Raw genomic sequence first — 72,089 nt, 5'->3', positions numbered from 1 at the left:
TATAGTCACAAGGGAGTATTACTCGGCCACAAAAAGGAATGAAGCAATGCCATTTGCGGCAACGTGGATGGGCCTAGAGACGATCATACTAGGTTAAGTAAGTCAGGAAGAGAAAGACGAACGTATGATGTTGTTTATATGTGGAATCTAAAAAAATGATAGAAATGAACTTATGAAAAAACACAGAAATAGACTCAGAGACATAGTAAACAAACTTATGATTACCAAAGAAGAAAGAGGAGGCATAAATTAAGAATTTGGGACTAATATATATACACACTACTTTATATAGAATAGATAACCATCACAGACATAGTGCATAGCACAGGGAAGTCTACTCAATATCTTGTAATCATCCATAATGGAAAAGAATCTGAAAAAGAATATATATAGCATGTATAACTGATTCACTTTGCTGTAATGTCTGAAACTAACACAACATTGTAATCAACTATATTTCAACAAATTTTTTTTAAAAAAGAAGTGGCTTTAACTTATTTATTAGGGACCTGGAAGAATATCAGTGAATGAAGACATGCCCTGGTTAGTATGACCAGATGTCAATACAGGTTCACACCAAGGAGGACATCCAGCACAGGCCTGAGTTAGAATCTGTTTTTCATTTCTACAAGTAGGATTTTTGAGAGAAAATGAACTTTTATTGCACAAATGATATGAGTGAATTAAACTACTTGTTTTCAGTGGAAGGGCACATTAAACAGCGAAAGATAAAGCCAGATTCTAGTTCTTGTTATACCAACAACTGATGACCTTTGACGATACCCCTTAACCTTGCTTAGCTGTGTCCTCTGTAAAATGACAGGAGTTGTTCTTTGTTGTTTTTGTTTGACTGTCAGGCACTCAGTTGTGTCCGACCCTTTGTGACCCCATGGACTGCAGCACACCAGGCTTCCCTGTCCTTCACTATATCCTGGAGCTTTCTCAGAACTCATAACCATCATGTCGATGATACCATCCAACAAACTCATCTTCTGTCGTCCCCTTCTCCTCCTGTCTTCAATCTTTCCAAGCATCAGGGTCCTTTCAAATGAGTCAGTTCCTTGCATCAGGTGGCCAAAGTACTGGAGTTTCAGCTTCAGCATCAATCCTTCCAATGAATACTCAGGACTGATTTCCTTTAGGATTGACTGGTTTGATCTCCTTGCAGTTTGATTTCCCAACATCAGGGTCTTTTCAAAGAGTCAGCTCTTTGCATCAGGTGGCCAAAATACTGGAGTTTCAGCTTTAACAACAGTCCTTCCAGTGAACACCCAGGACTGATCCTGTTTAGGATGGACTGGTTGGATCTCCTTGCAGTCCAAGGGACTCTCAGGAGTCTTCTCCAACATCACAGTTCAAAAGCATCAATTCTTTGGTGCTCAGCTTTCTTCACAGTCCAACTCTCACATGCATACATGACCACTGGAAAAACCATAGCCTTGACTAGATAGACCTTGTTGGCGAAGTAGTATCTCTGCTTTTGAATATGCTATCTAGGTTGGTCATAACTTTCGTTCCAAGGAGTAAGCCTCTTTTAATTTCATGGCTGCAATCACCATCTGCAGTGATTTTGGAGCCCAGAAAAATAAAGTCTTTCACTGTTTCCCCATCTATTCCCCATGAAGTGATGGGACTGGATGCCACGATCTTCGTTTTCTGAATGTCGAGCTGTAAGCCAACTTTTTCACTCTTCTCTTTCACTTTTATCAAGAGGCTCTTTAGTTCTTCTTCACTTTCTGCCATAAAGGTGGTGTCATCTACACATCTGAGGCTATTGATATTTCTCCCAGCAATCTTGATTCCAGCTTGTGCTTCTTCCAGCCCAGCGTTTCTCATGATGTACTCTACATATAATTTAAATAAGCAAGGTTATGTGGTTAGGTCTAAACAACTTCATAAGTATCTAAGTCCTAATATTAATAATTTAAGCCATTTGTAAAGTAACACATATAAATGGCAAGAAAAGGTGATATTTTATTTCATTCCTACATGACCATGCTTATTTACTTGTGGGGGAGTGTGCATCTTGAGCACAGCATAACTTCTCAAACCATGGAATCCAACTGGACCCCAGTGTTCTCATTTCCTCTTCCACATTTTTTTTCTCTCTGTACTTGCTTTTTATCACAGCAACCATTAAATCTGATTCTCGCAAAGACCTGATGTAATTGAAAGGAACGTAGCACCATCTATCTCGAAACAATGAACCTCACACTGGTAGTGTGTGTATTGCCTGAAAGCTATTGCTGGGTTTTCTAGGAAATTAGGAACAGCCAGGAGCACCTTTCCAGTTTGCTGCATTGCCCCAGGTGCCAAGGAACACCATTTGGGAAGCATGACTTCAATCAATGTCTAAGGTCTCCCTCCCATTTTTAATGGAACTGTATGTACGTCCCTGTTGTAGACATTTTTGGAATCCATGGGCCAAGCACAGAATTGTACGGTTCTCAAAAATTCAGTACAGTGTCCCTCAGAGTCCTGGCTTGTTGGTCCCAGCTCCCAGCAGAACGTTCCACGGTTTCTCCCCTGCTCTCTCATCTCAGACACTCTTGCTTAGCGAATAACCTGCCTTCTGATTTATAGAGGGTGCATAGCTCTCAGAAACAAGCACTGCAATTCTGTCCTCTCCCATAAACATTCCCTTTTGCCTCTACCCTCTCACTTCATCCCCCCAGGCTTGGAGGAAGAGGAGTTGCCCTCCATGCAGAAGGCTCACCCTTGCCCTGGGCTCCCAATCCCAACCCTTCCTGTGACCTGTGCTCCAGCTTCTGACTCCACTGGGTAATTTCTTTCCCTCTCGTCATTTCAACTTCTTCATCTTTTTTCTTCTCTTTAAATTTTTTTTAATTGGTGGAAAATTGTTTGACAATGTTGTGCTGGTTTCTGCCATACAACAATATATAGCACTCAAATATACAACATACATATAAATATATATGCTGCTCCTGCTGCTGCGTCTCGTCAGTCGTGTCCGACTCTGTGCGACCCCATAGACGGCAGCCCACCAGGCTCCTCTCCTGGATTCTCCAGGCAGGAATACTGGAGTGGGTTGCCAGTTCCTTCTCCAAGGCACGCATGCATGCTAAGTCGCTTCAATTGTGTCCAACTCTGTGCGACCCCATGGACATCGGCCCACCATGCTCCTCTGTCCACAGGTTTCTCCAGGCAAGAATACTGAAGTGGGTTGCCATGTCCTTCTCCACATAAATAAATATATATACTTATATATAATTTATATATCCCTTCTCCCTTGAGCCTCCCTCCCCTCCCGCCATCCCATCCCTCTAGGTCATCATAGAGCAGGAGGCTAGGCTCCCTGTGTTACTTAGCAACTTACCACCAACTGTTTTACACAGAGAGTGTATATACATACGTTAATGCTGTTTTCCCTGTTTGTCCCACCCTCACTTTCCCCTGCTGTGTCCACAAGGTCATTCTCTACTAAGTTCATCAGTACCATTTTTCTAGAGTGCATGTATGTGCATTCAACTTCTTCGTCTTCACTGCTTCCTCCTATAGAGCCTATGAATGTGTTCAAGTTTCCTACTTAACCAGGAGGCTCTAACAATGTCCTTCCGATAGCTGATTGACTCCCTCCCATTGGCAGCCACATTCCCTGAAGAAGAGCCCACATTCACTCCATTTCTTGACGTCCTATGAGTTCCCCAACCCCCTGCTGGCAGCCCCAGACCCTGCCTCTCCTCTCCTGCCCGCCTCTCACTCCGCTCAGCCCTGGCCTAGCCCTCCAGCTGCAGGAACTGCGCCTCTCAGAAGAGGCAGTGCAGTCCGTAGTTTGATGGCACTGTTTCTCTGGCTCACTTTTCCGCTGTCTGCCTGACCAGCAGCACCTACTTCAAAACACCCTCTGAGAAGCTTTTCTGGTCCTTCTCTCCTCCTCCCGCCGAAGGGAAACGGTCAGTCTTCCTTTGTGTTCTCAGCCATCCTTCTAGGCACAGCATCTGTGGCCATTTGCTTTCGGTGCATTTCTTTAGCAAATATTGTCAGCTTTTGGAAAGCTGGACTGTGTCTTAATTATGCTGGATTCCCTGGGTCACACATACCTGGCACATCTCTATACCCTGTGATCAGTGAGTGAGAGGGTGAAGTTTGCAGGAATAGACTACTCTTAGCTACCCATGTCAGCGTGTTGGTAACATCCTTGCAGTGGACATTTGATCCCAAACAGTCACTTCTAGGTTTCTCATTATCATGAGCTCCTTATAGATGCCATCTCACCCTTTCTCACAGCACCTCTGAGGTCTGTATTAGGCCCATGATGGACAGATGAGGAAACAGAGGCTCAGAGTTTCAGTACATCTGCCCTGGTCATTCAGCTAAGGGTGGTGGAAGCGATATTCTGGCCCAACTCTGACCTCTTTCTCCACACCCAGGCATCCTCACATTGCCCGACCAGTGTATGCTTACTCTCTGCCCCCTCATTAACTGTCAGCCATCCCATCACTTCTTGGCAAGTAGCTGGGGAAACAATGGACACAGTGAAAGACTTAATTTTCTTAGGTTCCAAAAATCACTGCAGATGGTGACTGCAGCCATGAAATTAAAAGATGCTTGTTCTTTGAAAGAAAAGCTATTACCAACCTAGACAGCCTATTAAAAAGCAGAGACATTATTTTGCTGACAAAGTTCTGTCTAGTCAAAGCTATTTTTCCAGTAGTCATGTATGGATGTGAAAGTCGGACCATAAAGAAAGTTGAGGGCTGAAGAATTGATGCTTTTGAACTGTGGTATTGGAGAAGACTCCTGAGAGTCCCTTGGACTCAAGGAGATCAAACCAGTCCATCCTAAAAGAAATCAGTCCTGAATATTCATTGGAAGGACTGATGGTAAAGCGGAAGCTCCAATCCTTTGGCCACCTGATGCGAAGAACTGTCTCCTTGGAAAAGACCCTTATGCTGGAAAAGATTGAGGGCAGGAAGAGAAGGGGACGACAGAGGATGAAACGGCTGGATGGCATCACCGACTTGATGGACATGAGTTTGAGCAACCTCCGGGAATTGGTGATGAACAGAGAAGCCTGGTTTGCTGCAGTCCATGGGGTTGCAAAGAGTCAGACACAACTGAGTGACTGAAATGAACTGAACTTAGAAACATATTTAAGACACCAATTCAGAAGCAAAAGCATTAAGTAATGCCATTCAAATCCCAACACAGTCATAAATGCTTGTTGGTTATCAGGGACTGGGACCAAGAATTTGTGTTATAAATGTTACCCATCCACTGGCTTTATTTTTGTTCATTTAACAACTATCCTTTAACTAGCAGATCAACCTTCCTCAGAGAGAGATTAGACTTTAGCGGAATGACCAGCGATGATAGCCTGAAAGCCCTTTAACGCTGTTTCACAGAGGTGTGAGCTGCCCACCCTGCCTCATTTTTCCTAACATGTCACCCAGGGATAGTCCAAGAAATCTCTCAGGTTTACACCATCTGTGGGCTTCTCACCTTGCAGCACCTGCCCGTAAGTCCCCATCTGGGCCCCTCTGCTGAGAGCTTCCTTGTTGCCAGGAAGGCTACATTAAACCTGGGCTGGGGTGGAAGGGTGGAGGGGGCCGTCCCTTCAAGGAAACTTGGCGAAGCCTCTCCTGTCTTCTGAGCCCATCAGTTCAGGCCCTCCTCCCCACCCCTTCCCTTTTTGTTTAGTTTGACCTTGGTCACTGATGACAAGGCTTCTTTTCCTGCCAAACCAATCAATAAGCTAAACAGACAGAAGATGAGTATTTAGAATATGGGAAGCCAAACTCAAACACAGATAGGTTATCAGTCTAGCCCAGAGCAGACTTCTGAGCAAATATTTCATTAACAAATTTTTCATGGCAACTTGCATGTTAAAAAAAAAAAAAAAGAGGGGAGAGGGAGAAAGAGAAAACAGTGGTGGTTGGCAGAGTTGAGGGGTAAAGACAAAGCTGCTGGATCCTTGAAGCGGAACTGCCCCAGGAGGGAGTGAGGGGTAGAGAGCTGGGAGAAAGGTGGGGAGACAGAGAGAAGGCCCCCAGGAAGGGGAGCCCCAATCTCCTTAAAACCTTTCAACTTCTAGCCTCCTCTCCTGACAGGGCTATCACGTGTAAATTCATCCTCAGCCATCTCCGGGGCCTGGAGCTGGTTAAGTGTCCCGGATGCAAACCCCAGGTCGGCCGTCACTGGCTGACTGTGGAGTCCTGGGCTGGTCACCCAGTGAGGAGACTGGGAGGGGAAAGGAGATATGGTCCCAGGGGAGCCCCGAGGGGGAGCTGGAGGCGGGGGCAAAGGAAACAGCCTAAACAATAGTAACAAGAACAACTGTTTTTGGCTCCCACTAAATTTTTGGCAACTTGGAGGCTCTCTGTCTTGTTATATCATTCTCATAGCCATGCCTAAGACTGTGATAAACATGCCCATTGGTGCCTGTTCTGGTTGTTCAATATTTTGAATGTTATACCTGGTTCACTACAACCCTTAAAGTAGTTTGGTTTTAATTTATGGCTGAGGAGCCTGAGATTCAGAGAGATCAAGCAGTTTGCTCAAGGGCACACAGCTAGTGAACTGCAGAAGCAGGGTGGGGACGTGTCCGATGAGGCCTGTCTGATTCCAAAGACAAGCGGTTTTCAACTCCTTTGCTCTGCTTCCCTTCTAGCTTTAAAAATACTTTAGAGGGAAGGTTGGCAAAGCACGGAATTACTAATATTCAACTCTTGGAAGCAAGTGCTTGAAGGAAGGAAAAGAATCAATAGACTGAATTTTCAGTCCCTTCCTACCCTCACTTGTATGCACTTGGCTCCTGCATCCTGGAAATTCCTTCCCCCCATTTCACCTGAATTCATGGGCAACCCGTTCAGGCCTCAGCAACTGGTCGCTGCACAGGAAAGCTCCCTGCCCTGCGCTGCACTATTTGCTCCTATTACTTTCTATTTTTTTCTTCAGAGCACTTAAATCAATGTTAATTAAATATCCTTATGTGCAATTTATTGATGAATATCTCCTAGATAGACTGGAATAACAACAATAAAATAATAATGGCTAATAATTATTAAATAATTATTATTAAATAACCAATAGAATAACAAATATAATAACAAATTTTGGAAGACCTTATAAAGTCATTTGTTGACAGTTAAATTTTTTCTCCTTTGTCTTATCTTCTTTTTAAGGCTCTTCAATCATTACTTGATATAACTTCATACTTGTTTCTATGATCTTTTGATCAATTTTACCTGCCCCCTAGATTGTAAACTTAGAAGGGCAGGGGCCCTATGCAGGGCTCATGGTTATAACTCTTGTTCTGGTTTATACTAAGGGACCAACATGTACACACACTCCTTGGAGACGCTGCAGGTTCAGTTCCAGACCGCTGCAATAAAATGAATATTACAATAAAGCCAGTCACATAATATTTTTGTTTCCCAGTGCACATAGAAGCTATGTTTATACTATACTGTGGCCTATTAAGTGTGCAGCAGAGAAGGAAATGGCAACCCACTCCAGTGTTCTTGCCTGGAGAATCCCAGGGACGGGGGAGCCTAGGGGGCTGCCGTCTATGGTTGCACAGAGTTGGACACGACTGAAGCAACTTAGCAGCAGCAGCAGCAGCAGCAGCAGCAGCAGCATTATGTCTAGAAAAATCAGTGTACATATCGTAATTAAAGACATTTCATTGCTAAAAAATGCTGACCATCATTTGAGCCTTCAGAGAATCATAACCTTTTTCCGTTGGGGGGTCTTGCCTTGATGCTGATGGCTGCTGACTGATATCAGGGTAATGGTTGCTGAAGGCTGGGGTGGCTGTGGCAACTTCCACAAACAACAGTGAAGTTTGCCACATTGACGACTCTTTCTTTCATGAATGATTTCTCTGTAGTATGCACTAATGCTATTTGAGAGCATTTTACCTATAGAACTGCTTTCAAAATTCGAGTCAAATCCTCTCAAACCCTGCAACTGCTCTATCAACTAAATTTATATAATATCCTAAATCCTTTGTTGTCATTTCAACAGTCTTCACCAAAAGTAGGTTCCATCTCAAGAAACTACTTTCTTTGCTCATCCATGAGGAGCAACTCTTCATCTGTTAAAGCTTTATCATGAGACTGCAGCAATTCAGCCTCATCTTCAGGCTCCACTTCTAATCCTGCTTCTCTTGCTGTTTCTACCACACCACAGTGACTTCCTTCAGTGATGTCTTAAACTGCTCAGAGTCATCCTAGAGGATTGGAATCAACTTCTTTCAAACTTCTGTTAATGTTGGCATTTTGAACTCTTCCCAGGAACTACAAATGTTCTTCATGGCATCTAAAGTGATGAATTAATTCCAGAAGGTTTTCAACTAACTTTGTCAAGATCAATCCATCAGAAGAATTGCTATTTGGGGCATCTATAGTCTTAAAAATTCTATTTCTTGAATAACTTGAAAGTCAAAATTACTCCTTGATTCATGGGCTGCAGAATGGCTGTTGTGTTAGCAGGCAGGAAAACATCATTAATCTCATGTACATTTTCATCAGAGTTCTTGGATGACCAGGTGCCTTGTCAATGAACAGTAATACTTTGAGAGGAATCTTTTTTTCTGGGTGTAAATATTTAGTAAACCATGTCATAAACAGATGTGTTATCATCTAGGCTTTATTGGTCAATTTATAGAGCACAGACAGAGTAGAAATAACATAATTCTTAAGGGCTCCAGCATTTCAGAATGGTAAATGAGCACTGGCCTTGACTTCAAGTCACCAGTTGCATCCGCCTCTAACAAGAGAGTCAGCTGGTCTTCTGGAGTTTTGAAGCCAGACATTGACTTCTCCTCTGTAGCTATGAAAGTCCTGGATGGTGTCTTCCTCCAATTGAAGCTGTTGTTTTGTCTCCAGTGAAAATCTGTTGTTTAGTGTAGCCACCTTCATTACTGATCTTTCCTAGATTTCTGGATAACACGCTACAGCTTCTCCATCAACATTGTGCCTCCCCTTGCACTTCGATGTCATGGAGATGGCTTCTTTCCTGTAACGTCGTGAACCAACCTATCCTAGCTTCTGTGGCTTCCTCATCTTTCTCAACCATCATAGAACTGGAAAAAGTTACGGTCTTTCTCTGGCTAGGTTTTAGCTGAAGGGAATATTGTGGCTGGTTTGATCTTCTGTCCAGACCACTGAAACTTTCCCCGTGTCAGCAATGAGGCTGTTTCATGTTCTTATCATTGGTGTGTTCACTGGAGCAGCACTTTTAATTCCGTACCGGAACTTACCGTTTGTGTTCACAACTTGGCTTAACTGTTTGGCCAAGAGGTCTTGCTTTCAGTCTGTCTAGGCTTTCAACATGCTTTCCTCACTAAGCTTAATCATTTCTAGCTTTTGATTTAAAATGAGAAATGTGTGACTCTTCCTTTTACTTGAGCACTTAGAGGCCATTATAGGGTTATTAATTGCCCTCAATATTGCTATGTCTCAGGGAATAGAAAGGCCTGAAGGAAGAGAGAAAGATGGGGGGACAGCTGGCTGGTGGACCAGTAAGAACACTCACAACATTTACGGGTGAAGTTTCTCATCCGTGCAACCCCCAAACAATTACAATAATCACGTCACAGATCATCATAACAAATCTAGTATTAGTGAAAAAGTTTGAAGTATTACGAAGAAGTTACCAAGGTATGACACAGAGACATGAAGTGAGCAAATGCTGTTGCAAAAATGCAGCCAGTAGACTCGAATGATGCAGGTTGCTCACAGAACAGACCTTCAATGTATAAAAAATGAAATATCTGTGAAGCAGAGTAAAGTGAAGTACAATAAAATGAGGTCTACCTGTATGGTTGCGTGGATTGAATCCACAATGTAGGTTTCTTTATTTTAATCTCCAGTTTCCTCAGGCTGGTGTAAACCTCTAATCTGCATCTTGGAGTTTAGCCTTTTTAAATTTTGAATTGTAGAACACTTGGGGTAGGAGGGACCTCTTTGGCAGAAACATCACGTTTAAAAGATAGCACGTGTGCCCTTGTTTATAGCAGAGCCCGGACTTCACTCACACCCTCATTGCCCGTTGACTTCACATTCCTCCCAGGTGGTAGACCCTGAAGTCCCCAATGTACAGATGGGCATATTGGGGCAGCACCCGTGCCAGACCACGGATTATGCATCTCTCAGCTGACGGCTGTCTCTGGAAGTCTGAGCTGACTCTAGGGTTAAGCTTCTGACAGCTCTAAGTATTTTTTCCTCTTTCATGTTGCTCTCAGATATATTTCTATCCCCATCAGACCATCCCCCTTGTTCCCATTTAACCTGAGAAAGTTAAACCCACTTTTGATCATCATGTGAAAATCTGAGGCAAAGTGCTTCCTTCAAGGCAGATGTTTGGAATCGCTGAGCTGCAGGCGCTCAACTTGTCAAGTAACTTTTTAAATGATGAAAAAAAAGGGGAAAATGTAGGTCAGGAAGCAATAAACTATATTCACATCCAATATATCCTTCTGCTTAAGGAGCCGACTTTGAATCTCCACCTTTTACTAAAATGAAACAAAAATCCAAATCCAACCCAAAGCATTACAGCTTTAAGTACTGAAAGTATTTTTTATTTCTATTCAAGTAATCCAAAAGCATAATCTCAAGAACATCTCTGCTCCAGGAATGTCTTAAAACACCGTGGATTTGGTGTGATTCCGTTATCCAGATGTTTGTTGAAAAGACTCTGGATGGCATGTGGGGAATTAAAGATTTATTTTTAATATTTGAGAGAAGTCATATTTCTAATAACAATGAGCCTTCCAATGTGTCCTCAGTCTTTGCTGCCTCTCTGCTCATTCTTGTTATTGTTGTCTTGAGTAACAGCTCTATTCTTTGAAATTATCTGCCTGTGGGTTTTCAAATGTTAATACTTAGATATTAGAAGAGCAAGGTCATTGAGGTACTTTCAGTATAACACTGATAGTCACATCAAGTTAATTTCAAGAGTCAATTTTCACCCACTAAGCTTTTTCAAGTCCTACAAAAGATGGCTTTTCATGGGGCCAAAGCTCCAACAAACTGCCCCAGTCTCCCGGATTTTCAGAGTATTGTGACTTGTCTTTGAAAACTATGTGATATTTCCAGCTGTTAGTCACTCAGTCGTGTCCAACTTTTTGTGACCCCATGAACTGTAGCCCGCCAGGCTCCTCTGTCCACGGAATTCTCCAGGCAAGTATACTGGGGTGGGGTGCCATTCCCTTCTCCAGGGGATCTTCCCAACCCAAGGATCGAATCTGGGTCTCCTGCATTGCGTGCAGAATCTTTACTGTCTGAGCTGCTGGAAAGCCAAGTGAAAGTGAAGTTGCTCAGTCGTGTCTGATTCTTTTGCGACCCCATGGACTGTAGCCTACCAGATTTCTCCGTCCATGGGATTTTCCAGGCAAAAGTACTGGAGTGGGTTACCATTTCCTTCTCCGGGGATCTTCTCAACCCAGGAATCAAACAAGGGTCTCGTACATTACAGGCAGACGCTTTACCCTCTGAGCCACCAGGGAAGCCAAGTGTCCCTTAAACCCAGAGGCATCTCATCAGAGACCCCAGTGGTTACTATGTCCCCACTCTGTCCAGACATCCAACAATAAGGTGATGAGCTTCTTATTATCAGAAAGCCTCTCCTTCATCTATTATCCCCTTACTATAGAGAAGGATATTCTAAACTATCCTTAGATAAATCTACATGGTAGAGTTTATGCATTGAGTGAGTTTACCTGCTGGAGAAGATATATTTCAGGTTCGGGTGGCGGAGAGAAATTTAAAATTAGGTCACCTCATGGTTACAACTTGTGTCTATAACAGAAACTAAAAGGTCTCAGAGATCATACAGATTCTCTGGTTGGGAATCCAAAAGGGGCCTACTGTGAAACATTCTTTAATTGGTTTGTTACACTCAAAAATATACTGAATATGTCTATGGAAACTGAACATTTGATATCAAATAATAAGGCAGGGTTAAAATTTAAGATCTGAGCTCTGAAGATCAGTCCCTGTAGGACCAGTATGTGTGCTTTCTGTTGTAATTTTAGAGAAACACAACAGTCCTCCCTAGCCTCTAGACCTTTATTTAGTTTACTGTTTCTTGAAACTGGTGCATTCAAATTGTCTTTTAAGATTTGGAGACTTCTGAAACATAAATGCTTCTTTTTTCTTTAGCTGACATTCAGGTGGTATGCATTTCCTGCTAGATATTCTTCTATGCTCTGTGAGTATTAATGTATTTAATCCTTTCAGGAACCTTCCAGCTTGGGTATGAACGTCATCCGCATTTTGCAGATGAGAAGCGCAGACACGGAGGGAGGCCAGGTAACGCATCCAGGGTCGCAGAGTCAGATGTGAGCTCAGAAAGCCTGCTTCCAGGGCTGGCTTCACACTGCACCATGCAGCCCCCTTAGCTCCTGTGTCTCCATGATGCTGGGAGCTTTCTTACTCGTGGAACATTTGGGAAAGGTGAGGGGCATTGTGTATTACAAAACATGACAGCGCTTTTGGGAAAGCAGTGGAGTGGAGAAAAGAACACAAGGGAGCATGTGAATAATGAGGACAAAGTCCGTTCATGTCTTAATTATGGCAACAGCTGAGAGCAAACTGTCACAGTGGACAACCTGGACTTGCAGGTAGGACTCTTAATTTTGGACTTCGTCTCTCACTTGGCATATGAGAGACACTGAGGCTGAGGGAGCCGAGAGAGAACAAGGGCAGGAGGGTGCTCAGATGCCAGAGGGAGTTAGTGGCAAAGCCAGGACTGGAGCCCCGGTCCTCCAACATTGGGTCGAGAGCCCTCTCTTCCCCTGAGGCATCCTCTGGGCTCCAATTCACCGAGGGGCTGGAGAAGTGCGTAAGGGGCTCCAAGTGCGTCAGGAGCCTTTTCATCTGTGGTTTTCCTTATAAAATGTCCACTTCCTGGGTGGCATTTGGTTGGTCGACAGCACATGGAAGGGAATTTTCATCCTGCTGTTTACAAGGATTATTTCCTCATGGACACATTTTCTGGGAGGGGAAGAGCACCTTGTTGACCTCATGTTACTTTGTGAGGAGCAGGTAATGCAGATGAGGCTAGAAGTGGCGTTCATTGTCACTGTCCTATTCCCTAAAGACACAGTGCATTTCTGACGTGCATCGGAGGGGCCAGGTGAAAACACATGGGCTGAAGTAAGGGAAGAAATGAGGAACATGGTTGGAAATGAAAAGTATTGAAATATAAATTAGCATAAACCCAGGGGTCATCTGGCATGCAGTCTTGGCAATAAGAGAATCTACAATGTGGATGAACAAGTGAAAGAAAAGTAATCAAAAGTAAGAAAGAGGCATATGGGAGGCATTAAGCATCAGGAACAGAGGCTGGGGAGGATTAGGGAACAAAGTCCAGAGAGTGTAAAAAGAGATAAGAAAGGCAAAGTGAATGAAAAGTGATTGCACTGGAGGTTAAGAGAAATCATGGGAAAATTGTCCAAGTGCGTAAGGAAGGCAGGGGTCATTGAAGGAGGCAGATGGATGGCTAAGACACAGCAAAGAGTGAGTTACTGAAAAAAGAGGTAGATGCGGCTGAAAAACATTAAATGGTATTTTTTTTTTGTCTTGGAACTCTCAGTAAGATGGGGGACAAATGTTAGAAATCCATGTGCATTTCCTAAAGGAAACAAAAGAAATACTGATGAATGGCAGGAACAAGCCACCACGAGAGATTCAGAAGGCAGGAAAAACATTGGAGGCTTCAGTCCAAGGCAGAGCATATGCAAATACACTTGAATAATAAACAACAGGCACTTAAGGAATGAGGATTTGAAAAACAAACGTTTGGGGGAACCACCAGTCCCCAAAGTGTTGGCACTGCCCTCAGCCATCTTGCACACTAGGTTCTCCTTCTATGTTTCTCTCCCTCTCATTTCCTGTTTCCCTTTCATAAATATATATATATATATTTCCTGTTTCCCAATCCTGTTTCCCATAATATATATATATATAAAGGGAAACAGGAAATGAGAGGGAGAGAAACATAGAAGGAGAACCTAGCGTGCAAGATGGCTGGGGGCAGTGCCAACACTTTGGGGACTCACGGTTCCCCCAAACGTTTGTTTTTCAAATCCTCATTCCTTAAGTTCCTGTTGTTTATTATTCATGTGTGTTTGGAGCCTGGTAGGCTACAGTTCATGGGGTCACAAAGAGTCGGACACAACTGAGCGACTTCAACTTCACCATATATATACATGTATTGAAAATTGGCTAAATGCTAGGCATTGTTCTGTATATGGGCAGGTACATGAATGAGTAAGGTATTGTCTGTTCTCTGCCTCAGCGAGTTTCGTTTTTGAAGAGTGGAGGCAGTATGTGAATGGCTATGGCCCAGCCTCTTGCTACAGACCTGGGAGGGCTGAGTGGTGTAGGAGCTAAAGACTTGGGGTGAGGGTAGGCATTTTAGATTGGGACAAATTACACCTTTATGGAGGAGATGAATAACATGATTTGCTAGTTAGAATATTACAGAACAATCATCCCAGAGTTTGGGATTTTCTTTTGTTTCCAGATAATTTTAAAAGGATTTCCATAAAGGCAGGTGTCAGTGGTGTGGGTTATTTCAGGGGGAGCTATTCTAGGAACCCCTGACATCACATTGTGTGGGGTGACTTCTGCAGATGCATGGAGGGTCAATTGCAGATGAGGCTGCAAGCTGGGTCATTGACATTGATGTCTAGGGCAGGAGTGAGAGTTTGGCCCACAAGGATAAGGCGTAGAGACTGAGCTCAGACACTCTTCTGGGGGACCCTTACTCCCCTAGCAGGGACTGAAGAGCACAAGGCGTCAGACAGAGGAACAAGTGTGATCAGGAAGGACCATAAAACTGAGTCCTGGAAGAGGGGAGGAGGATCATCACCGAATCTGATGATCCAGTTCAGTGTAGTGCCAAATAGGTAATGAGGCTAAGGACAAGAAATTTAGAGGCAAAACGGATCCCCACGGTCACAGGCAACAGACTGGAAAGGAGGAATCCAAGTACAGGGGCAGATAAAATTTTAATGTCTTTGGCACCAGGATCTGGAGCAATAAAAGAAATCAAACATTATTCTGGATCACATAAATAGAAGGACTGTGAAAAAGTCAAAGGTAATTAGCTCAGAGTTATAAAAGAGAATGGTTAGTGGGGTTTGACCGAGGAAACAGAAGGAACGTCTGCTAGGTTTCCCCATTCCCTGTCCCCCCCATCCAGCTCCTCTCTTCACGTGTGTTCTCTAAAACTTAAGCTTGATTGTGGTTCTTTACCATGTTTTCAGCCCTGCACATTTGAGAACAAACATGGATTAGTAATAGTTGCTCATCCAGCTGATATTTTCATAGGCAGGCAGGACTGGGTGGGAGTGGGAGGTGAGGAAACTTGTTTCATTTTTAACCCTCCTCCAACTTTGTGCTTCTGACATGCTTTGCCAGGAGCTCAGTGCCGCATGCTATTTGAGCATCATTCCCTTAGACCCTTCCAATACTATAAAATATAGATTTAAGAAACAGATTATTGATTTCTTCTTCTCAGACTATCTTCTTTGACTGGCTTCCCTGGTGGCTCAGATGGTAAAGCGTCTGCCTGCAATGCGGGAGACCCGGGTTCGATCCCTGGGTTGGGAAGATCTTCTGGAGAAGGAAATAGCAACCCACTCCAGTACTCTTGCCTGGAAAATCCCAGGGATGGAGGATCCTGGTAGGCAACAGTCCATGGGGTTGCGAAGAGTCGGAAAAAACTGAGCGACTTAGCAGATGCCAAAGAATATTTTCTCAGAAAGAAATTAATTAATCATCAGGTACAACTATATTGTTAGTGACCGACAAGGAAAGTTACTGCAATCTTCCAATTCAAATAGAAATTAGTGACTTGATTGATTTAAGAATTTCTCTTGTTTCTTTTTAACAGCTCACTGGCATACACATTCAAATTTCAATTTGTTACAGCCTTCTTAACATTTATTCTCCAAACAATAATTATGTGTAAATATGCCAGAGATGCATATATGCCTGGAAGTGTATATTGTTCAAAGACTCAGAAAGAAATACCTTGGAATCAATCAAGTTTTTTAAAAAGAAAACGATAGAGAAAAGGGAAGTAGTTTATCTAACTTCAGGCAAGCTATCTCCTTCATTCCTGTGTATAACTGATAATACACTCACCAATTAAGCATTTAACTTATTTCCTTAAGGTCAGGTTGCAAAGGAGTCAATTCATTTTGGGACGTCGGGGACAATTTCACATGGGAAATCCACTTTATACCCACAGCAGGTGTGTCTTGGCTCAGAGAGCAAGCTGTCTTGGGTGTAGTGGCCACCAAGTGTTTACTGGGACAGCTGGGGTCATTGACTTAATATTAGCTCTGGGCACATCAGCCTGCTATAAAGCTGACTTCTTCCTAGGAGGTGAGTTTATTTAGAAACGGTTGAATATGTGAAAGATATGTGAAGATAATTCATTGAATTGGATTGGCCAGAAGGAGGAAAAGGGCAGGGACTGCAGTCTGCACTTCATTCAATGTCTCTAGAGACTGTGGGAAATGTCAAGTGGCATGTTAGGAAGCCTTAGGGGACTGTGATGTTCCTGGGCTCATTTTGGACTCTCCCTACCTCCACCCAAATGTCTCAGGATGCATGCCTGGAATGCAGAAGGGAAGAAAGTGACGTGCTTCACTCAGAAGTGCAACCCCCTGGATTTCCTTTTAGAAAGACATGGTCCATTGAGAGAAAATAAAACCAGTGACTGCTTGCTGGCTCAGTTTAATGTACCAAACATTAATCGAGTACCTACTGTGTGTAGAGCTAACTGGCAAAGATGGTGACAGGTTCAGGGTGGCTCATTTTAAGGCACTTAGGAAGATAGATGCATACATAGATAACTCAACGATGCAGAAGGCTGGAAGAGTGAATATAACAGAATAATGGGATGAAAGATTCATCCGTTCTTATTGCAGTTTGTTTATCCCTTTATTTAATCTTCACCATGCGGCGCACAATCTCACACCATGTGGTGGTGGTTTAGTCGCTAAGTCGTGTCCGACACTCTGCGACCCATAGACTGTAGCCCACCAGGCTCCTCTGTCCATAGGGCTTTCCAGGCAAGGATACTGGAGTGGGTTGTCACTCTCTTCTCCAGGGGATCTTCCTGACCCAGGGATTGAACCCAGGTCTCCTGTACTGCAGGCAGATTCTTTTCCAACTGACCTACCAGAGGAGCCCCTCTCATCCCATAGCTGTGTCTAAAACATCAGCAAGGAACTGATGTTCCTTGCCTAAAACATACGCAAGGAAAGCAACGCCTTTCCTCCCAATGTACATACTTGTCGTTGTTTTCGTTGTTTAGTTGCTCAGTCATGTCTGACTTCTGCAACCCCATGAACTGTAGCCTGCCAGGCTCCTCTGTCCATGGAACTTTCCAGACAAGAATACTGGAGTGGGTTGCCATTTCCTTCTGCAGGGGACCTTCCTGACCCAGGGATCAAACCCATGTCTCCTGCATTGGCAGGTGGATAACTTTTTTGCTGCTCAGCCACCAGGGAGGCCCCAGTGTACATAGTAGGACAATGAAATATAATGCAACTATTTTTACTTGAGGGTTGGGAAAAAATCATTCTCATTGATTATGGTCATGTGGCCTATTTTTCCAATGTGCAAATTAGCATAGTCTTTGAGTTCTGTAGCAGGACTTCCAAGGTCATCTCGCCTCTTGCCCAGAGCAGTGAGGCTCTATCTTATAATCTGAACTTTGACAGCAGAGGTTTTCAGAGCCTGGCCTGGTTGTCTGTTTCAACCTGGACCCATTTTCATCTTGAGGAAATTCGTTATGTATGGTTGAAGTCCCTCAGACTATTGGTTAATTTTGTCCCTGCTTCCAGATCCATGAGCTTAGGCCACCCCTTTTTCTACCCTAACAAATGGGGAATCGTTTCCCAGACATGCAGCTTTTTTGAAATTACAAATAAGTTGATAACTACAGGACCAACCTGCTTACTGGTGCGTGAACTGCCTGAACTGAGTCCTGGTATGGAAACCAGAGGCCAGTGTCAAAGGAGGTCAACATGATGGCAGGCTCTCAGGTAAAGGGGAATTAAAAGCAATAGGCTCAACCATGTGCTGGGGTGATCTGGAAGGCGGCGGAGTGGAACGGCCTGGGCAAGCTTCCTTGTCATGACTCCAGTGGCCCTTTTCAGAGTGTGAGCAGACCTTACAAAGAGGCACTGACCTCGCCTTTCAGATGACTAGCAGCTCACCATGATAACTAACCCCACAGGGATTTCTTTACAGTGATGTATGGTAAAGGTCAGTGTGAATCAGGAAGAAGTCTCAAATGGAGGAGGTGTTTAAGAAATGTGCTTTTATTACTTTTGAGAGCATATGATAACTCAAGCACACCAACTGTTTAGTAGCGAAAGGATCTCCTTTAAGGAGATAACAAGAGGGATTTCAAAATATCACATCAGCCATTTTATGTCAACAATGCTTGTAAGGATGTGGGGCAGAGGGGTGGGGGGGATTACATGAGAATATTTTACTCTGTGAAGTGTGGTAGATATCCCCTTGAAATATTTAAACTTGCAATTTGTCCTAGTTTATAAAGCATGGGTTTACTTCAATGAAGGTAAATTTTTGTCTAGTCAGTTAGAAGAATCACAGATTGGGCTTCCCAGGCGGCACTAGTGGTAAAGAACCCGCCTGCCAATGCAGGAGACATAAGAGATGCAGGATCGATCCCTGGGTCAGAAGATCCCCTGGAGAAGGGAGTGACAACCCACTCCAGTATCCTTGCCTGGAGAATCCCATGGATGGAGGAGCCTGGCAGGCTACAGTCCGTGGGGTTGCACAGTCAGAGAGGACTGAAGTGACTTAGCAGGCACGCAAATGAGTGGAGACTGAGCTAAGTGGAGTGAGATCTGACTATATTCAGAAAAGTCCTGTTATATAGATCCTACTGGATTTATGTTCATGTGATTAGAGCTGGACTGAAATTTTGAAGTATCCATTTACCAAATCCATTACTAGTAATAGGTTAAATGACAAAGAGCAGTGTTTTCAAGATCTTTCCCAGGACCCCTTTTCATTCCCCTCCCTCCTCTCTCGATCTAAGAAATAGATCCACCGTTGCTGGACCCAGCTGCCTTTTTTTTCCAGACACACAGGTTCTTACCTTCCTCAGACACTTATGCAATGGCTAGTGTTTATCCCTTCAAGCTGTGTCTTATCAATTCCTTTCACTCCACCTTCTTGGAGCCTTCCTGGTCTATTGTAGCAGCATTTTAACATCATCTTGCCCTCTGTTCTGCTCCTTCAGGTTCATTCTACTGATTATCAACTAATTAAGTTTCCTAAAGCAGGACTTTGATCATATCTCTTCTGCTTATAAATGTTCAGTGGCTCAAGATTACTACCCAGTACAGTGTAAAGCCTCAGCCTGGAGATCTCAATGTCTGCTCTAATCAGCCTTCTTCTCCCTTCAAGTGCATGCTCAGTTGCTTCAGTCCTGTCTGACTCTTTGTGATCCCATGGACTGTATCCTGCCAGGCTTCTTTGTCCGTGGGGTTCTCCAGGCAAGGATGTTGGAGCGGGCTGCCGTTTCCTATTCCAGGGACTCTTCCTAACCCAGGGATTGAATCTGAGCCTCTTACATCTCCTGCATTGGCAAGCAGGCTCTTTACCACTGGCACCACCTGGGAAGCCCACCTTTAAGTGCCCTCAACTCCAACCAAACTGGTCTACTTCCCAGTGCCCAAGCTCATGCCACCCTTTTTCATCAAAGCTGTTTTACCAATGATCTGCCTTGATTTTTGCCCGCTCTGCCAGGCTGTCCTTTAAATCTACTTCACTTTCACTCATTCATTTAGTCATTTACTGAATCATGTTCCTTCAGCAAATCTTCCCCAATGGCTGGGTGCAGGCTCTGAGAAGCACTCCCCGATTTCTCTAGCTGGAAATAATATTTTAGTTCTTTATAATATTCTGAGAAGATTTCATGAAGGTTGCAGGTCAGATCCTGAGTCTGCTGACTGCGTTGTTTAAAGCTCTAGTTCTGTCTTTGAACTAGTAGTTCCCTCCTTGTGGGGCGGCTGGGTTATTGTGAGGATTAAACAGGATAGCGTGGTTAGAGTGCTTCACCTAGTGTCGGTGCCCTTGGGGGTGAACTGTTGCTGTTCTCGCTAATATTACTTATTGTGTTATTTCACCCCATTGCATTCTCTTTGTCACAAGGGCTATGACTTACGGTCCTTGCATCTTCTCTCGAAACCGTCTTTCAGATAGTGTTTGCTCGCATCATTTAATCAGGTTCATATAGTTGCAGGACACCGAGACCTCTCATATTATCTCAAGAGAAGATTGATTCTAAGTGTCTGGACTGGAGTCGAGGACTCACCAGATTCCCAGGTAGCCGTGTGTCAGTTTCTGTCTCCCCATCTATTCTGTTCCCTCTTCCTTCCTAATAGCTTCTGTGGCTGCCTTAGAGCCACATACTTTGCTAGGCTCCTTGCAAAATGAAATGAGGGAGCCCTTGTTCAAAAAGGAGAAAAGAGGGCTGTTAAATGTGAACTAAAATATGAAGTTTCTCCTGCCTTCAGAGGCTTCTTTCTTCCTCTGTCTCTTTTTGTCTCCACTTGTATGATGTTTTATATTTGCTTTTTAATACCATCCTTCTTCCAGCCCATGGAGGTCATTGCAGACCCTCACTGACGTCTAGGGACCCAGCCCTGTGACCTTGTACCCCCAGCTGGGTTTCCCCTCCCTACCATCCCCCAGATGGGAGTCCCATGCCTAGGGGAGGGATGTGGAAGTTGAGCTAGGCATCATCCCTTCCCATGAGTTCACTGTCCCAAACCAGAGCAGACAGGCACCTCTGAAGGCCCTGTGATAGTGCCACCTCCACCTGTGATAGTGCCCTAGGTACCTGGATCAGAGAAGGCCGGGAGATTTTCTCCTCTGAATTGCCCATCAAATGAGCCCTGGTGTGCCAGCCCCAGACAGGGACAGCTGTCACCACGTCCCATCTCTAGATGCCACAGGTGGCAGCAGCCCGACCCTCCCTGGCCTAAACTCAGTTCCTTGTTGCCCAGTGTGCAGGGGGGTAGGGAGGAGGGTACGGGGCAGTGAGGAAGGGCAGGTCTGAGGGCTCAGGGCAGGGAGGCAGCAGGACACAGGGCCGTGTGCGATTTGGTGATGGCCCTTGGTGCCTCTTTCATCGTGTCATCCACCTCACTAACAAAACCCAAGTTCAGATATAAAACTAAGCACTCAAATCCAAGCATGGGGCCCTGTTTGACTACTGGTGGCACACCTCTGGGGCCGACCCTGTTGAGAGTTTTGCCTTTTTTAAAACAGCAGCATATACCTAGAAGAGCATAGCTCTGTATTATGACTTCTGGCTGTAACCTCTACTGCTAACTGGTTTATTCCTACAATTTTCAAATATCAAATTACTAAAAAAGAAATCTGACTGGCCTAGCTCTTAAACACACACACACACACACACACACACACACACACACACCATTAATTCCCTTCTAGCCTGTGGACCAGAAGTTGCTTGGGTCAGGTGTGCATTCCTGATCCAATGATTGGACCAGGACAAAGTCAGGTTACACTGCCATGTTTTAGGGGAGCTGTGGAAAGGGTGGTAATGATTAATATCATTAATGTGGAGCTCAATAGATATATTTGAATGAATGAATTTGAATTTTTTTAATTAAAAAAGAACCTTTGAGACACCTCCTCTTAGCAAAAAAATGAAGATCATGGCATTTGGTTCCATCACTTCATGGCAAATAGATGGGGAAAATGTAGAAACAGAGACAGATTTCATTTTCTTGGACTCCAGAATCACTGTGGACAGTGAACTGCAGCCAGGAAATTAAAAGACTTTTGCTCCTTGGAAGAAAAGCTATGACAAATTTAGACAGCATATTTAAAAGCAGAGACATCACTTTGCCAGCAAAGGTCTGATTAGTCAAAACTGTGGTTTTTCCTGTAGTCATGTATGGATGTGAGAGTTGGACCATAAAGAAAGCTGAATGCCAAAGAATTGATGCTTTGGAACTGTGGTGCTGGAGAGGACTCTTGAGAGTCCCTTGGACAGCAAGGTGGTCAAACCAGTCAATCCTAAAGGAAATCAACCCAGAATATTCATTGGAAGGACTGATACTGAAACCCCAATACTTTGGCCACCTGATAGAAAGAGCCAACTCATTGAAAAAAACTCGATGCTTGGAAGATTGAGGGCAGGAGGAGAAGGGGGTGGCAGAGGATGAGATGATTGGATGGCATCACTGACTCAATGAACATGAGTTTCAGCAAACTCAGGAAGATAGTGAAGGACAGGGAAGCCTCGTGTGCTGCAGTCATGGGGTCACAAAGAGTCAGACACAACTTAGCAGCAGCGAGCAACAGCCACTTAGCAACACTTTGTTGTCAGAGTTACAGATGAGCTTTGTATAAGGAAGGAGAAAATGTTTTGTTAAAATATATACTTTGTTATACATTATTTTCAAAAATTTATACTCGCTGCCATGTATTTTTTCTGAATTAATGAAGTATTAGATTGTGTAGAATCATAAAACATTATAAATTATCTTGTTCCCTTCCTGTCATTTCACACATGTAGAATGCATTAAGTAAGACATGACAAAATAGAGTAATTAAAGCGTAATACCAAAACTGGAAAAAGTAAAGAGACATCTTAATAAATAAAATCACCAAGACAAAAGAACAAAACCTCACACACATTTCTCTATGTTAAAATAAGAAAGAATTTAAAAATCTAACAAAAATACCTAAGCTTTGTACACAAAAGTGTTAATGCTGCTAAGTCGCTTCAGTCGTGTCCAACTCTGTGCGACCCCATAGACTGCAGGCTACCAGGCTCCTCCGTCCATAGGATTTTCCAGGCAAGAGTACTGGAGTGGGTTGCCATTGCCTTCTCCTGTAACTGCATAGTGATACACCAATTCAACTTACTGCTATGGGGGAAAAACACCATTTAATGAGACATGAAGACAAAGCACAAACCCGACTAAGGGCATGCACGCTGTTTAATAAATAAAGTATTCAAATAAATCAGTAAGGAAAAAAGTCAATGGGAAAACTGACAACAGGCATGAGTAGACAATTCACAGAGAAAACAGTTCAAACTGCTAGGAAAATGTTCAACTTCACTATTTACGAAAGAAATGAAAATCACAATGGATATAATTTTTCTCTAAGTTGGCAAAGATATGAAAGAATGGTAAAACCCAGGGTTGGTCTATATTAAATGAAATAGGAATACTCCTGGGCTTAGGGGGATATATTACTAGAACAGCCTTTTGAAAGTCAATTTGGCATCATTTATCAAAATGTAAAAGATACATGAATCCTGACCCTAAATTTTTACTTCTTGGCTTGACTCCAAAGAAGCACTTGTATATGTAGACGATGGTATATGTAGATGATGGTATATGTATGGAATGTTTCGTTACACATTATTTGTAAAAGTGACAAACTGAAATGTCCCAAAATTGATCCATAGAAGAAAAGCTAAGTAAATTTATGGTACTTTAGCCCATTCAGTGAAATATTATGTAGCCAATATGAAGAGCAAGGAAGATCTATATGCTGCTGCTGCTGCTAAGTCGCTTCAGTCGTGTCTGACTCTGTGCGACCCCGTAGACGGCAGCCCACCAGGCTCCCTCATCCCTGGGATTCTCTAGCCAAGAACACTGGAGTGGGTTGCCATTTCCTTCTCTATGCAGCTACATGGAAATATGTCCAAGTTATATTGTTAAATTTAAAAAAATATTTTAAGAATCTATATAATGAATCCATTTATTTTAAATGTCTAAATACTAGTTAGTATTATTAAACATATGCATAAGAATGTAAAATTGATAATGTTACAGTATAGTTTATTAGTATTCTGTTTATAGAAATAAATTAAATAAATAAAATGCTATTTTATTTATAGTAATAAAATAAATTGCTTTATTTTATTGCATCTATTTGTAGCTTCATAAAAGGAATGTTATCCATGACCTCTTCTCGAGGGGTGTTAAAAGTCAGCAGCACATTATTCCTGTTTTCAAAGAACTTAGAGTCTACAGGAGGAGATGAAACTGGTTGGCAACAAAGAATAAACAGATAATTGATGGGCACTTGTTGAGTGAAGCACGTTCATGCTCTCAAAACCTCTGAGAAGTCGATATAGATCCCCATTTTTCAGATGACCAAACTGAGACTAATCCAGGAACACAAGGTGGTGCTAAGTCCATGATCAATCATTTCCCCTAGTCCTGAGATAAAGTGAATTTCACAGCTCTCACCCCCACATATGCCTGGTGGCCGTGGCCCATCACCACCTCCGCTGGTAAAAAAACAAAACAAAAAGCCAACCAAACAAAGAACTAATGCAGACATTTTCTGATTACATATATGAACATTTGCAAAAAAAGAAAAAACATCAGAAGAACTCTACCCCCTCCCTTACTTCACAGAAATCTTTTTCCATTTTGTATTTAATTCAGTATTTGTAGGGACAGGATCCTTCGAGAAGCCCTGAGCTCCAGGCCTGATTCTGTCCCTTGCTGATCATGGGCTCCAGGCAAGCCCAACTGTATAAGTGTCCCTAACAGACTTGCTTTGTTTGTCCACCTCCAGATGAAACGAGGTACAGGTGAGCCCTTTGAACCCTATAAAACAATGAAGACAACAGGTTTCTCCTCCGCTAGACTTGGAGCTGGGTTTTTTTCCTTCCCATCTCTCTGATTGAAGTATCATCACACAGAACCAGGAAACAAGGACAGTTTCTGACTGAGAACCAGCTCACGTGCCTTGTCCTGCAACATATGGGGATCTTTCTTTGGAGAGCGTGTGGGGCCAGGTGAACAGCTGTTGCTGGGTGCCCTTATGAAAGAGCGGCAGTAACTCTGAGAAAGTGAGCCTAAGAAGACAGCTTAACTACTATACTGCAAGAGCAGGCGTGCTTTGGTTTTGGTTTTTCCTTAGCTTGTGTCACCCCTGGATTTATTTCTTCTGCTTTTGTGTATTTGGTGATCATGTAAATTGGCATTTGCTTAGAAAAATGCTCTTTGGGAATTGCAGGTATTGTAACTTGACAAAATATATGTTGGCTGGCAAAATGTACAGGAAAACAAATTCTTATAAAATGTAAGTAGGTACATAAACATCAATATGAACAAATGCCTCAAAATATATCCATCCTTTGTCCCAATAATTCCATTGTGAGGGGTTTATCTCTCAGATAATATGAGATAACTGTGAAGAGGTGTACTTCTAAGGAGGTTTATATAGTATTATTTATAATGGTAAAAATGAGAGATGATGTCATTGTCCAATAATAGAAGATTTGTTGAATAAATGAAGGTACCCTGGCATGATAAAATGTGTACAGTTGTTGAAAATGATGCAGTGGATGTGTGTATTCATACATATATATGTGCATGCACAAATATATGAGGAGGTAGGCTGTTGTTAAAAGTGGATTATAAAATTATCAATATGTATAGTAAAATCTCATTTTATCTCATTAAATAAATCTCATTTAAAGCAAATCTCATTTTGCTTTAAAATATATATCTCCATTTCTATGTGAATGCTGGAAGATTACATACTAAGATGTGAACTGTGGTTATGCCTGGATAATGATATAAGATAAAAACACAGAAACACACGTGCAAATGTATGTATATACACATATATATGTATATATGGCTAAATTTTCCAAAATCATCATATATTATTACTGCCAATAGGAAAAACATGTATTTTTAATTTAAATCTAAAATTATGAAAATCTTAGGGTTTTTTCCCACAAAGATCAAATGTATTAACTCCAAAGAACCCCCACTTACTGTATCAAGAACACTGGTCAGTCAGTTCAGTCACTCAGTCATATCCGACTCTTTGTGACCCCATGGACTGCAGCACGCCAGGCTTCCCTGTCCATCACCAATTCCTGGAGCCTACTCAAACTCATGTCCATTGCGTCAGTGATGCCATCCTATCAACACATCCTCTGTCGTCCCCTTCTCCTCACCTTTAATCCCCCATCAGGATCTTTTCCAATGAGCTGGTTCTTTGCATCAGGTGGCCAAAATACTGGAGTTTCAGCTTCACCATCAGTCCTTCCAATGAACATTCAGGACTGATTTCCTTTAGGATGGACTGGTTGGATCTTCTTGCAGTCCAAGGGACTCTCAAGAGTCTTCTCCAACACCACAGTTCAAGAGCATCAATTCTCTGGTGCTCAGCTTTCTTTATAGTCCAACTCTCACATCCATACAGACTACCAGAAAAACCATAGCTTTGACTAGACGGACTTTTGTTGGTAAATAATGTCTCTGTTTTTAATATGCTGTCTACGTTGGTCATAGCTTTTCTTCCAAGGAGCAAGTGTCTTTTAATTTCATGGCTGCAATCACCATCTGCAGTGATTCTGGAGCCCCCCAAAATAAAGTCTCTCACTGTTTCCATTGTTTCCCCATCTATTTGCCATGAAATGATGGAACCAAATGCCGTGATCTTAATTTTCTGAATGGTGAATTTTAAGCCAACTTTTTCACTCTCCTCTTTCATTTTCATCAAGAGGCTCTTTAGTTCTTCACTTTCTGCCATAAGGGTGGTATCATCTGCTTATCTGAGCTTATTGATATCTCTCCTGACAATCTTGATTCCAGCTTGTGCTTCATCCAGCCCAGTATTTCTCATGATGTACTCTGCATAGAAGTTAAATAAGCAGGGTGACAATATACAATCTCAACATAGTCCTTTCCTGATTTGGAACCAGTCTGTTGTTCCACGTCCAGTTCTAACTCTGGTGAGATGTATTAGGTTGGAACAAAAGTAGTTGTGGTTTTGGATTGTGAGTTTTAAGTCATTATAACTTGGCACAAGAACATCTTTATTAATAGAAAGAGGAACCATTACAATCAGTAGATTTTTTCCAATGAGAAACAAGTTTGTTTATTCCTGTAGGGTAAAGATCTGTGCTTCAGGATTCAACAAATGCTTGGAAAGCATTTTCTGCCTCTTGCTGTTTGTCGAAGCATTTTCCCAGCAGAAAGTTGTCAGAGTGCTTTATGGAGTGATAGTCAATTGGTGAGGGGTCAGGTGAATATGGTGGATAAGGCAAAACTTCGTAGCCCAATTTGTTTAACTTTTGAAGCATTGCTTGTGTAACATATGGTCAGGCGTTGTCACGGAGAAGAATTGAGCTCATTCTGTTGACCAATGCTGGCTGTAGGCACTGAAGTTTTCAGATCATCTCATTGATTTGCTGAGCATACTTCTCAGGTGTAATGATTATGCTAAGATCCAGAAAGCTGTACTGGATCAGACTGGCAGCAGACCATCAAACAGTAACCATGACCTTTTTTGGGTGCAAGTTCGGCTTTGGGAAGTGCTTTGGAGTTTATTCTCAATCCAACCACAGAGCTGGTCATCTCCTGTTGTCGTATAAAACCCCATTTTGGCGCACGTCCCAATCCAATGGAGAAATGGTTTGTTGTTGTTGCATAGAATAAGAGAAGACGGTGCTTCAAAATGATGGCTTTTTTATTTGCCATTGGCTCATGAGGCACCCACTTATCGAGCCTTTTCACTTTTCCAATTTGCTTCAAGTGTCAAATGACTGTAGAATGGTTGATGTTGAGTTCTTCAGCAAATTCTAGTGTAGTTGTAAGGGGATCACCTTCGATGATGGCTCTGAATTGGTCATTGTCAACTTCCGATGGCTGGCCACTATGCTCCTAGTCTTCAAGGCTCTCGTCTCCTTTGCAAAAGTTCTTGAACCACCATGGCACTGGACATTTGTTAGCAGTTCCTGGACCAAACACATTGTTGATGTTGTCTCTGCTGCTTTACCACCCATTTTGAACTTTAATAAAAAACTTGCTTGAATTTGCTTTCTGTCTAACATCATTTCTATAGTCCAAAATAAATGTAAAATAAATAGCAAGTAATAAGTCATTAGCAAAAAACATAAAGCAAGATATGTGCATTAAAATGATTTATAAAATAAGCACATTTATTTAAGAACGTATTCCAATAGCAAACAGCAAATGTCAACAGTGCAAAACCACAGTTACTTTTGCACCAACCTAATAAATAATGAAGACTTAGATCCACCAAGAATCGCTATCCTGGAATGAGTCTCCCAAATTTTCAGAACTTCACATCACTTTTCAGTGATTTCCCTCATCTTAAAACTCTGTGTTTGACAGTTTTCTCTCTTTATAATCTTTGAACAATGGAATTTGCACATTTGCCTCTTCTTTATTCTGCTGGGTTATCTGTTTCCCTCATTGACTGTGAGCTCCTTGTGGGCGGGGTGCCGGGCAGCAGCCCCAGCACACACAGGCTCTCCTTAATGTTGGAGGAATGAACCCTTTGATAAGAGCGAGTGCAGTGTTATTACAGGTTTATAGAAGGAGATATGGAGAAGGCAATGGCAACCCACTCTAGTACCCTTGCCTGGAAATTCCCATGGATGGAGGAGCCTGGTAGGCTGCAGTCCACAGGGTCTCAAAGAGTCAGACATGACTGAGTGACTTCACCTTCACTTTTCACTTTCATACATTGGAGAAGGATATGGCAACCCGCTCCAGTGTTTTTGCCTGGAGAATCCCAGGAACGGGGGAGCCTGGTGGGCTGCCGTCGATAGGGTCGCACAGAGTTAGACACAACTGAAACGATTTAGCAGCAGCAGCAGCAGCAGAAGGAGAAGGGGATAAATCAATGTGAAAAAGTTTGGGCTGGGTTTTGGAGAAGCTGGTACTTAACATGACTTTGAAGGGTTATCCAGGCCAAAAAAAAAAAAAAAAAAAAAAAAAATGCAGAGAAGGAGCCCATCAATTCTAGGTGGAGGAAACCACAGGGGACCAACTGACCTGGCCTGCCTAGGGCTGAGTCGATTCCTGGGACATGGGTCTTTCAGAGCTGAAATGGAGACAGTCCTTGGCCAGCCAGGATGACTGGTCACTTGGTGGTGGAACGCTGTAATTGAGGCAGGCAGACAGGAAACCACATTAGGAACACACGTTGTCCAGTTTGGCTAGACGTGTAGAGATGACAACATGCACAGTAAGGCTGGGAAGGTTAGGTTAGGACTCGTTGAAGAGGGCCTTGAAGGCCAGACTGAAACTCCTGGACTGTATTGAACTGGAAGTAAGATGAAAGGCACTGGAAATCCTAAGGCTTGATTCCTCCAGCACACAGAATCCTCTCCCTCCCTCTCTCTTTCCTCTCATTCTCAAATCTCTCTCCAATGGCATCCTTACACACTTGGTTCTTGTCTCTTGCCACGGTTTCTTCCCCTTACGAAACACACCTCAAACTTTCAAATGTCATCATCAAATCCAAGTGAGAGATGCCTCCCCTTATCGGAGGGAAGCCACTTCTCCACCAGTGGGTCTACTGGCAGGGACAGGCCCTGCCAAGCCTCCGTCTTCACACTCTGCCCCTGTGCCCAGTGATAAGTGGAAGAGCTGGCTGGCTGAGAGTCAAGACATGGTTGGTGGTGTCTGGGGAGCAGAGCCGGGGGCGGGGGCCCCCAGGGAGTGAGGGCTGGTGACCTGGCCTCCTGAGCACTGTGCTGCTGAGTGGGGAGCCACAGGCCATGCCGGGAACATCTGGGGAGAAGCTCGGGGTGTTACAGCATCAGGGTCTACCCAGAAGGCCATTGCCATTTGCATCCTGGGCTCTGTCTGCATTCTATAAAAACTGACGAAAAGGGCCTCTCTGCTGAGGTTCAGACTGAATGTTTAATGCAATTAATGCATATTTCATAGCACAATAACTGCCAGCGCTTTGCTCTGCCGTCCTCCCTGGCTGAGTTATTTACACAGCCATTTTGAGCCCAGTCACAGAGGAAGTTGACAAATGGGTATCTGTGCAATGTCAGGTCTTTTCCCATGCAAGTCAGAGCCTCCCAACTTGGAAATTCCCTGAGCAGCATCTCAAACCTGCCCCCACTCAGCTGGGGGTGGGGATATAGCATCCCTAGGAATCACCACTCAAAAAACCTTGCCTGGATCCTTCCCTCTCCTCCCCTCCTTGGCCCTGAGAAAAGCCCCTCTTTTAGGGGCTTAATGCTAGCATCCATGTGCCCAGAAATGAATCTTAGAGATTCCCTTCATGAAAAAAATCCCTAAAAATGAAGAGAGCGAGCCGTGCCCCTGGTCAGTGACCTCGTTTATTCACCAATCAGGGCTGATGGCCTTCTTGCTAAGCAGCGCTGCCCCTAGGATGTTTTGACATAAGTCGGGGTCCTCAGCTCACCTGCTCATCATGGGTGATGGATTTGGCAGGTTTTCAGATTCCCGTGAAACAGATCTCTGGACCAGGAGAGCCAGCCTAGGACTCAGAAGGCAGCATTCAGCATGAGAATGCTATCGACTGATTCCCATCTCGTGCTGTTTTTCACTTACCAGGCACACATCCAGCTCTTTGAGTCTTAGTTGTAACTTCCGATTAAACATTACGAAGCTTCAGGTGTCCATCTCTTTGTGCAAGAGTCGAGTTCCTGAAAAGCTGTAGATAATAGAATTTCTTTGCGTCAGCGTGATCCTGGGTTTCCAGCAACTCTCGCGCCATCCCATTGAAAGTTGCTCTTTATTTAACGTGGGGTAGTCCCTCTCCATACCAAGGCACTTTGTCAAGTCTGTAATGAAAGCAGGAATAAAAAAAAAAAAAGATCAGAAAAGAAAAGTTAGAAAGAATGCTAAAGTATCTACAAATCCTATCATGGGTGAATACTCATCCTTAATATATCTATTTTGTCATCATGGTTTCTTATTTGCCAAGTTTCCAATTTGTAGTTTCATCTACAATTATGTCAAAACCCCATGGATGGAGGAGCCTGGTGAGCTACAGTCCATGGGGTCGCTAAGAGTTGGACACGGCTGAGCAACTTCACTTTTCACTTTTCACTTTCATGCATTGGAGAAGGAAATGGCAACCCACTCCAGTGTTCTTGCCTTGAGAATCCCAGGGACAGAGGAGCCTGGTAGGAGGCCGTCTATGGGGTTACACAGAGTTGGACACGACTGAAGCGACTTAGCAGCAGTAGCAGCAGCAGCAAGTCAAAACAGCTGGTTGGTTTTCTAAAAAATGAATATATAAAGCTAAATTCAACAAGTTTAATCTGGTGAGAAATGTGTTCTTTAGAGTACAGTCTTCCTAAGCAAACGTTCCTTTACACATTACGTTTAGTTTTGCAGTCTTGCCATTAGAGAAAATCATAGGATAGTGGAAAGACCCAGGTCTCAGTGTCAAAGAACTGTGTTCAAGGACTTCCTTGGTGGTCCAGTGGCTAAGACTCTATGCTCCCTAATCGAGAGCCCTGCTTAGATCCCTAGTCAGGGAGCCCACATGCTGCAACTAAGTTTGCATTGCTGCAACTAAAGACCCTGCAGGCTGCAGTGACGAAGACGCAGCACAGACACTAAGACCCCGCACAGTCAAATAAATGTTTTAAAACAAGCAAAAAAAGCTGTGAGACAGAACAAAAGCTGTGTTCAAATATGATACTCTGACATTGAAGAAAATGGTGCGTAGCCCCCTCCGGCCAGTGAGAGGATTGACTTAGATAAGGAACGGGAAGTTTGTGAGACTGGTGGACTGTGGTGCATGAGGTACTATCATGGTTGTGACTTTATACACTTCAGTCCAGAGTCTGAGCTGGAATGCCAGCTCCACTTCCTCTCAGCCATGGGCCTTTGAGTTATTAGTCTCCTCCAAGACTTACTTTCCTGACTGTATGGTGGGTGTAAAAGAAAACCTACCTCTGATGCCATTTTCAGGGTTGTAGGAGGTAATACCCTGGTGGCTCAGGCGGCAAAGTATCCGCCTGCAATTCAGGAGACCCAGGTTCGATCCCTGGGTCAGGAAGGTCCCCTGCACAAGGAAATGGCAATCCACTCCATATTCTTGCCTGGAGAATCCCATGGACAGAGGAGCCTGGCGGGCTACAGTTCATGGGGTTGCAAAGAGGCAGACACGGCTGAAGTGACTTAGCACAGGAGATAACTCACAGTACCTGACCATCAAAATGTTTCACAACTGCCACACTTAAACAAGGTAGAACTGAGGTTTGAGGTTTGATCTGTAGTGAACTTCTCAGCCTCTGTGTGAGGATGGGAGGACCTAGGGCATTTTTTTTTAAGTCTTTATTGAATTTGTTACAATATTGCTTTGTTGTTTAATGTTCTTTTGTTTCTTTTTTGGCTTAAGGCCTGTGGGATTTTCGCTACCTAAAATTCAACAGGTTTGATCATACTTCGCTACCAGAGCAGGGATCAAACCTGGACCCCCTGCACTGGAAGGCAAAGTCTTAATCACTGGACAGCCAGGGAAGTCCTGGATCTAGGGTGTTATTAACGTCATTTTGCAGAGAGGACACTGGATTCCAAAGAGGTTCAAGGTCCTGCCAGATCACATAATGAGCGAAGAGGAATGAAGGCCAATGAGTTCCAAGAGCTCCAGGATTGCAGCCCTTCAGCTCAACTCCCTGGACACTGGGAAACGCAGCAGAAGATGCAAGTCCTCATGTCCTTCGAGTCTGGGCATCCGTCCTGACTGGCCAGGGAAAGAGTCAGCTTCACCCTGCTCAGGTGTCAGTCAGGTCTCTAAGGGCTTAGCTACTTCCAGCCTTTTTCCATAGCATGCTTTAAATGCCAAGAGCTTTCAGCTAGTGATGGCTAGCTTTTTGCCAGAGGTTGTGCTAAATATTTTACTCACATTAGAGCCACCTGTGGCAAAGTTTTACAAATGACAGACCAGGCTCAGGGAGGCAGATGACTTGCCGAAGGGGAGTAGCTAGCAAGTTGTCACGTCATGACTGAAATCGATTAGGGTAGTCAATTTGAGTCCAAGTAGGACTATAAATCACTTCAGTATGTGGAAATTCAGTTTCAGGTTAAGGTTCCTTCAAGCAGAAATGACCACACCTGGCTGATCATCAGAATTGCTCTCGGTGCTTAGAAAATAAGTGCTTAGTCATATCTGACTCTTTGCAACCCTTTGGACTGTAGCCTGCCAGGCTCCTCTGTCCATGGGGTTTTCCAGGCAAGAGTACTAGAGCAGGTTGCCATTTCCTTCTCCAGGGGATCTTCCCAACCCAGGGACTGAACCCGCATCTCCTGTCTCCTGCATCTCAGGCGGATTCTTTACCCACTGAACCGCTGGGGAAGCCTTGGAGAATGAAGCAGAGTCCTAAGTGTGATCCTTGCAGATTGATTCCATAGGTCTGGGTGGGGACCAAGAATCTGTCTATTTAAGAAGCCCCAAACTTTGGGTTACCCAGGGGGAAGGATGTGGGGAGGGATAGTTTGGGAGTTTGGAATGCACATACACACACTGCTATATTTAAAATGAATAACCAATAAGTAACTAGTGTATAGCCCATGGAACTCTGCTCAATGTCACGTGGCAGCCTGGATGGGAGGGGAGTTTGGGGAAGAATGGATACATGTTTATGTGTGGCTGAGTCTCTCTGCTTATCACCTGAAACTATCACAACATTGTTAATCGACGTTACCCCAATTCAAAATAAACAGTTTTTTTAAAAAAGCCTAAAAGTGCAGGACTTCCTTGGTGGTCCAGTGGTTAAGAAGCTGCCTGCCAAAGCAGAGGACATGGGTTTGATCCCAGGTCTGGGAACTCAGATCTCACATGCAGCAAAGCCTGTGCGCCGGAGCTACTGAGTCAGTGCAGCTTGACGACTGAGCCTGTGTCCTGAAACGACTGAAACTGTGCACCCTAGAGCCTGCGCTCTGCAACGAGAGAAGCCACTGCAGTGAGAAGCCCATGCACCACAACTGGAGAGGAGCCCCTGCTTGCCGCAACTAGTGAAAGCCCTCCAGCAGAAACGAAGGGCCCACGTGCTGCAACGAAGACCTAGCACTGCCAAAAATAAAGTTTGAAAAATTAAGAAGAAGAAGCCTCAGGTGAGTCTTGTGATCAGGAAGGTGTGGGGAGTCAGTTTTGGGCATGTGTCATGCCTCCCTCAGAGCGTCTGACCTTCCAGTTGGGTCAGTTCACTCCTTGCTTGTCTTATGAGACCATGCTGATTTCCAGTTGCTGTCCTCACCTTGAGGCTCCGAGTTTGACTTCATTTATGGAGTACCTACTGTGAGCAGCACACACTGGGCGGGGGAGACCAGTGAGCTATGAGCCCTAGGCCCACTGTGTTCACAGCCCAGGGGTTGACGGCTATGCAAGCTTCTGGAAACGTGGCGGTGGTTTAGTCACTCAGTCGTGGGTGAGTGACTCTTGCCACCCCATGGACAGTAGCCCTCCAGGCTCCTCTGTCCATGAGATTCTCCAGGCAAAAGTACGGGAGAATTGAGAATTCCTTCTCAAAGGGCTCTTCCCAACCCAGGAATAGAAACACGATGCTTTGTAAAATTTTTCAGTTGTTTTGCACATGTTTCTTGTGCCGCCTGTTGTCCCAGAAGTCAAGAGCTGGTTTTCTATTATCTGTGTTTTCACAAGATCCCATGCAAGTTAATAATGGGGCTTCCCACGTGGCCCTAGTGGTAAAGAACCTGTTTGCCAATAAGGGAGATGTAAAAAGAGATGTGGGTTTGATCCCTGGATCAGAAAGAGCCCCCGGAGGAGGGCATGGCAACCCACTCCAGTATTCTTGCCTGAAGAACCCCATGAACAGAGGAGCCTGGCGGGCTACGGTCCAGAGCACTGCAAACAGTCAGACATGACTTGAGCAATGGCACAGCAGCACAGTACCTGGCTCTACGGCCAAGAAAAATGTTTGCTAGCAGCATTTGAACAAAAAGGAAACTCCTTATTCAGAAGAAATTAAGACATCACTAGATAGGGATCTCTGGTCTGGCCCACTGAACTTCTTACTAGGGTTTGTTTTTTTTTTTTTTCTAGCTCCCAATATACAGTAACCTAATCTTCTTCCTAATTACATCTCCTCCTGGCTCATCCCTACACACACTGGATGAATTTGGGCAGAGGCTGGGAGAGAGGCTGAGAAGCACGATGGTATATGCTTGATTCTGAACTTGAGCTCTTATTAGCACCATGTGGGGAGATCCTAAAATATTACGGATACCTGAAGTCCAGTGGAATCAGAACTCTGGGGGTGGGGTCTGGGCAGGGGTTTTTGTTAAATTTTTTAAAGATCCCTGGGTGATTCTAATGTGTCACCAGTTGAGAACCTCGGGTGCAGCAGAAGAGAGAGCTAACTGGGTTAGGACCTGGGAGGAGGCCGTCTCTAAGGGGCTCCTCTTGGCTGAGCTTCCTTCTTTCCACTCCTGTGAAATGAGACGCTAGACTAGATCTCATGTGGATGAGGCTCTATTTTCAGCTGTCACATTCGAAGTCTTAATGGTCTGAGGTCAGCTCAGATGAAGAGGGAGGGTCGGGGTGGGGAATAACAGCAGAAACCTTGTTCCTTTACTAGGGCCAGATGCACAGAGGGAGGCAGACAGCAAGAGGGAAAGAACAGGGGCTGGATGCTAATTGAAAAGGATAAGGGACATGTCGAGTTGTCAGTTTCACTCGCAGAGACCTGGCCTGTAAGTGCTGGGCCGGCAGCAGTGGATCACAGGAAGGATCTTGGGCACGCCAGCTTCTGTCCGCTCTTCTGTCTGTCTATCTGTCGGCACACAGCTTGGTGGCAGAGGGCCTGTGTTTGTTTTCTTATGATGATTAAGTCCTTCTAAGTCTCCTTCAGCAGAGCCTGTGATTGAAAGTGACAATCGGAGGCTCCCCTATTTAAAAACTGCCACTTTGTATTAGCAGAGAGATCAGCTCAGGTTGGGAGACGTTTCACTGATGCATTTAAAAACTTGATCACAGAGAGATGAACAGGTGTACGAGGGGTCACGGTAGGGTGTCTAGAAAAGAAGGCTGGCTGGAGGAGAAGTGACATAGCTCCATCTTCAGCTGACAGGGTAACTCAACACAGGTCAAACCCACTGTCCCCATCCAAAGTCAAATGGGAGTCCTGGTAATGAGGAGGTGACTTCAGTCAGAGTGAACCACTGAGTGAGGGCACAGAGGGCCAGCGGGGCAGAGGAGTGTGGCCACCTGTCCATTGCTGAGTCAGAGCTCAGCCCTCAGCCCAGCTTAAAGCAAAGTGTCCTCAATGCCTTCCCACCTCTCCTCTTTCACATAAGGACTTAATTTCCCATCCAGGCAGTTCCTTTTTCCTTCTCCATCTTTCAGCAAAACTTGCTGTAAGACATTTGTAAAGCACCGCCTCCATGACAGGTACCCTCCTGGGCCCTGGGGACAAAGATGAGCAATTGGTACTCAAGGTCTCTAGGGGACAAAATGGTAACCAACCATCAGAGTCATCTGTGCCAAAGGGAGGGAACTTGGGGGACCAGGGACACAGAGCACTCACCAGCTGGGAGAGTTGAGATGGATTCTTAGTGAATTTTTGACTTGAGGAATAAGAGAGTTATTCCAGAAGAAGAGAAGAGCATGCAGAGAGGTCTGGATGTCCAGATTTGTAGATTCCATTGAGGGAACTGCACGTTTCAACATGGGGGTGAGGAGAAGCAGAAGGGAAGCTGGAGGGGAAGATGGGAGCCAGATCACGAAGGATGACGTCGGCTTAGTTGAGTTCAAATTTTATCTAAGAGCTAAAAGGAATCATTGAAAGGCTTTGGAGAAGAAGATGACATTAGGCATATATTTTAGGAAGATCACTTAGGAGCAACATGAAGAATATATTAGAAATAGATAAGATTGGAGGAAGAGGAAAAAAAATAACTTACTTCACACTATAATGTAGAGGGTTATTCAATGGAGCTGTAGGCTGAAGAGGGAGATGTTTTTCCAGGATATTCTGAACCCATGTAACATAGGCAGGTAGCTCCCTTCCCCGAGCTTCTAGGTCTGGCCTTGGGGTAGACACTCTGGTCTCAGAGTTTCTATAGATGGTGCATTTCACAGTGCCTGACCTTGACTGGGGACCACACCTGCCAGGAATATGCCTACAAGCTGTAGAGTCAAACACTCATCACTGTCATCTTCTAACATTTGCTACAGTGCCTCGAGTCTGAGCTTTGTGAGCCTGTCCTGCTCCCAGCTGACTGTCAGATTCATCTCTCTTTTCTTTTGAGCACTGGTAGGATTTCCCACCAGTGAAAAACTAGATGGCTTCTTGGAGAAGCAATAGAATCCAGAGTCCTTTAAAATGCTTGACTGCGTGTTCCCCAGAGAAAATTTGACTTAGCTGTTCCTGCCAGTCCCCTGGCAGATAGAAAATTGAAACAATTTTTTAAATCAGGAATAATAGAGAAGGACATCTTGCCAGGTGGCTGATCCGTGGTTATGAATCTAGCGGATGAGTCCCAGTTGCTGTCAGCCCTATGTGAGAGCTCTAAATCAGAATCACACGGGAACTTCAGTCTTTATGACTCTGGGCCTGTGAAAAGTTCTCAGTGTGGAGTCTTGCAAGCTTTCCTATGGATAACTCTTTCTCTGACCAGAGTTGGTCCATCCCCATATAGCTCCTATGGAGGCTGTTTTGTCCTTTTCCTGGTACTATTCTCAGCATATTTCTCTAGGATCTTAATAGAAGACGTGTTTTTGTCTACACCAGTACTTCGCTATCCTGAAAGTGTGCCTGACCCAGACTATTGCCTGAGGAACCAGCGTCTAGTGCACACTGGGGGAGGTTATAAAGAATATCCTGATTTGTATATCCCTTTTTCAACCTATAAGACCTTATTAAGAAATTGAGTTATCTGTGAAGTGAAGTGAAGTTCTCAGTCGTGTCTGGCTCTTTGCGACCCCATGGGCTGTGGCCTACCAGGCTCCCCTGTCCATGGGATTTTCCAGGCAATAGTCCTGGAGTGGATTGCCATTTCCTTCTCTTGTAGACAGACGCTTTACCGTCTTATCTGTAGGGTCTGCATTTAAAAAAATCAATTCTGACCAGCTGTTTCTTAGGGAGTTTCTGTCTTAGAGTTTGTGAACTTAAATGCTGAATAAACCCAGTCGGTCTTTCCTTGAAAAACTCTTCCAGGAAATGACATTCTCTGCCCTATTGTAATGTAGATCTTAATGTGGTCTCTTCGATATTCATATGAATGTGAAGAAGCAATGACCTTAGGACACAGCTTGCTAATGGATGTTCACAATAAACTGAGATGAAGCTCAGATGCTCACAGTTCACAGCTATGGAGGGTGGATGCTGAGATGCTGAGTGTAGTACCCAGAAAAGTGCCTGGTGGTGATGGTGGTGGTGGAGCTGGTGGTGGTGGGGGTGGTGGTGTGTATGTGTGTGTCTGTACAGGATGGATTTGAGAGGAATACAATTCAAGGTGGGGAGATCAGTTGGGAGGTTGTTTTGTGTTTATGGGCAAATGGATAAGGACCTGAGCTAGCGTTGGGGTAGGAAAGGTAGAGAGGATGGTACAAATTTTGAGATTTTTTTTGTTTTTTTTAAGAGCACACAACTAACAGGAGTTAAAGCCTGGTGGCCTTTGGGGTAGAGGAGGGTGGATTCTCAGGTCTGGCCTGAGGACAGGTGTATGGAAATGCCAGCAACTAAGATTAGAAGTGATGGAGAAAATACTGCTCTGCGATGAGATGATGAGCTTCTTGAATGTGTTGAGCAGTCTACTCAGGTAACTATCTGGCCCATCAGCGGTTATACAAGTGTCAAGCTCAGGGAAAAGTTTTGGGCTGTATATATTGATTTGAGAGTTATTCATTTATATTATGTGAGAGTTGAAACACTCAGAGAGTGAATAAGGTTAGGAGTATAGGACAAAACTCTAGAATGCCTGTATTTCATGAGTAGGTAGAAGAATAGGTCCCCGCCCAGAAGATGAAGAAGTAATTAATCAGATATTAGGAAGGCTAAAGGAGTAGGGAATCAGAGAAATTACGGTAATCTAAAATCTAAAGAAGAATGGATTTTCGACTCATCACTTTAGTAAAGAGTTATGAAAAAAAAAAATAGGTTTGAATTTGGCAATGAAATTTTCCAATCACTTTGGCAAGAGGATTTTTGGTAGAGTAGTGAGGTCTGCAGCCAGACTCAAATTAGTTTGAGGATGAGAAGAAGGTACAGAAATGGAGTCCCAGGGTGTAGACAAGTCTTTCGAGAAATGGATAAGAGGAGAGAGATTGGGTCTTGGCCAAATAAAGCTGCGGAAAAGAGTTCTAGTTTGTTTATTTGATAGGATGGAGTTTGTTGAGCAGGTTTGTTGACTGAAAGGAAGGCTTGCCTGTGGAGGAAGAGGTGGAATATGATCCATGGCCAAGGTCTTGGAGATGTGCGAGAGGGTGGAGTCAAGGGCATCCTTCCAAGCCTTGAAGAAGAGGGGCTTCTCCTGCCTTGATGCTAGGTGGGTGTGCTTAAGGACACCTGAATAGGTGGGGACTAGGGGTGGAAAGCTGAGGACCATCACTCTTGCTAGCCTCCATTTTAATAATAAAAGAAATCTGGTCTTTAACACAAGAAACCTAGTTGGAACTAAATTTGCTGTGGAAGGCTCGGGTTTTCTCCCTCCTCTGTGCTCCAACAAAAGCCGCCAACTGTCACACACGAATGGCTTATTCCCGTGGGAAGGTCAAGGTCACACCCATTGTCCTGGCGAAGCTCACAGCTCCCTAACAGTGAACCGGACATCAGGTCTGAACCCACGGTACTGTTGGGTGATCTTGGCTAGGTGAGGACAGGCCCAAGGTCACAGAGGGAAGGAGCAGAAATGCTGGAACTGGAAGCTCCCCCCGCCACCCCGTCCCTCAGCCAACCCACAAGCAGGAGGGAAGGAAGGATGCAGAGATGCACACGATTCAGTGGCACCATCCCCACCGCAAATGAACGATGGGAAACCAGAGGAGGAGGCGCACCCCGCTGCTTTCAGGTCAGTCCTAGCCTGGCAGGTGCAGCCCAGCCAGATGCAGATGTTTGCAAACACAGCCAGCCAGCCCACACCCCATCCAGCCTGGGGTGGTGGGGGCGGCCACTCACTTTCCATTGTTATGCTTGGCTCTTCTGAAGAGGGAATCTGGGTTGTCTGTTCCTGAGAGCAAGGAGCCTTTGATTCTGGAGGAGCTGTACGTTCCCGACTTTGATCTCCCACAGATCAGGTCTTTGCACACTCCCAAGAGACCATTTTACATTTCTGAGGCTCAGAGCTGGCTATCTCTTCTGCTCACCTGTGGAGCTGCTCCCCCTCCACCCCCACCGTGGCTCATCCTCCGAGCAAAATGGGCCCCTGGGCAGCGTGCCCAGGACAGAAGCCGTGAAACTCGGCTCCCCAAGAGGGCTCCTGAGCAAACGAACCTAGCAACAGCCGAGATGAGAGATGACTCATCCCCCTCACCAGGGATGCGGGGAGCATCTACTGCTAAGGGCAGAGGAGTCAGAGTAACTGAATCTGGGAAACCTTTCTGTCCTGTGCGAACAGCCCAGGGAACTCTTTAAAACACTAGCAACACTCGGCTACAGAGGCTTCAGCGCCTCTGATGGGTGGGCTGAGTGGATCACGCCACTTCCATTTTGCAGGTGATAAGATGAGAGCCCAGAGCGAGTCACCTGAGCCACGGGCAGATCCAAGATGATAGCCCACACCTTCCGACTCCTTACCCTGTACTCCATTAACCAGTCCAAAAGCTCTTGAGTTAGGGCTGGAAGACCCCAAACAGGCTTTCCAGGGCAGGGTGCCAACGTTGTAGGGTTTCAGACTCCATGGCAATGGAGCACTGAACTTGGGAGCTGGAAGGAGCAGATTCTGGTTTTGGTGCTCCCATGTGTCAGCAGTTGGAATCTTGAACAAATGACAGAAACTTTCTGAACTGCTTCTGGAATAAAATCTGTCTACCTGAATCACTGGTGGGGGGTGGGGGTGGGGATGGATTATTTGAAATTCCTTTTTAAATTGTTAGGTGCTCCAAGCAAGTAAGTGGCTATTTATCTTCATTCTTATTCCTTTCTGGGAACTCCTTTGGGTAAGCCTGGCTTTCCCAGCGGCTCAGTGATAAAGAATCTGCCGGCAATGCGGGAGACCCAGGCAGCGCAGGTTCAATCCCTGGGTCAGGAAGATCCCCTGGAGGAAGAAATGGTAACCCACTCCAGTCTTCTTGTCTGGAGAATCCAATGCATAGAGGAGCCTGGCAGATTGCGGTCCATAGGGCCACAAAGAGTTGGACACAACTGAAGTGACTACACACAGATGCATGGGATTACTGGGGCCAGGGGATCCCCAGAATTTGTCTTCTAGACAGGCCAGAAGCAGTCTCCCCAGCATCTACCTCTTGTTCTTTTCTGGATGAGCATTGCTCACTATTGCCCTGAATTTCTCTAAGGAAGTTAGAGAGCAGGGGAACTGCCCACCAACCCCCTCACTGTTAGGAGACATCTGTATCTCTAGGTTCCCAGGCCAGAACTATTTCCAGACAATATAGACAGTCTGGAAAGGGGCTTTGCTCTTTCCACTCTGCCCAGCACCCTCCCCACATCCTCATGAACTGAGAAATACTCTGCAGGTATAAGCTGGCAATGGAGCTCAGCTTGAAGGGCCCAGTGAACTGGTTAGTAAACAAAAGTGATTTTCCCCAATCAGGGCTGGTCCTCTGTGAAAGCTGTAACTGTCCGAGTTCCACCTGCCACTTCCCAGTCGTCCTCACCCCTGCCCCACCCTCTGGGGACCTTGGCCTGGCCCTCCCAGCTCTCCGCTCCCCACCTGTTGCTGTGATTTCTTTGGTGGTGGACAGGGGAAGGGGCCTCCCAGAAACCAAACACTGGCCAGGGGGCAGAGCCAGCCTCCAAACCCCATCCACACCTTCCCCTGGGAAAGCTGACTGTTCACGGGAAGCCTTCCCTAACTGGAATTACGTGGGGCTCCTTTCCAGGCACCAACTCACAGCCGTCAGAAAGGGAAGAAATGGAGACACAGATGTTGAGAATAGACTTGTGGTCACACCTGGGGAAGGAGAGGGTGGGACGAATTAAGAAAGTAGTGTTGATATGGGCTTCCCAGGTGGCTTAAGTTGGTAAAGAATCTGCCAATGTAAGAACCCTAGGAGATGCAGGTTCGATTCCTGGGTCAGGAAGATCCCCTGGAGGAGGAAATGGCAACCCACTCCAGTATTCTCACCTGGAAAATCCCATGGACAGAGAAGCCTGGTGGGCTACAATCCATGGGGTTGCAAAGCGTCAGACATGAGTGAGCATGTACACGACATATACACATTATCGTGTGTAAAATAGATAGCTAGCAGGAAGCTGCGGTATAATACAGGGAGCTCAGCCTGGTGCTCTGTGATGACCTGCAGGAGAAGGATGGGGGAGGGGAGGGAGACTCACCAGGGAGGGGATATATATGTATACAATTATATATATCTATACATGTATATGCACACACATGTATATATGCATATGTGTATGTATACACACATGTACACACATATATGTATATGCAAATATATGTGCATGTGTGTATATAATTATATGCATATATTTTAAAATATATAAATTATGACTGATTCAAGTGGTTGTATGGCAGAAAGCAAGACAACACTGCAAAGCAATTTTCCTCCAATTAAAAAAAATAAAAGAGCCCTCTCCCCATTACCATCCAAAGAAGGAAAACACCACCTTACTGAGGCGGCTTTTCAGCCTTGATGTGTGTGGGGTCGCATTTGTCATCCCGGCTTTCCTGTCTAAGCAGCCCAACCTGCTTACTATTCGCTCTACGCACCCTACTTGTTCCTGTCTCCTGTCTCTGCTGATTCGAGTCCCTTGCCTCAAATACACTCTGATATTTATAAATCTTTTTCACTTAGCATTTCAAAAGGCTTTTATGTCTATGATCTCATCCAATTCAATCATATCATGACCCTCAGAGAAACCTGTTTTTTTTTTGTTGTTGTTACTATTATTTAAATAATTATTCCCTGTTGTGTTGGAGGAACTGAGGCACAGGGAGGCTCAACGAGTTGTTCAAAGTCACGTTGGTAGGTACAGAAAGAGCTGGAATTAGAACAAGGACTTCATGTCTCCACCTCCTGGGGCTTCTTTTCTGCCTGCTGCTGTGTTCCTCTCATCTCTGAGGCACCTGCCTGGGAGCCCCCCGGAGCTGCCCTCAGCACAGCCCCTAGGGTTGTTTTTTACTTGCCCAGTGCGTTCCTCCCTACCAGGTGATCCGCCCCATTTCCCCTTGAGGAACCATTCCTTCCCCCTCAGCTCATGATTTTGATGGGGCTGCCTTCACCCCCAGGCTCTGCACGTCAACGCACGCGCAGAGTCAGCCAGCCGGTGTGTCCATCTGGCCACAGCGATTGGTTGAGAGAAGAACACGTGACCAAAGCCGGCAGAGTGAAACGCCACCACGGGTGTTCTACTGGAGTTGGCTGGGAAGAGCTTTCTTTCTACCGAGGTTTCTAAATCGGTAGACTGGAAGCATGGAGTTATGGGATCACCACCTGCAGGTGCCTGTCTGAGAATGAAGCTGATAAAGAGGAATGCAAAGCAAAAGGGCCAGAGAAAGCAATGGCAACCCACTCCAGTACTCTTGCCTGGAGAAGCCCATGGACGGAGGAGCCTGGTGGGCTACAGTCCATGGGATTGCGAAGAGTTGGACACGACTGAGCTATTTCACTTTCACTTTTCACTTTCATGCACTGGAGAAGGAAATGGCAACCCACTCCAGTATTCTTGCCTAGAGAATCCCAGGGACGGGGGAGCCTGGTGGGCTGCTGTCTATGGGGTCGCACAGAGTTGGACACGACTGAAGCGACTTAGCAGCAGCAGCAAAGCAAAAGGGCACCTGAGAGAGCCAAGTCCTGAAGACATTGCTGACACCATGCTGAGGCTGGTTTGAGTTAGGATTGTGAACCAGTTTCAAAAACCAGAGCCTTGACTAATTTAATACCCTTCTCTGATGCTCATTCAGAGAAGGCAATGGTAACCCACTCCAGTACTCTTGCCTGGAAAATCCCATGGACGGAGGAGCCTGGTGGGCTGCAGTCCATGGGGTTGCGAAGAGTTGGACACGACTGAGCCACTTCATTTTCACTTTTCACTTTCATGCATTGGAGAAGAAAATGGCAGCCCACTCCAGTGTTCTTGCCTGGAGAATCCTGGGGATGGCGGAGCCTGGTGGGCTGCTGTCTATGGAGTCGCACAGAGTTGGACAGGACTGAAGCGACTTAGCAGCAGCAGCAACCGACACATTGTAAATCTTCCCTTTAGTCCTTGTGTTTATATTACCTTACAGGATCCACTTACACGTTGCCCTGGGTTTAAACTTCTATATTACACGCTTGAGTCTTTCCTCCACTTTAATTTCATAAGAAATTACTTTCATAATTACTTTCCCCCACCTCAATTTGGAAAACTCAGCAGTGGCCACAGAACTGGAAAAGGTCAGTTTTCATTCCAATCCCAAAGAAAGGCAATGCCAAAGAATGCTCAAACTATCGCACAGTTGCACTCATCTCACAGGCTAGTAAAGTAATGCTCAAAATTCTCCAAGTCAGGCTTCAGCAATACGTAAACCGTGAACTCCCTGATGTTCAAGCTGGTTTTAGAAAAGGCAGAGGAACCAGAGATCAAATTGCCAACATCTCTTGGATCATGGGAAAAGCAAGAGAGTTCCAGAAAAACATCTATGTCTGCTTTATTGACTATGCCAAAGCCTTTAACTGTGTGGATCACAAGAAACTGTGGAAAATTCTGAAAGAGATGGAAATACCAGACCATCTAACCTGCCTCTTGAGAAACCTACATGCAGGTCAGGAAGCAACAGTTAGAACTGGACATAGAACAACAGACTGGTTCCAAATATGAAAAGAAGTATGTCAAGGCTGTATATTGTCACCCTGCTTATTTAACTTATATGTAGAGTACATCATGAGAAACACTGGACTGGAAGAAACACAAGCTGGAATCAAGATTGCCGGGAGAAATATCAATAACCTCAGATATGCAGATGACACCACCCTTATGGCAGAAAGTGAAGAGGACCTAAAAAGCCTCTTGATGAAAGTGAAAGAGGAGAGTGAAAAAGTTGGCTTAGAGCTCAACATTCAGAAGACTAAGATCATGGCATCTGGTCCCTTCACTTCATGGGAAATAGATGGGGAAACAGTGGAAACAATGTCAGACTTTATTTTTCTGGGCTCGAAAATCACTGCAGATGGTGACTGCAGCCATGAAATTAAAAGACGCTTACTCCTTGGAAGAAAAGTTATGACCAACCTAGATAGCATATTAAAAAGCAGAGACATTACTTTGCCAACGAACATCTGTCTAGTCAAGGCTATGGTTTTTCCTGTGGTCATGTATGGATGTGAAAGTTGGACTGTGAAGAAAGCTGAGCACCGAAGAATTGGTGCTTCTGAACTGTGGTGTTGGAGAAGACTCTTGAGAGTCTCTTGGATTGCAAGGAGATCCAACCAGTCCATTCTAAAGGAGATCAGCCTGGGTGTTCTTTGGAAGGAATGATGCTGAAGCTGAAAGTCCAGTACTTTTGCCACCTCATGCAAAGAGTTGCCTCATTGGAAAAGACTGTGATGCTGTGAGGGATTGAGGGCAGGAGGAGAAGGGGACGATAGAAGATGAGATGGCTTGATGGCATCACTGACTCGATAGACATGAGTTTGGGTGAACTCTGGGAGTTGGTGATGGACAGGGAGGCCTGGTGTGCTGCAATTCACGGGGTCACAAAGAGTCAGCCACGACTGAATGACTGAACCAAAGTGAACCTCAATTTCATAAGAAATTTGAGGATAGCAACTTCTCTTTTTTTCTCTCTCTCTTTTTAATATATATTCTTGGCTGCTTTGCATAGATGAAGGATCTAGTTTCCTGGACCAGGGATCAAACCCTTGCCCCTTGCATTGGAAACTCAAATTTTAACCAGTGGACCACCAAGTCCCTCCTCTCTTCTGTCTTTTGGAAAGAGCACAGGTCTAGAATACCTGGTGTGACTCTGCCTCTTTCACAAGCTGAATAGTCTTGAATGGATATTTTTATTTTTCCTGAAAATCATTTTTCAAAAAAATCTCTAAGATAAGACTTAAAACAACAGACTTATTATAATTATCACATGAGATAATGTCCATAAAAGTACTTTTCAAACTTTAAAATGCTATTCCAATGTAAGAGATTATTTAGAAGAGTGTCTGGCAGATAGGATGTGCCACAAAAGTGTCTGTTAAATTGAAAAATAAATGAAAAATAATGATTGAGCTCAGCTTTTGTGTGCTGCCATCCATTGCCTAAATTCTTTGCTTTACAAAGAGCACGTTAATGGCACACTGGGAACAAAACATTTGGATACTCCAGTGATTTTTTTAAAAGTTGCAAACCTAACACTAGAGTTTCTCCTTCGCTGAACATCCCTCACCAGGTGAGAGAAGGTGTTGCCACTGGGAGAAGTAAGAAGACACGCAGCATCTCTTCCATTTGCACTGAGATCACATGCAAGGCTGGCTTGAGCACAGCCCCTGAGGAGGAGCTGGTGTTCAAGGGGAGTAAAATAAATGGGGGAGTGTCTACCATCTTGGGCCATAGCTGTTCACTCCAGCCCTCCAGTGTCAACCATTTACCCAGCTTCCCCATCCCACACAGAGAAGTGAAATCAGCCTAATGGCATTGCCCTCTGGGAGGCACGCATGTGTTTCAACCACCTTTCTGTAGAGCCTTTCTGGTGGCCACAGAGCTTTTGCATGCACGCTTGAGGGAGTGCGTGGTGGCTTTAGTTCCTTGTTGGTTCCAGCTGAGAAAGAACTCCTGAGTTGGAAACTGAGGTCAGTGGAGTTCAAAAGCAAACTCCGGGTATCCTCACCCTTTTTGGATTCCTGGCCACTCACCCAAATGAACTTCACCCAGAGAATTTGAAAAGGCCCCGAGGAAATAGCTGTTCGTGAAATCATTTTGTGAGGAGGATCAGAGAAGTGAATGTCTTGGCACTGTGTCATGAGCTTCCTTTGTGTGTGGGTGTGTGCATTTGTGTGTGACAAATTTGTAGCACTTGTGTATGCTAGACTCCACAATGAGCTTGTGACATGCATTAAATCATTTAAGTCTCAATGTGTCTCTCTGAAGGAAGTTCTATTATTTCCCTGCTTTAGAGAGGTTCAGGGCTTCCCTTGTGGCTCAGCTGGTGAAGACTCCGCCTGCGATACAGGAGACCTGGGTTCGATCCCTGGGTTGGGACGATTCCCTGGAGACGGGAAAGGCTACCCAATGCAGTATTCTGGCCTGGAGAATTCCATGGACTGTATAGTCCACGGGGTTGCAAAAAGTCAGACACGACTGAGTGACTTTCACTTCCAGAGAGATTTAAGTATCTCCAGAAGGTCTCATTGCTGCTATGTGACGAAGCTGGATCTTAAACTCAAGTTTATTTTATTATAGGGCCTAAGCCTCTCCTGCTACCACCCCCATCTATTCTGAGGATCCATGGTGTTCATGCCTCCTTTTTAACAACTGAAACTTTGTTGGATTATGTACAATACCAAGTATATGTACTTATGTATGATACCACACCATGAACCCGTAAAGTTAGGGACTGAGCACCATTGCCCTCTGCATTGCTAGCAGTGAGGAGCATGGAGAAAAATACCAGCCAGTGGTAGGTAGATGGATGGGTGGAGTGATGGCAAGATAAAAAGAAATTCAATGGAGGGACCCTTTAGTTTGGTTTCAAGGACATGACAGTCTTGCGGGAGAGACAAAGCATGAAGAAACTAAATATATGAAAAAAACTAAAAGTGCAAAAGAAGATCATAATACAGCCACGATTATTCATAAGTGAATGATAAAGTCACGAAGTGTTAATTCTCATAGAGGTGTTTTGGGCTGGTTCACACTAGAATATCACCATCTGAGTCCTTCAGTTGTGATTCCTCCCTATGTCACTCCTGTTCTCAGGCTCCAGGGAATTTCTGTGACCAGTGGCCTCAGTCATACCCAGAAGCTGTCCTAGGTGCCCTTGGTGGGGGCGGCGGGCGGGGGGGGGGGGGGGGGAGATGCTGAGTAAGCGCTGGTTTATAATGATTGATGACCACTCCCAGCGTATTCTCAGCCTGCGTGCAGCCCCGAGCTTCCTCAATTTTCATTTAATTAGCTTCCTCCTTTCTGCAGCTTCTCCCAGGGAAAGCGAACTCTTGTTGCTTCTAAGAAAGGTTTGGCCGGTTCCCACCCTTTGGGAAGCTACCCTGTGGAATGTGGAGGCCGCGGTCAGAGAGGAAGTAGCTCTTCCTCGGCCTCAGTGTGACTATCCTCTCCCTCCCACTTCCCCCTCTCCAGGCTCCGCTCAAGGTCGCTTCTGGGAGTCTTGGCTGCATCCTACTTGGGAGAGCCCTCAGGCTCCCAGGTGCCGTAAATATCACTCGTGTCACTCCTTTCAATTTACCGCCCTCATGGAACTGCCTGTTCCTCACTCCCCACCCTCCTTGCACTATTTCTGACTCTCTGATCTTTCAGGGTCCACAGCTGGGAACATCCCGAGAGGCGCTTCTAACATGCCCAGAGGTAAATCATTTTGCTTTTACCTCTCTCAGATAAGGAGCAAGTAGGAAGGAATGATTTAGCCGTCTGTGTTTCCAAAGTGTTCTGGAAAGCAGGCGAGTTGCCAGTCCTGACGGGTGATGGTTGCTACAATGTGCTATGCCCTTATCCTAAGAGAACTATCCCAACTGCTCCTTAAACTCCTCTGAACCCTCTAGCTGTTGAAAAGTCACTTCACATCCCAGATCCCATAGATTCTAGTGCCGTGACTCTACAGCCAGGCCCAGGAGCCTGCATTCTAAACCAACCTTCAGGTCATTTGGTAAAGGTCATCTGTACAACAGCTTTGGAGAAAAACTGGGCAAGGTGGCCTCCAGAGCTGTTTCTAGGAATCATTGCACAGAGGCCCCTCCTGTGACCACCAGGGTGGAGCTCTCCCCAACCCCTGGATGACAGGAGCCTGTTAGCCCTACAGGAGACGGAGTTTGGGGTTTTCATAGGGTATTTTCCCTCCAAGGGAGAGTCAACATGGAGGATGACGTGACACCTAGTCAGGGTAGATGGCTGTCAGTGGCATGAAATTCTGTTGTTAATAACCAGTCCCTTCCCCCAAGTATTTTTATGGATTCACTCATTCTTTGAGTTTCAAAGGCTTCAAGAATCCTCAGATTACAATTTGAATTCTCTCATCAGTCAACATAACTGAACAGGTATGAGAGAAGACAAAAGACGGGTTTGGGGACAAAGCGTTCAGGGCTCTGAGGAGGCAAAGGATTCCTGCCATGAGGTGGTTTGCAAAAGCCTGGGGACAGGAGACATGGGGAACAAAGGGGTTCAGCCAGCCAAGGGCTGGGGAGGGGCTTGCTGAGGAGGTAGGTAGCGTCAGGTTTCCCAGCTGGAGCCTTTGAGGTCCCTCCCCTTGCTGTGTGGTCCAGGGGCAGGAAGCAGTCTTATGGAGTGTGAGTCCGGTTTGCTGTTATTATATAGTCGCCATGTCCAACTCTTTGTGACTGCATGGACTGTAGCCTGCCAGGCTCCTCTGTCCATGGGATTCTCTAGGCAGAAATACTGGGGTGGGTTGCCCTTCCCCTCTCCAGGGGATGGCATTCCTGACCCAGGAATCGAACCCATGTCTCCTGCATTGCAGGTGAATTCTTTACCATCTGAGCCACTAGGGAAGCCCGTGATTACAGTTAGACTCTCCCAAAGGTTTTCCCTCCGCTGCTCCAGTTCACCATTGCCAGGCCCCCATCCTGCAAGAAATCTTCTCAGGCATCCCCCTGCCTCCCACCCTCTTTCCCCTGCCCGCCTCCGCGGCACACATACTGGTGTGCTCTCGTACTCTGCGCTTCCTGCGTTTCCCTTTCGCTGGTTGGAAAGGCTCTGGTCTGTGTGTTGCTGTGAAAGGCCTTTGGATGGCTCACTCTGCGTGTTTATCTTGTCTCTCCAACCAGACAGCAAGGTCCTTGAAGGCTTCTGTTTCTTCCCTTTTGTTTCTTCCCAGAGTGTTCAGGACAATGGTCAGGAAAGGAATCTTCTATTTGTTGGTTTGCTGACCAACTGACACCTACTTCTCTCTAGCCAACCACTTTCCTGATAGCAGCGAAGCCAGCGGATTTTCTGGGAGGGAGGGAGCCGAGAACAAGATGCCCACGGGCCCTCCCACTTCCCTGGGGACTGTGCCATCTCATCAGTCACTGGACAGAGAGCCGCTTGTCTGGGGACACCCTGCCTGTAGTATGCCCACCCAGTTCACTGGCTGACCAATTCGAGCTAGTGTCTCTCTTCGTCTCCAAGAGTTGGTAGTAGGGGGTCTCATTCTCCTTTGAAGGGCTAACTGTCTGCCCCAGTGGTTTAGAGCCTGCACTTTGAAGTTGAGCACATGTGAATTGCAATTTGGGCTCTACCTTTTGCCAGCTATCATTTCATGAATTTTCTCAATCTCCATGAGCTTCAGTTTTTGCAGCTAGAAAATGGGAATAAAAATAGAGTGTCTATCTCATGGTTTGGTTGGGAGAGGGAGAGATAAATGAATAAGTGAAATAATACGGTTGAAACCCTTCACCTCGTGAGGAGTAGAGAGCAGGCCTTCAAAATGTCAGCCACTGATGGGGTCACTAAAAGGGCTTTCTGCTTTGTGAAAGGCCAGGAGCTCCCGGTTGGTTGCTGCTTTCTTTATTATTCTGCTGACTCCTCCTGGATTGCTTTATTTTTCAGAAAAGTAAGAGGGAGTGTGAGGGGGACCCCTTTTCTCTCCCTGGAGAGGACCCCCCACTCTGAGAACTGCCCATTCCCTTTCCTTATAAACCAAGTCTGCAAACTCCAGGGAACATGCCATCTCACCTTCACCTCCTCGAGTCAGCACAACTAGTGGAAACCTCCTTGGCTCAGAGACATACCCCTGCCAACCACCCTCCCCCCTCCCCCCGACCCCCGACCCGCCAAGGCACCCCACCCTCTGCTCTGCTGGGCCAAGTGAAAACTAGTGGACTCAGCTTTAACTGAAAGTCCCCAATCAGGATGGTATAAAGAGATTCTCTTTTTAATGCAAACCTCCAAATGCAAATACTTGAGCATATGTGCGGTCCTCTTATCTCCTGCTTTTCTTTCCTGTCTGAAGCAAACTCCTCTTGTGAGACCTTGGGGTCCCAGTAAAGAGGTCTCTTTGCAATTGTATAGTATGCATTTGTGCAAAGGGACCCCTCAGTGGGTTGCTAAGTGCCCTTAAAACAATTTCATAAATATTTCAAGCAGGATTTTCTATTAGATTTCATCTTTTAGAAACTTCTGCTGCTATCTGGGTAGTCAGGTTTTCAAGGATATACTTCCTTTTAGTTGAAATCACAGTCTCGGAGAAGTGCCTCTGCCTCCGAAGTACCGGCGAAACACTGCGGCTGACCCAGGAGCCCAGATTAAATTACTCTCTGTTCTAATGATGGAAAGGATCCAGGGAACAAATTGTGTTTTCTTGTAGTATTTAGCTGATGCGAGTATTTAGTGTATCTGGGAGGTGGCTGGGGTATGGGAAACACACATGGGAAGGGATTTTTCAGGGCTGTTTCATCAGAGGTGTGAGGAAGGAGGCTTATCAGGACTATGTGTGCTCACTGGGGGCTTCCCAGGTGGCACAGTGGTAAAGAATTCGCCTGCAGTGCAGGAGGTGTGTGTTCGATCCCTGGGTGGGGAAGATTCCCTGGAGTAGGAAATGGCAACCCACTCCAGTATTCTTGCCTGGAAAATTCCACGGACAGAGGAGCCTGGCAGGCTACAGTCCATGAGGTCGCAAAGAGCTGGACATGACCAAGCAGAGGAAGGAAGCTTATCAGGACTCAAGTCTTTATCAGGATGAATCTTCCGCCAGCAGGAGGCACTGACCTTGGGGCTGGAGACTTTCCTGAAGGGGCAGGAAGACTCAAGGACAAGTGACCCAGAAGGGGGACTGGGTATTTGCTGGCCTGCTTTCACTTTCCCTGGGGTTCTAGTCCTGGAACAGACCCAAGGCCCTGCCCTGAGGGGCTTAGCAAGGACATCAGGATATGCCAAAAAGAAAAAAAAAAAAAAGCAAATGAGAATAAAACTCAGAGTCTGGAAAGCCTCATTCGGAGAAGAATGGGAAACAGTGGTCACTGGACCACTGAGCAGGAATCGTGGCCCTTGTGCCCTGGCCGCGGAGATGACCCAGTGGGGTTGGGGAGCCCCTGGACCAGCACTGTGGAGAATCATCACTGTCCTTTGTCCTCCAAAGCCAAATCTGAGAAGGGCTCAGAGAAGCATCCCCTTTCAAGGGGCTACAGAAACTTAGCAGGTCCCTTCATGTTGGTGTATGTTTAGGGCCTGGGCATTGCTTCGTATGTTAAACAACCAATAATATATTTCTTTTAAAAGCTAGGCTGGCTTCTAATCTTTTTTTTTTTTTTTTGAATTGAAGTATAGTTGGTTCATTGCTGCTGTACAACAAAGTGACTCAGTAATACATAGATATACATTCTTTTTAATATCCTCGTCCATTGTGGTGGTTGGCTTCTAATTGATTTGTACCCAGTCAATTCCACGGGGCAAAGATCTTGTCATAGTCCTTGAGTCTGAGAATTCCTACTGCCCATCTGGCCTCTGGGTTCTGTCCATCACCCTGGCCCTCCATTCAGTGGCCTCTGCCTTGAGGCAATTTGAAACAATAGCTTGGCGGGGAGATACCACTCATAATCTGATTTTTCCCAGCCAGCGTCTTCACAATGAGCATGAGTGTCTCCTTTGTCTGGTGGAGAATGCTGAACAGAAGGTGCTGGCAGAGGCCTGGGGGTCCCGATTATAGTCGGGCTCAGTCTTATCTCCTGCTCCATCTCCTGCCTCATTGCCTCTGCTCCCACTGATTTTATCTAAGACTAGAGAATTCTGCTTTTTTCAATACTGAAAGGCATCAAGTTATTGGACTCTTAGTCAATCCATTTAGATCTTGGAGAACAGATAGACAAACAGACAGACAGAAAGCACCTCTCTTAAGCAAAGCTGTCTACCATTTTCAGATAGGTCACCTCTAGTGTGAGCTGGTCTCATTCGTGTATAACCTTACTGAAGGCTGCAAGACATGAAAGACGCCTATATTCTGGATTTCCTTTAGTGTTTCCGTAATATCATAGTCTCTGTAAGTGTGTGGCTGGTGTCCTGAGGTTCTACAGGTGAAAGTGAAAGTTGCTCAGTCGTGTCCGACTCGTGGCGACCCCAGGGACTGTACAGTCCATGGAATTCTCCAGGCCAGAATACTGGAGTGGGTAACCTTTCCCTTCTGCAGGGCATCTTCCCAACCCAGGGATTGAACCCAGGTCTCCCCCATTGCAGGTGGATTCTTTACCATCTGAGCCACTAGGGAAGCCCAAGAATACTGGAGTGGGTAGCCTACCCCTTCTCCAGGGGATCTTCCCAACCCAGGAATCGAACCGGGGTCTCCTGCATTGCAGGCAGATTCTTTACCAGCTGAGCTACCAGGGAAGCCCGAGTGACAATGTACATGTATTACTATCAGGAGTCACTAACTTGCCTGCTAGGGATGCCGGCCCTCCCTGCTCGCCACTTCCCCTTCTTCCATTTAGCCTAAATGTAGGCTTTGTTTCCTGTAGCACCCTAGTCCTGATACAAGCTTTGTATCATCTGGATGACTGTGGATTAGGGCAACCCATGATCACAGGGAGAAGAATGGATTTCCTGAACTGCTCTTGTTCAGTCACCCAGTCCTGTCTGACTCTTTGTGACCCTGTGGACTGTAGCCTGCCAGGCCTCCCTGCCCTTCACTATCTCCTAGAGTTTGCTCAAACTCATGTCCATTGAGTCAGTGATGCCATCCAACCAGCTTGTCCTCTGCCATCCCCTTCTTCTCATCCAATCTTTCCCAGCATCAGGGTCTTTTCTAATGAGTTGGCTCTTCACGTCAGGTGGCCAAAGTGTTGGAGCTTCAGCTTCAGCATCAGTCCTTCCAATGAACACCCAGGACTGATCTCCTTTAGGATGGACTGGCTGGATCTCCTTGGAGTCCAAGGGACTCTCAAGAGCCTTCTCCAGCACCACAGTTCAAAAGCATCAATTCTTAGGCACTCAGTCTTCTTTATGGTCCAACTGAATTGTACTAATTGTTTTATTTAGTTAGAAAGGAGGAAAGATGAAGGGACTGGATGCTAGGGAGACAACCAGTTGTGTTCTGCACCATTTTATTTAACATTCCTATGTTCATGTTCAACAAGCATTTATTGAGCACCTACTGCATTCCAGCTACTAGTAGGGCAACAAAAACAACAAGGCAAGTTCCACCTCCTAAAACTCCCACAAACTGGTGGGGAGGCAGACACTGATGTCCAGTATGAGAAGGACCTAATAGATGCTCAGAGAGTGCCAAGGGAGCCCAGAGTCGGGGCAGCTGACCCAAATCAGGGGTCTGAGAAGAGGTGACCCCTCTGTTTCCTGAAGGCATATTCCATTCTGCGAGCCTGTGGATTTGTCTGACTCACTCCCTTCTATATTCCTAATGTCTGACAGAGTTCCTACATAGGAGGTGCTCAAGAAATATGTGTTACTGAGTAGTGACACCTGGGATGAATCTGGAAAGATGGGTATGAGCTAGAAGGAGGCTAGTGGTGTAGTTCGACAGGAAGCAGAGGGGGGAGTAGTAACTTTGAAACATCCTGGGCATGAGAGATGATAGCTATTCCTTCATGATGCCAGCACTGAAATAAGATTTGAAAATGTAGGAGTGGAGGAGGTGCCATACCTGCACCTTCCCTGCAGGAGGGGCGGAGAGACAGAAACCAACCCAACCCAGTGACAGAGCTTGACACTGGAGACATGGAGAAGGAAGTGCTGGTCTGACTCTCACTGCTCTGAAGGAGTTTCAGGAGGTGGACATAGGAAAGGCTCTCTACGGAGAGCCGTGAGGAGCCCATTGCAAAAAGAGGGTTTTATGTCCCTTTTTCTTGATGTTCTCAGTGTGATAGTTTCCTATTACAAGGACTTACGGGATCAGGATTGCAAGGCTAGCTTTCAACAGGCTGGCCTTCCCTTTTAGGGGGGGTCTCTCTTCATCCACAATGGGTGGCCATCAGGTGACTGATGTATTTTTATCATCCTGTCCTGTAGACACAGCTAGGAAAGACATCAGCATCTTTTCCTACCCATTTGCAATTCTTTTTGAGACAACTTAATAGAACAGCTTATTAAAACAGTGAAGGACATTCATCAAAGAGCAGAGTCTAAAGTGCGCATTTTGAATAAAGCATCCAGCATCTTAGACTGCTATCAATAACTTCATTGTAATTCTTATTTTAACCATACGGATGAAAAGCTGGTCTCCCAAATTATTATGAACCATTGACTTGAACCCCAACAATGCTCCTGGTTGGATTAAAATCTAGACTTCCTCCAGTGAACTGCCTTCACTTTCCTACTACTCAGAATCTGAGTCATCTTGCAACAGCCCACGTCAGTAAGACTGTCTACCATCGGTCCTGGGTATTCATTGGAAGGACTGATGTTGAAGCTGAAATTCCAGTACTTTGGCCACCTGATGCGAAGAGCTGACTCATTTAAATAGACCCTGATGCTGGGAAAGATTGAGGGCACGAAGACAGAGGATGAGATGGCTGGATGGCATCACTGACTCAATGGACATGAGTTTGCATAAACTCCAGGAGTTAGAGATGGACAGGGAGGCCTGGCATGCTATGGTTCATGGGGTCACAAAGAGTTGGACACGACTGAACGACTGAACTGAACTGAAACTTCAGCTTGCTGAGAGGTAATTCCTGCTCCCCTTTCTCTGTGAAATTCTCTTCTTAGGGAAGAAGCGGAAAGAAAGAGAAAACCTGATTTAAAACTTAAACAATCTTCTTTTTTCCAACTGAGTACATTTCTCAACTTCATATTTTCACACCTTTCTGAGCAGAGTATGATCTGATAATCATGAATGGATACAATTATTTTTCAATTAACCAGAAACTATTATAAGGACTGAAAACCATGGATGTTGGAAATGCTTCTAAAATTCTTTTATACAAAGAATCATATACCCAGTAATTTCAGTACATTGTCTAAGGAATTTTAGTGAGATCAGTAAATAAAAATACAATCTGTATAAAAAATTGTATATATATATCATTACAGTTATTTGTAATTATGTACAGCTACATAGGGTTGGAGAAGGAAATGGCAGCCCACTTCAGTTAATCTGCTTGGAAAATTCCATGAACAGAGGAGCCTGGTGGTCTGCAGTCCATGGGGTCGCAAAGAGTTGGACACGACTCAGTGACTGTGCATGCGAACATGCCTGCACGTAGGGCAAGATATTGACTTCATTGCAGCAACTGGATGATCTTTGCACCCACAGAACCAGAGCAAAGGAGTCATAAGCTGAGTCCTGGGAACTGAGGCCAGGATTTAAAAGAGATGCCCAAGGTTATAGCTTTTCGTATGACCTAAAGTTCCTGTATGGTTAAGCCATCTGTTTGTTCTAATACCGTTTGATAGGTGACATCACGAGACAGATTCTGCTTTCTCTATTCCTTTCATATCCACCCTTATCACAGAATTTCTATTAGGAGTAAAACAGGAGTGAGAGGGCAGCCTCCTCTTTTCTGTCTCTCTCTCTCTCACACACGCACATCAGAACAGCCTCTAGACCACACTAAGCCCAGAAGTTAATTCGCTGCATTGTGGAGAGGCTGCATGTCTGACTTCTGTTCTCTTTCGTAGTTGGTTTTAAGCAACTTAAAGACTGTATGTTCATATCAAGAATTCCCAGATCTGGCTGCACATAATTACTGAGGGATTTATTAAAAATACAGATTATCAGTCTCCAACTGCTGACTTCAGAAGGCTAGGAGGCAGGGCTTGAGGGGCAGTAGTTTGAGCAAGTTCTGTAGACAAGGCTAAAGCAGCCAGGTCAGTGCCCATAGAGGGCCATCTCTGGGCAAGCTTCATCTTCAAGAAATGAATAACTGTGTGAATTAAATTCCCGATTTTCAACTAGTATTTTTAGTAACTGTGTAGAGTAAAACCATGTAGTTTGGGGACAGAAGTTTGAGGCTGTTGACCTCAGCCTCAAAGTGGCCCAAACCAGGCAGCTATGTCCAGATGTGGCAGGTTGTAATCCCAGGATAAGAAACCCGACCAGTCAGGCCTCCCCCTGATTTGACATGGTCTTCTCCACCTTCAACAGGAATAGTGTCTCCCTCAGCTCCAGGGCAGGTTGAGACCAGCAGGCAAGGTGTTGACCCTCTTTGGTGCTCCAGGTGCACTTGTCTCTCCATCACTCAGCCTCTACCCACCCAGGGTGTCCTGAGTTCTGTCCCCTTGCTTGAGTCTTGCCCAAGGGCTCAGACTGAATCTTACAAGGACCATTGTCTGTGGGGCCTGTGATCATTTATAGGGTTCATGGTGCCTCTCTCGACCAAAGCAGAACAGTAGGAAATGAAAAGCAAAATTCCGTCCCCCTTCCCTTAGTGCTGGTTCTTCTCATTTCCATTGATTCTACCTGGTTTCCTCCATAATCTGATTAATGTGCTTATACTTTAGAGTTTTGATTCTCAATTTTGACAGTATTTAAGAAATAGCCTAGGACTCCCTGGTAATCCAGTCCAGTGGTCAAGATTCTGCACTTCCACTGTAGGGGACAAGAGTTCGATCCCTGCTTTGGGAGCTAAGATCCTGCAAACCATGTGGCCAAAAAAGAAAAAGAGAAATAACCTTATTTCCACTTACCTTCTTCTATTCCCTTCTCTCAGTCAGTTTACAGGTCCAGAACCCAGTGACTGGAGGAAGCCTGGCTTGCAATAATATTACAAGAACCTCCTGTACACCTTTGTCTTAGTCTGCCTCCAAAGACCTACCACTTACCAAAGCAACTGTTCCCACGTGTCTGAGATCAGAATCCCTAGAAAAGACACTTAAACAGGACTTTTCTGGGAAGTAAAACCCAAGGGTAGTAGGAATGAAGGATAGCAGGGCAGGGCAAGATGGCAAATGAAGAAACTGTGGTGCAGTTCGGCACTAACCACTGCTTCACAGCTCACTGCTAAGAGAGTCGTGACTCAGACACAGGATCCTTCAGGAAGGTCACGTGCAATAACTACTCCTTGGGACAGGCTATCCAAGGCAGGACTGGAGAGAAAATTTATCTCCTGTCTCCTGTCTCCCTTGGCCTGTTCCATGGAGAATTTACCTCCTTGCATTTCCGGGTTGGATCCTTCTGCAGCTGTTTGGGAAGTCAGGCTCTCTGATCTGTGGAGTGAGGCCTCTTCAGAGTCTGGAAGCGTTCAGAGGAGCCTTGGATCCTTGGTATATCTCTAGTATATACAGTTGACATGCATGTTCTCAGAAACCTATACTACCTCCCTGACATATAGGATAGGGGCTTTCCTGGTGGCTCAGTGGAAAAGAATCTGTCTGCAGTGAAGGAGATGCAGGACACGTGGGTTTGATCCCTGGGTCAGGAAGATTTCCTGGAGGAGGAAATGGTAACCCGCTCCACGATTCTTGCCTGGAAAATCCCACGGACAGAGGAGCCCGTGTGGTCGCAAAGAATTGAATGTGACTAAACACACACACACACTTATTGGATAAGTGCCAACTTAGTAGGGAAAGCTAAGCAGAAGCCTCAGGCTCTTTTCTTTCTCATTTTAAAAAATTTATTTATTTGGTTGTGTCGAGTGTCAGTGGTGGCACACTGGTGAACTGGTTGATATATTCCTATACAATATGTTAAGTTGAGAACAGATTTGAAGTCTCCTAATTCTATGCCACTGCTCCCTCCACTATGCATCTTAGTTCTCTGCAATCGCATCTCTGAATTGAAATGAAAAATGGGATTGCAGAATCTAAAAAATAACAGGAGTATGGGGAGTAAAGTAAATCTTTTAAGAGTATAAAAGCGAAATTAAAGAAAACCCCACACGTTTGCTGTTCACCAGTTTTGTGGGCCAGGCAGGCATCTAGGACAACTCAGCTTGCTGTGTGTCAGGGTCTTTCATCAGGCTGCAGTCAAGGTGTCCATCAGGGCTTCAGTCACATTGCAAGGCTCGACTGGGGATGGATCTGCTTCCAAGCTCAGATGGTTACTGATAGAAATAAGTTATTTGTGGGCTGTCAGACTGAGGCACTCAGCTTCTTACTAACTTTGGTTAGAGGCTGCCTTCTGTTCCGTCCCCCATGGGCCTCTGTCTAACATGGCAGCGTCCTTCATTAAAGCATGCAGGATGAGAAAGGAAAAGAGAGAAATCTGTCTGGTTGCATGACAGATTTGCAGTCTTCTGTAGCAAAATCACCTAGATGACATCCCATAATAGGCAAATATAATTAATTCTCAAAGAATACTATTTTTCTGTACTGTCCATAGTTATCACTCGCTTGGCCTAAGTTCACTTCTAGTAGCTTCCTCAAGAACTGCTCACTGAAATAATACTCCTTGAATGCTTGCATGCTCAAAATTGTTTTCCTATAACTAAACAGTTAGTCTAGCTGGATCTCAAACCTTTGAGTCACACATTATTTTCCTGAATATCATGTAAGTGTTGCTCTATTATTTGGGGGCACTACTTTTTTTTTTTTTCAATTTGACTTTGTGTTTTATTTCAATGGGCACCCTTTATTCCTTGTTAGTGAGAAAACTAGGCTAGATCTCATGGTGAGTAGTCACAGTTATTAAGCAAATAAACATGCCACCACTTTCATGCCTGTCTCTATTTCTCTCCATCTTCAGTCTCATCTGGCATTGAAATGTGGAGTTATCCTTACTTGTAAGCCACTTAAAAATGACATATCTTTTTATTTTACTGACTAAAGGAGTTTACTACTTAAAGTCTGCAACTTTACTACAATGACTCAATTTTGACTGCTCTTGGTCACTTTTCTCTGGCTATTATATTTGTCCTTTTTTTCTTTATTTCAGAAGAGTTTTAGTCACATTATAACTTTAGATGTTTGTCTGTTATTTGTTTTTGGTTTCCTTCTTTGGGTCAGCAATTATGTTGGATTTCCTTTGTGTCTCTCTTGCATATATCTTTTTTTTCTCTTTATTTCTTACTGACTTTTTACTTCCATTTTATTTATTTTTCTTATTAATATGCTTTATTCCTTATTTTTTTACAATCTAGATAATTTCTGGTGCTTTTTCAAATTTAATTTTTATTTTTATGATGGTTTGGTTTTATTTTGCATTTTTCCTTCAATTAGGTTAACCAAGATTTGACCATTTTGTAATGCACAAAAGTTTCATATAGTTCAACTTAATATTTTTCTCTTGAATGAGCCAGCTCTTATTTTATCTGTTCCTGTTGCCCTATTCCTTTTTCTCCCTGGGTTTTCACACTTTTACTTTGTAATCATGCTTCATACAGGCAACTGCTTCAATTAATTACATTTAATTTCCTGAGAAATGCTTATTCATAACTTTCATCTGTTTCATAGCAATAATTTTTTTTAAATATTGTTAATTTATCATCAAGTTTTGTTGCTCTTATTTTGGATATCTTTGTTTCAGTGCTTTGTTAAGTTCCCATTTTTGTCCTTTAATAAGTTGCATTTTTCTAAAGCCAACATTAGGTCTCTGTGGGTGGGGCGGGTGGGATGCGTGTAGGTGAGTCACCAAGACTCGCTGTTTATCTCCACCCGAAGTCTTCCCTGATGACGCAGAGACAGATTCCTCGCTGAAATCATGGCTTGGATGTGCCGTATTCTACCATAAAGGAGGGCAGAAGGTGGTGGTGTATTTACTTGCATTTTTTCTAGCTTACCTCCTCTGCATCTCTGAACCAAGAAGATACAGAACTTCCACCATGAGACTGGTTTACCTTAGCACCCATACTAATTGTTGCAAATTATAGATATATTTTGCATTTCAGTACACGCCTTGGTTTCCGTAAGTGTACTCTTGCCAGTACTTTCTAAAATATGCTACTACTGTGCTGTCTCCTCATTCTCTGTATTTCTTTCCTTCATTTTTTGCCTTCTGCTTGATTTAAACTGCTTTGACCATACCTGATCCGTTCTTCAGTATGTGCATATTCCATCTGGCGTAGAAGGTAGTAACAGTGTACAGAGGTTAAGGCTGTGAACTCTGTAATCAAATTGCTTTTTAATTCCATTCTTAGTTCTCAATTTGTTATCTCCATGACATTCTGCAGATTATTTAATATCCTGTGCCTCAATAACTTCATCAGAAAAAAAATGGGTATAGTAGTTATATCTGTGGTTTAGTGGAGTTAAATGAGTTATTGCGTGCAAAGTTTTACAAACAGCACCTGAAACATAATAACTGATATCTAATTGTTAGCTATTGTTATTATTGTTGCTATTATTTTCACTAAAAATGTCATTTGTTGAGATTTAAAAAATTTCTTTGTGCTTTTGGATGATTTCGAGGAGGAAGAAGAAAATGCTGACTTAGACATCTTCATACCAGCAGATATCTTCACTTCCTTTTTCCGCTGCTTATTTCACTCAGTGCCTATTGATCCTTCGTTGTTGATTGATTTTTAAGAATGAAAATGTTCAGTTGATTAATATAAATGGCTCGCCTGGGTTTCTTATGCTATTTCTGGCCTTTCTCTGTCCTGAGAATCCTGACTACCTGCCTGGGCAGGTGTGCAGGGCAAGACATAGGGCGGGCTTCCCTTCGGGGTGTATTCTGAGCTGTGGACACCTAGGTTCAAGTCATTTCTCTCAGAAATTTGAACCCATTCTCCAACTGGGTGCCAAAACAAGGAGGGCCTTATTCTCGGGCGTCAACTTCCACTCTGGGAACTCCAAGCCCTTCTAGGCAGATTGGCTTGATTTCTTTGGAGACTATTTCCTGTATTCCACCATTCACCCTGGAGATAAAGGTGCCGCAGCTGGGAGTGGAAGAGGGCAACAGAGCACCCGTTCACAGGCTCTCTGCCAACCCGCGGGCACACGCAGGACTGACTGACTGCTGCTGTGTGTGAGTGGGAAGGCGGGGCCGTCAGCCTGAGGCTCCCCATTAGGGAGGGGAGAGTCGGCAAAGGGGCACAGAAAGGGGTCTCCCACAGTCAGCAGGGGCGGAAGGTGGGAGCGGGAGGAGCGGCAGGACCAGGGAGACTGTTCATTTCATGGGAAGGGAAGAAAGAGCCGTCACTGGGGATCTGAGATTCTCATTCAGGTCAAAATTGTGAGGAAAGATTGAGAAACAGAGGACAGGGCAGGTGGTCAGCAGTGTGAGCAACTGGAAGGAAGATGGTTTGCAAAAATGGCGGTAAATGTCATAAAAGTGTCAGCAGGGGCCTTCCCTGGTGGTCCAGAAGTTAAGAGTCTACCTTCCAATGCAAGGGACTAAGATTCCACAATCGGAGAAGTCTGCACTGCAGCAAGGGAGATCCAGTGCAAGGAAGAGAATAAAAGAATGTAGATATTAAAAAAATATCAGAAGCACAATTAAAAAAATTATTTTTATGAGAAACTGACTGTCTCTGATGTGGGGAGGAATCAGAGGCAGAAATCGAAACTTAAAACCACGAGGAGACTGTCCCCTTGTATATTGACTTATCTTCTTATGTGGGAAAGACCATCTTTTTTTTCCCTCTGGAACCATGTTGAGTCACAGTTCTCTATATATGTCGGCTGAATGGGGAGATGGTCAAATGTCTCACACATCCTTTATGAATGGATCCAAATGAACATTCTCACCTGCATTTTGTTCAGTTCTTCCAGGTAAGTGAGAATTCAACAGAAAAGATAAGAACCAGGGCCCCAAAGAATTCTAGTTGACATTCCTGTTTCAGATCCTTGCTCCTTGTAAATTCACAGAGGAGTTTAAAAGCAGGTATCTCCCCCTAAGAAGTATACTCTGAGAACTGTGTGTGTGTGTGTGTGTGTGTGTGTGTGTGTGTTTAATTTGTTTTAAATCAGCCTGGATCCCAGCAATACAGTTTGATCAGAAAGATTAGTCCATTAGTTTTTTTTTTTATCAGTTTTTGCATTTGTAAGAAGGAAAAATATCATTAAGCCAGAGAAGACAACAGGATTTTAAAATAAGTCATTCATTCTCTCTGTTAGCCCTTTATCTTTTTGCTCCAGTGAATCACTAAGGTACAAGTAGGGAGGGTACATTGTCTGCAAACTTCCCTATCAAATGCTTACCTGCTTACAATAAATATGCAAACTTATGTAAAAAGTGACTGGTAAGTTTCAGATTCCTTCTTTTCTTGAGCATTTTCCAAAATAATCTGTGTGACACAGTTTCATGAAATGCTTTGTAAAATGTAAGTTTTCATAGTCTATTAAATTGGGGAAATACTGCTACATTTATTTTCCTCTTTAAAAGTTCTAACGGACTTTAATATGTTAAAGAATCCAAGAAGTTCTACAATATAGAAGAATTTAATTTGTGTGGGTAGAAGTTTCCCAAAATTGGGCTTTTTTTTCTATGTAATTCCTAGCATCCTGTAGGTTGCACCTAGGGAAGACGTTTTACTCTAGAGCCCATGACTGTGGCCCAAACAGATATGGATGGTGCTGAGGACCACAACTGGTCTCTGTGGGCCAGGATTCCTGGCCTCTTTGCCTAATGCTTCAGGGAGATCAGAGGTGTTCTCTGATCTCCCTGAAGATGGCTTGCTCCATAACGTTCAGTCTCCCGAATGCTCAGCCCAGAGGCTTGTTACTGTGGAACAACTAAGTTTTATGGATACTCTTCCCCCTTGGCATTCTTAAGGAAGCATACAATATCCTTCAGAATTCTCCAGGCCTCCTATTAATAAAGTATCTCATGTACTTATACAGACTCTTATTATAAAATATTTTAACATAATTTAGAAGTTTCAAAAATCTCAGTTTCTAGTGTATAATAAAGGTACATTTAAACAGCACTTGTATATTTATTGGAGAAGGAAATGGCAGCCCACTCCAGTGTTCTTGCCTGGAGAATCCCATGGTGGACTACAGTCCATGGGATCTCAAAGAGTTGGACACGATTTAATATATAATTCCTTTCTCCATGCTTCTGTGGCTCATGACTTGTACTTCTCTCATAACACGTAACACATTCTGTATTTTGTCCCTGTCAGTAGGGAATACACTTTTTTCTTATCTATTAGATTGCAAATTACTTAGAGCAGGGACAGTGACTTTTCCTCTTTTTCCCCCTTGGATAAAATGTCACTCTGGGTTTTACACAATAAGGCTTTATTAGATGCTTGTTAAGTGTTTGGCTAATATTTATAACATCCCTATGGAAAAGACTTGGGGAAGTTTCTTTAGATCTATTTAACTTATGGGAAAACTTTAAGTTTTGGCAAGCTAGAAAGATTGAGTCATTTTCCCAAGATGAGCTACTTATAACAGAAATAAGACAAAACCCAAATTTCATGGACTCCAAATCAGAGGCTGAAAATAAAGTTTAAGAAAACATATCCTGATTCCAAATTCTCTTTTGCTTATACTTGTTACAGGCCTCCAGGAATCCAGCTAATAAAGCCTAGAAGTGAGGCAGACTCTAGCAGAATGACAAAATGAATAGAGTACTGGATTTAGAAGCTTAGGTCCTGGTTCCAGCTCTGTCCTTGATCCAACTGATAGTGATACCAAGATAAAACAGACGTGGCCCAGGCCTCAGGAAACTCAGCCCAGTACTGGCTGCTACCGTATACAGCCGAATGAATTGTATCCATGTAATATAACCACATGCTATCATGTGCTGTAGAAGTGGAGTAGAGAAATTAATTATCACTGCTCAAGGACATCAGGAGGGCTACACAAACATATTTTCTGAGATGGGCTTTGAAGGATGAATAGGAGTTGGCCAGGCAGAGGAGAGGGTAAAGGGATATTCCAGACAGAGAAAAGAGTTTATGTGAAGTTAAGGTGACCTAAAGAAGCATACTAAGCTGATGGGTTGGAAAGTACTTTCTTAAATGTTGAGTTTATGTGAGAGGGCTGGCAGGGGTGGGGTTGGCAAAAGAAGAAATTGGAAAGGTGACTCTTTCACTTCCTTGGTTAAATTTATTCCTAAGTATTTTATTCTTTCTGATGCAATTATAAATGTGATATGCACTCAATATGCCAGCAAATTTGGAAAACTCAGAAGTGGCCACAGCACTGGAAAAGGTGTTTTCATTCCAATCCCAAAGAAAGGCAATGCCAAAGAATGTTCAGACTACCGCACCATTACACTCATTTCACATGCTAGCAAAGTATGCTGAAAATTCTCTAAGCCAGGCTTCAACAGTACATGAACCATGACCTTCCAGATATTCAAGCTGGATTTAGAAATGGCAGAGGAACCAGAGATCAATTTGGATTATCCGTTGGATCATCGAAAAAGCAAAAGAGTTCCAGAAAAACATCCATTTCTGCTTTATTGACTATGCCAAAGCCTTTGACTGTGTGGATCACAACAAACTGTGGAAAATTCTTAAAGAGATGGGAATACCAGACCACCTGACCTGCTTCCTGAGAAATCTCTATGCTGGTCAAGAAACAATGTTTAGAATTGGACATGGAACAACAGACTGGTTCCAAATTGGGAAAGGAGTACATCAAGGCTGTATATTGTCACCCTGCTTATTTAACTTATATGCAGAGTACATCATGAGAAACACTGGACTGGAAGAAACACAAGCTGGAATCAAGATTGCCGGGAGAAATATCAATAACCTCAGATATGCAGATGACATTACTCTTATGGCAGAAAGTGAAGAAGAACCAAAGAGCCTCTTGATGAAAGTGAAAGGGGAGAGTGAAAAATTTGGCTTAAAACTCAACATTCAGAAAATGAAGATCAAGGCATCTGGTCCCATCAGTTCATGGGAAATAGATGGGGAAACAGTGGAAACAGTGTCAGACTTTATTTTGGGGGGCTCCAAAATCACTGCAGATGGTGATTGCAGACATGAAATTAAAAGACGCTTACTCCTTGGAAGGAAAGTTATGACTAACCTAGACAGCATATTCAAAAGCAGAGACATTACTTTGCCGATTAAGGTCTGTCTAGTCAAGGCTATGGTTTTTCCAGTAGTCATGTATGGATGTAAGAGTTGGACTGTGAAGAAAGCTGAATGCTGAAGAATTGATGCTTTTGAACTGTGGTGTTGGAGAAGACTCTTAAGAGCCCCTTGGACTGCAAGGAGATCTAACTAGTCCATTCTAAAGGAGATGAGTCCTGGGTGTTCTTTGGAAGGACTGATGCTGAAGCTGAAACTCCAGTCCTTTGGCCACCTGATGCGAAGAGCTGATTCATTTGAAAAGACCCTGATGCTGGGAAAGATTGAGGGCAGGCAGAGAAGGGGACAACAGAGGATATGGCTGGATGGCATCACCGACTCAATGGACATGAGTTTGAGCAAATTCTGAGAGTTGGTGACAGACAGGGAGGCCTGGCGTACTGTAGTCCATGGGATCACAAACAGCTGGACATGACTGAGCGACTGAACTGACTGACTGAACTGATAAAAGGTATTATTTTTCCTAATTTCTCTTTTTGGTAGTTTGTGGTTAGTGTATAAAAATGCAGTTGACTTTAGTATATTGATTTTGTATCCTGTAGCTTTATTGAATTTATTAGTTGTAACAGTTTTTGCTGGAATCTTTAGGGTTTTCTATATATAATATAATGTTATCTGCAGATAATTTTACTTCTTCTTTCTGATTTGGGTGACTTTTTTTTCTTGACTAATTACTCTGGCTAGGACTTCCAGTACAATATTGAATAATACTGGTGAGAGTGAGTATCCTTATTCTTCAAAAAATAATATTTAACAGACTTTGTTTTTTAGAGCAATTTTAGGTTCAGGGCAAAATTGAGAAGAAGGTAGAGAGATATCCTGTAAACACCCTGCCTGCATACACGCATACCCTCTCCTATTATCACCAGTCCCTGCCAGAGTGCTTCATTTGTTACAACTGATGAATCTACACTGACGTATCATTATCATCCAAAGTCCATAGTTTACACTAGGACTCACTTTTGACATTGAACCTCCCATGGGTTTGGACAAACTTATAGTGACGTGTATCCACCATTATATATGACACAGAATAGTTTCATTCTCTAAAAATTCTCTGTTCTGCTTATTCATCCCTCCCTTTCTCCTAACCCCTGGCAACTACTCATCTTTTTACCTAGATATTATCTTCCAAGTCATGAGATTCATTGAGAGCTTTAAGAGAGAAACTGATGAAATTGGATATGCTTCTAGAAACTGAGGAATATGGTTTCTTCTGCATTGTAATCTTCTGACTGCTGACATGTGGCACGGAGTAGGTACTCTACAAATATTGACTGGATGAATGAGTATGTTTTAGGGAGTGATGACTTCTCAGAGCCAGTCTTTGTATTTGCAAAAACAGAGTTTGTAGAGTAGATTCTGCCTGGGTTTGAGCTTCTACCTGAGAGCGTTAGCAATCATCCAGACAGATGTCCCAGGGATCCTACTCATCCGCTAGGATGTCCTCACGGCAGGCTCCCACTGCCGTTCTTCCCAGCGTTGCAGGCTCCGCAGTGACTATGGAAACAGAAGACAGGTCAGGGATCGTCCGGCTCGTTCCAGCTTCATCTTTTTCTCCGTTGCTTTCTGTGCTGCACACGCAGACTGGAGCCATGACCTTCGACAAGCTGAGCAAATTATTTCCTGCTAATGAGCTTAATTATCTGGTTCTCTATTTGAGATAAACTTTAAAATGTTGTAAAGGCCTTCCGAGACCTTTTGTTCCTACAGGTACTCATGGTAAAATGGTAGAATGCTCTGGCTCCACACAACCCGGAAGCTGAGGTTGCTCAGATAATGAGGCTGGGGCCCGCCTGCCTCTTCACACCTAGGACTTTATCGGATGTCTACAACAAGTGGGCCGGAGAAAAATTACTATCCTTCTTTTACAGATGAGGAAACTGAGCCCCATGGATGAGTCGCTTCAGCCTCTCCCATCCTGGTCTATCTCCCTTCCAGTTACATGATGCTCTTTTCACTCGCTGTTTGGGAAGCCTGGTGGCTCCCCCCTTAAGGACTTTGCCATAATAGGCTGACTGAACGAGAGAGACATCACTGGGAGCAATGATTGTTTCCTCTATTTCCTGATAGGAGAGAGTAAGGCCCAGATAGCCTGTTGGTCCCCAAGGCTTCAGGGAAGCAGGGCTCCCTGGGTCCCATCCTCCACACACACCATCAGCTGGGTACCATCTTCTCCAGGCTCAAGAGCTCCTCAGTCACCAACCTCCATTTCTTGAGCACCTAGTCCTCATCCAGAACAGGCTGGGCTTTGGAGAAGTGCTTCTCTGACTTACATTTGTTTATAAATCCCCTGGAGAACATGTTAAAATGCCCTGTAGTTCTGGGCTGGCCTCAGATTCTACTTTTATAATATGCAGGTGATGCTGATCTGCTGGTGCCTGGACCACACTTTAACCAGCACGACAGTGGAGAGAAGAAGGAAAAGCTGGAGGAAGCTGTGCCCTCAAATTGTTCCCTGAGAGGTAGAGGAGAACAAGGTCAGAGGGGCAGGGGCCTTTGTAGCGCTCAAGGGTTAACAGAGGTTTAAGGCATGGCTGGTGTCTGATGTTGTTGAATGAAGAGGTGATGAGAAATGATAAGAAGAAGAAAGGAGTACCCAACTGGGAATCAACAAGGGTGAACTGCAGGAGTCAAGTCCAACGAGCTCAGAAATGACTACTGATTAATGTACTCTAAAAGCACTAAGTGGAGGGAAAACCAAAAATAAGTCTTTAGCCTGCCATCTAGGCTTGTTGTTATTGTTGAGTTGCTAAGTTGTGACTGACTTTTCTGTGACCCCATGGACTGTAGCCCTCCCTCCTACCTGACTCCTCCATCCATGTGATTTTCCAGGCAAGAATACTGGAACAGGTTTCCATTTCCTTCTCCAGGGGACCTTACCGACCCAGGGATCAAACGCACATCTCCTGTGTCTCCTGCATTGGCAGAAGGATCCTCTACCACTAAGCCACCAGGGAAGCCAGCTAGGGTAGTGACTTTCAAACTTTTTTTGGACCATGACCGACAATAACACAATAAGGAATAAAGGCTGCCTGTGTCCTGGTACACTTTGTGTGTGTGGGTGTGTGTGTGTGTGTAGAAGTAGGTATATGCACACACATATACATATCTGATGCTGAAGCAAATGTCTCTAGAAATGATAGTAAAATTTTATTAAAATATAATTTTTTTTTAACATCTCCTAGACATAAAGACATAAAAAAAGAATGAAGTAAGTGATACTGATGTCCAGTAAGCTCTGGGGTATGGCAAGGGGACCACATGACCTGGTTCCAGTTGTGGAAGGATGCAGGCACTGCCCTCTAGGATCATTTGGGGGTGCTCCTGTCTGGCCAAGGCCAACCAGAAACCAGAGGCAAGGGAGCTATGGTGATAGAGTCCAGGGAGGATGAGACCCTAGATCCCTAGCAGGATGATGAATAAACTTGGAGTGGGAGTGGGGAGAGGGTTGGCAAACAGAGACTAGCCAACCCAAATATTTACACTTATCCTATGTGATATACTTTGATGTTTTCTATTTAATGCTGTCTGTTATTTTACATTTCTTTTCCTCCCACCCTCCCCAGTCAGTCATTTTCTCCCTCCCTCCCTCATGCTTGTTGTTGCCTGCTAAAATTAATAAACTCATCAGTGAGTTGTAACTTGCAGTTTGAAAACCACTGGTCGGAAATAAATAAGGCAAATGCAATTTATTTTGGATACCAACTTCGATTGACAATGATAACCTGAAAAGTGAAAGTGAAAGCCGCTCAATTGTGTCTCTTTGCGACCCATGGACTCTTTGCAGTCCATGGAATTCTCCAGGCCAGAATACTGGAGTGGGTAGCCTTTCCCTTTTCCAGGGGATCTTCCTAACCCAGGGATCAAACCCAGGTCTCCCACATTGTGGGCGGATTCTTTACCAGCTGAGCTACAAGGGAAGCCTGAGAATACTGGAGTGGGTAGCCTATCCCTTCTCTAGGGGATCTTCCCTACCCATGAATTGAACCGGGGTCTCCTGCATTGCAGGTAGATTCTTTACCAACTGAGCTATCAGGGAAGCCTCTGAAAGGCTATGTTAAAACAGATTCTAAGACTGAATCTAGATTTGTTAGCAAAGAAGGGGTGAGCCATTGCACAGACCTGCCACTGGTTTAGAAATGGAAAGTGGCAATCCCCATGCCAAGTATTGGTTGTCAGTGACCTAAGACTGCTATGTGATTGGGCAAGACGCACATATCCATACATCTTTCTAGTACAGGCCATGCTTGCGGGTACCACAGAGATACTCAGCGGCACTATGGGGACTTTAATGAACCAAAGACTAGAATTTAGAAAGAAAGGTTTCAGTCCATGTTTATCATGTTTATTGGTTTTTTGCATGTTCTTCTCTGCAGGTGGAAGTACCCAGTGGTGTGAGCTCTTCGGTGAATCAAAAATTGGGAACCAGTTCTCAGTGAGATTGAGAGAGGTCAAGAGTGGCGTTTCCCCAAAGAGAGTCATTGTAGACCTCAGCGTGCACATGTCAGGGGTGGGTCTGGCCTGTAGAATTTCCAGGTAGCACCACAATGGCAGATGAATGATAAACCCGCAGGTGGTCAGCATCTTTGTAAAGCGAGCTCTGACCAAGTGTCCTCCGTGGGGTCGGCCCAACCCAGGTCACGCTGAGGCTGATGTACAGTGTGTCTTACTTCACAGAGGAGCTTGTGAATATCCCTCCAGGGCCCAGCCCTGCCCTCTGCTTAGTGCACATCACGAGCTGCCGCAGTGGGCCATCCCCCTGAGAGCTGGGGAGAGCAGTGGCTTCTATCTCTGAGCTGGTGAGGGAGCTGCTCCTTCAGGGCCGGAGAAGCGGGGGAGCCATGCGGAGGAAAAGCTGCTGGGACTGAGAAGGGGGAGTGTGGGGATGAGACTCCCCCTAAGTCTCATCTTGTCAGATTTGGGGAGATAAAGCCTGACACATAGAGTGATCGGTGGCAAAAAAGAAAAACAAATCAATGCATCTTCTCACAAGACACATAATGTGAGAAGCCAAATACTGAAGAGCATCTTTGAGCCTAGGGAGGGTGCAGAGATATCACCTCCTGTAGCAGCTCATGAGCAACGTGGCAACAAAGTAGAAGCAGGGTAGCAAGGACACAGGACTTCCTGGCAACCTGGAGTTAGAAGAGGACCATGTACCAGTGATGAGCTCTGGTCGTGCTGATGGCTGGGGAAGCCCACGTTTGCCCCACTCCCACGGGAGCCCAAAGGCAGGACTAGCTCTCCCTTCCTCTTGAGCCCATCCTCTCTCCTCCTTCTGTTTCTGGGTACCTAGCATATTCAATACATATTTGATTGAAAAATAGATATTCCCTGTCAAGAGTACAATTCAGGAACATAAAATATTGACCTGGAATTACGGAGGCACCCCAAATAAATGTCAATAGTATTTAAGGTCAAAATAAGCAGGGAAGACTAAGTGGCTGGAACTTCTATCCAGACTGTCTGGAGAAGGATAGTTTCAGAGAAAGCCCAAAGTATTTTCATACTGAGATCCCAGATTTGCTAAAGCTATTATCTGCAACCAAATACCCTTGGTCAGACAGTTACAGAGCTAGTCTGGGAAATAACCATGGTGGTTGTACCAAAGCCTTTGGTGAGAAATTGAAAAGAGCTAAGTTTACTTAAAAATTTCATTTATTTAATTTTTAAAAAAATTTTTACAATGTTGTGTTGGCTTCTGCCCTACAGCAACATGAATCAGCCACAACTACACACATATCCCCTCCCTCAGGGCTAAGTTCAGATCCAGGTGGATTTCTTATATGGAAAGTTGGGAGGTAGGTCTGCCAACCTCAGTTCAGTTCTCTCTGTCTCTATCTCTGTCTTTTTCCCTCTCCTTCTCTCTTGTTCTCCCTGCTTTTCTGTTCCCGTCTCTCTTTTGTATCTTTCAGTTTGTCCAACACAGAGGAGACTGGCGCACTACAGTCCATGAGGTCACAAAGAGTCAGATATGACTTAGTGACTGAAAGACAGTAACATGACTCACGCCCACATCTTGTCTCTTAATCCTTGCATCTAAACGTTAACACATCTGTAAAAGCCAAGAAATGCAAATGATTGAAGGCACCATCCTGCAGGAAGAAGCATGAACTTAATTTTTAGTAAAAGGAGAGTTGAGAGTTTGATGTTCAACAGTTC

The sequence above is a fragment of the Budorcas taxicolor genome, chromosome 16, assembly GCF_023091745.1.
Source record: "Budorcas taxicolor isolate Tak-1 chromosome 16, Takin1.1, whole genome shotgun sequence".
NCBI lineage: Eukaryota > Metazoa > Chordata > Mammalia > Artiodactyla > Bovidae > Budorcas > Budorcas taxicolor.
Note: the sequence above shows the minus strand (reverse complement) of the source record.